Source organism: Stenella coeruleoalba (assembly GCF_951394435.1).
Source record: "Stenella coeruleoalba genome assembly, chromosome: X".
Lineage (NCBI taxonomy): Eukaryota > Metazoa > Chordata > Mammalia > Artiodactyla > Delphinidae > Stenella > Stenella coeruleoalba.
In genome coordinates, this window is record NC_137152.1 from 41143794 (window position 1) to 41215192 (window position 71399).

Consider the following 71399-nt stretch of genomic DNA (forward strand, 5'->3'; position numbering starts at 1 on the left):
GAAAACATAAAAATGTTTTACATATTCAAAAATTCGACGAAAAATTTTAAAAACAATCCCCCAAAATTGAAAACAAACGGGACTGAAAAAACCTAGCTATATCACATTCATGACATAGCTTCCAAAGATAAAATATTATTTCCAGCAAATTTAGAACACCGTGTTTTGAACGCATGCCCTTAATGGAATATATTCCAAGGACAAATAGAGCTGCTAAGAAATCTTAGACTTCTTTCAGGAGTCTAATTGCTGGTAGAAATATTGGTTTTGTTACTTTACTGCAAAGAAGCCATTATATAAATGCTGTTAGGAACCAAGGTTTTCCATATAAAAGTGCCACTTTTGAAGTATAAAATTTTAAAATTGCATAAACAACTTGGAATATTCATTTTGAATTGGAAATATCAATATGATCCAATGACTTTTTTGTTTCTCTCAACGAAAAAATTTTCTTGCTCTGTTCACTGAAAATACCAAGAAGCAGTGACACCCACTATCAATACACACACCTAGCACCCTTATCTTGTCCAAATATATCCCAACTAAAAAGAACCAGGACTCCTTGGAGAAATGGCTGATTTTAGATCTGGAGCAGTAAATGTCTACTATGAGCCTGGAACATCTTTTCATACTAGAAACCATGAAAACTATCAAAGTTTTACTAGTCTCATGTCAAAAAGGTACAGGAGCAAACTTGAAGGGGTTCCCAATGGCCAAATGAGGGACAATTTGAACATCAAATAGAATAATAATTGCAATGGATCGAAACACTAAATATACTTTTAAAAAATAAAAACCATGTGTTTGGGACTTCTCTGGTGGTCCAGTGGGTAAGACTATGCGCTCCCAATGCAGGGGACCCAGGTTCGATCCCTGCTTGGGGAACTAGATTGCACATGCATGCCACAACTAAGAGTTCGCATGCCGCAACTAAGAAGTCCGCATGCCACAACTAAAGATCCTGCAACAAAGATCCCACGTGCCGCAGCTAAGACCTGGAGCAGCCAAAATAAAACAACAACAACAAACCCATGAGTTCATAATGACACTAAAAATAAGAAGAAGCAAAAAAGAAGTTTAACCAAAAACCTCATTTGAACCACTAGAACCGTAGGGCATCAATTCCTTGCTCTAAAATTGGCATTTATAATGACAGAATTACATCTATATCTTGTTTTTCCTGTATTCACTGTATTTTGGGTAACCCAATAGCCTGAGTTGATGAAGGAACGTTTTTACTTATATAAAAACGCCAGTTAATAAATGTAGAAAAGTGATAGAATTTTAGAAAAATGACCACTCTGCAAGTCCTAATGAAATAACTGATCCAGGCAACTATCATCAATAGATGAAATCATTAAATGAAAGGCTGATGGGGAAATTTTCCATGGAGGTATCAGGCTATTACCACCTTAACCCACTGATGAATCTTAACATCATTAAAAGCAGGACCACCAGATATTATATGACTCCTGGTATGATGAAATAGGAATCTCACAGCACCGCCTTTGAAGTGTTCTTAGTAATAATAATAATAATAACCCAGATGCAATAGAGTTCTCAGAGCTAACTTCTATCTCCAGGAAAAATGGGGAGTAGAGAACATGTTAAATGACACTACAAGGGAGCAAACAGACAAATTGAGAAGATGAGTCCTTCTACAGCACAACTGCAATAAGTCAAGGGCATGACACAAAAAGCGCGAAGAGAGGACCTGCTCTAGATTAAGGGACCATCAAGAGACATATCAAATAATGCAGTGTGTTCTGATTAGAACAAACCCACTGTAAAAAGTCATTTGATTATAAAAACAATTGGGTAATTATGGACTTGCTTATTTATTATTAGACATTACCAAGGAATTAAGTGTAATAATGGAATAGTGGTTTTATTAAATTAAGTCCTTTTTTAGAAATGCATACTAAAGTATATATGGGTATGATTCAGTGTCTGAGATTTGCTTTTAAGTACTTCAATGAAAGAAAAAATGGAATAGATTAAACAAATATGGCAGCATCTTATTCATTATCCAATCGTGGTTGTGTGTGTCTGTATTTATGATACTACTCCCTGTTTGTATGTTTGAAATGTTCATAATAAAAAAGTTAAAGTTTGTTGAGAGAATGAAAGGGGGCCCCAACTAAGAAAAATTCCAGAATAAGTTGGAAAGAAGCATTTTTATTCAAGGCTGGGGTAAAAGCCTTGTTTAGATTCAGTAACTAGGACAGTTAAACATGGGTGAGAAATGTACCAAACCACTCCCAACTGTTTAGACACCAAGTAGAACATTCCTTATGATAAGTATGTGTTTTTTGTTTTTTAAAACAAAAGACTCATTAATGCTAGGGGCTTCTGGATACTGTTAATATTCTATTTCTTGAGCTGAGCAGTGGTTAGTTACATGGGTGTTCACTTTATAACTATTTGTTAGTCTGTATGTATACATCTCATGCACATTTTTATCTGTATATTACATTTCACACTTTAAAATGTTAAATTTTTCAAATCATAATTGAATGGTAAAACATGGCACTCTTTCTCCCAATCCAATGCAGCCTGGACTTGTTAAGCAGACCACAGGAACCCACTAAGGTGCTTTTGCCCACCTGGTGGTGCAGTACTGTAATTTCAGAGAAAGAAACAGGAGGAAATAAGGAACTTTTAAAATCTTCTAAAATGTGCTTATCTCCTCACCTGCTCAGGGGATGTAAACAGAATGGTACAGGCAGAAGGGAACCAGGGTTCTCCCATTCCTGGAATGTTGGAGTTGATTAAAAATGGGGGACTGTGGCTAGAAGTGTATTACGCAGCTTCCCCTGTCTTCTCCACCTACAGCTCTGCCTATTGGATGCTATGTGCTTATCTCATAGAGACATGCCTTTTTTGAAGAACTCTTTCTTTCCCCTCCTAAGGGAGGAAGGTTGCTTCAGGGTGGAGGGTAGGGTGGGGGGCTTGAGTCCAGCTGGCGTCTCCCACCCTCTTTTGCAAGCCCTTCTTTCCTCATCGCGGTTCCCTGTCATCTCCAACGACCTCAACAGAACAATCCTTTCTCCCGAGGCCTTAGAAGGACATGAGTTGGAGGCCAACTAAGGGCAAATCAAGATAGCAGGAGCCCAGGTCAATATCTCTGTGTTCAAGAGAAAGTCTGAGAGCCTTAGCCTGGCATTCAGGGTCTGGCCTATGTCAGAGGAGTATCCTTCACCCAGGCCACAACAAATTGCTTCTGCCATGCTCCAAATGCATCTTGCCTTCTGGGACCTTCAAGCCTTTGTACAGGCTGTTTCACTTACCTAGGCACCATTTTTTATTTAATCAAGATGCTCATGGTATTAATTTTATGTCTTGACTTTATTATGAACACTTTACAAATATTACCTCATTTATCTTCACAACCCTATGTTGTAAGCAGTATTACTACCTCATTTAACAGATAAGGAACTTGAGGTGCAAGGAAGTTAAGAGACACAGATTCAAACCCCAGCAGCCTGGAGCCAAAGTCAGTGCTTTTAGCCACCATACTATGTTGCCTCTTAAACTTCTTCCAACTCACTTCCACTTCTTCCACACTTATCCTGGGTATCACCACCTCTCCCCACACTGGCCTTGACATCTTCCAGCTCCCACAGCTCCCAAATCCCACTTTTGCCTCCCATTATGTGAAACATTCTGACTGCTTGTTCTACTTTTTCATTTTTAAAAACTTTTAAAAATTGAAGCATAACACATATAAAGAAAAGTACAATAGGCATAAATGTACAGCTCTCAATGAATTGTTACTAAGTAACCACCCATGTAATCAGCACCGAAATCAAGAAACAGAACATTCCCAGCACCTGAGAAAGTCTCCTTGGGCCTCCTACTCAGGGCCCAAAGGCAATCAAGATTCTGACTTCTATCACCATAGATTAGTTTCACCTGTTTTAGACCTTTCTATAAATGGAACCAAAAGGGTATGTGCTCTTTTGTGTCTGGTTTATGCTCCTCAGCATAATGTTTACAGAATCCATCCATATTGTTGTATGCAGTTGTGAGGCATTTCTTCTCATTGATGTGTAATATCGAATCCTGTGAATATACTACAATTTATTTATGATTCTTCTGTTAATGACATTTGGGTTGTTTCCAGTTTAACTATTACAAATAGTTGTAGCTATTTATTACAAAAAGCTATTACAAATAGCTTTTATGAAATGAACGTTACTGTATATGCCTTTTCGTAAACATATATTAGCATTTGTGTTGGGCATATACCTAGGAGTAGGATCACTGGGTTATGGGATGTGTATATGGTCACCCTTAGTAAATATTGCTAACCAGGTTCCAAAGTGATTATATCAGCTATATCTCATCAGGATTGTATGAGAATTTCAGTCACTCCACATTCTCACATCCAGTATTATCTTTCTCTTTTTAGTCATTCTAGTGAGTGTGGTTTTATTTCATATTTTCTTGACTACTAAATGACATTGTATGTTTATATCTTCCTTTCTAATCTTTATGTCTTTTATTTATTTTCTTGCTTTAGTGTGCTGGCCAGGACCTCCAGTACAATTTGAATAGAAGTGGTTATAGCGGGCATCTTTGCCTCATTCCCTATGTTAGAGGGAAAGCATTCAACGTTTCCACATTAGGTATGATATTTGCTATAGATTTTTTGTAGATAATGTACATTAAATTAAGGAACTTCCCTTATATTCTTAGCAAACTTACGTTTGCTAAGTTTTTTGTCATGATGCTTTTTTTTTTCATCTATTGAAATGATCATATGATTTTTCTTCAATTCCCCAGAAAATTCTGTGTAAAATTAGAAAAGTGATGGGGTTTCTTTCCTTATTTTGTAAAATTCACCATTGGCAGTTTCTGGGTCTGGAGGTTTCTTTGTGGAAAGCTTTTTAAATTATAAATTCAATGATTTAATAGTTATAGGATTATTCAGATAAAAAATTTTTCTTGTGCAAGTTTTAGTAAATTGTATTTTTCTAGGAATGTCCCCATCTCATCAAAATTTTCAAATTTATTAGTATAAAGTTCTTCATAATACTGCCTTATTGTATTTTTTAATGTATATCCAACCCATATTGTAGTGCCCCCTTTTGTTCCTGATACTAGTTATGTGCCTTCTATTTTTTTTTTCTGGATCAGTCTCAGGGATTTATCATTTTTCTAGTTTTTTTTCAAAGAATCAACTTTTAGCTTTGTCAATACTCTGTTGTGGTTCTGTTTTCTGTTTCATTGATTTCTCTCTTATCTCTGTTATTTCTCTCCTTCTACTTTCTTTAATTTGCTTTGTCTAACTTCTTGAGATGGATTTTCAGCCTTTTTAAAGAATAATATATATTTAAGGCTATAATTTCTCTCTAAGCATAGCCTTAGCAGCATCCAACAGAATTTCAGATATAATATTTTCATTATCACTCAGTTCAAAATATTTTCTAATTTCCATTGTGAATTTATATTTGACTCATGGGTTTTCTTCCCTCTCCAAAGCATGATGCCCAAACATAACAATAACCACCTGAGGGCCGTGTCAAAATACAGGTTTTGGAGCTTCATCTCAAACCTCCTAAATTAGTATTTCTGGGAGGTAGGCCTGGGTTTCACAAACTCTATGGGGGTTCAGATGCAGGTGGATTGCAGGACCACAGCTTGGCAGTGGAGCAAGGGTTTCCTAAGGGCAGAGAGCAAGTCTGATTCACCTACATTGTCAGTGCCCACCACTGGACCTAGCATACAGCCATGCTTAATAAATGAGTGAACTAATGAATGAGGGAAGAAAGAAAATAGAAGAAAATTGCTTATATCAAGGGAACTGGAATTCTTAAATGCTATAAATTAGGGGAACCACTATGGCATCATTTGGTCCCAATTTAATCTATTCAGGACAGAAGTATTTCTTCCTTGCCTTCGAACCTCTGCCTACAAGGCTTCTCCTCCCCTGGCCCATTCTGCTGTCCTGGAACGTGGCCATAACTATGGGTGCGTATCTGTCTACTGGCCCAGAGAAAGTAGGGGTGGCACGGGAGATGACGTCCTGAGAAGGGCTGTTCAGAGATGGGCAGCGCTCCCTGCCACGCCCCCGCCCCCACCCCCTCCCACCTACAGGCCTTGCTGGGAAAATGCCCATAGAACCCATTCTAAATAAGGTTGTCTATCCTACCTCTCAGAGCTTTAAGGATCCCTCCCAAGCGAAAGCTTTTGAGAAACTTCCACAGGACCTTTCTGCTCTGACCCCAACCGTAGATCCCCCCACCCCTGCCTCCTCTGCACTTGTAGCCCATGCACTTCTCCCCACCTCCACGCATGCCTCTCTCCAGCATCTCAGAAAGGCCGGAGTCTGAATTCCCCAGGCAGCTATTGTCCTGGCAGCACAGCCGCCACGCCAGCATCCCCACCCAGTCGGCCTGCCAGCCAGCCGGGTCCTCCCCGGCCTCACCAGCCCCCCTTCCCCGCCCCGCCCCGCCCCGCCCCGCTCCGCCCCAGGGAGGACCAGGCTGGCGGCTGGGAGTCTCCCTGCCTGCTCAGCCTCCCTCCTTCCCTCCCTCCCTCTCCCTCCCTGCCTCCCTCCCTCCTCCGCCCGCCCCTGAGGCAGGGACCGTGCAAATCGAGGAGAGGGGGGACGGACAGCCCAGATGGGGTCCAGCTTAGTGCCCTGGGCTCCCCGCTGATGCCTTATCCAGGCTGGGTGTCCCCAGCATCTTGGGACCTAAATTTGTGTAAGCTGGGGTGCTTCCCAGGCCTGGAGGGTCCCTCCGGCAGGCCCATGGTGCCCCTGTTTTGCATCAGGACCCCCCCCCTCGGATGCTCTGAGCCACCCTCCTCAACCCGGATCTAAAACCCGGGACACAGCTATCAGGCCAGCCTCTCTCTCCACCCCACCCCCTCTTTCTGGCGTCCATCCCCTCCCCAACTCCACCTCTGCTGCTGCCTCTGGCTGTGGACCTGCACCTCTTCCCCATCCCCGACAGGCCTGGGGATCGAGGTGAGCCTGGATGAGAGCTCCCACAACCTGGGGCTCTCCCAGGCCATGGCCCGAGTGCTCCCAGGGAGGAGCCCCAGACCCTGAGCATCTGCTGGAGGCTTGGCAGAGGCCCCGCGGGGACCGTGTCTTCTGAGGACAAAAGGCGGCGGCCAGCGGGCAGACAGGGAGGGGGAAGGGGGGACCGGCAGCCAGGTGGGCAGACGGGTAGCAGGGGCCAGTGCTGGCCCCCCTCCCAGCTTGGCGGTGGCGTGAAGATGGGGGTGGGAGTGTGTAGTTGGGGAAGCACCTGCCTGGACCCCCACCTGCCAGCTAGCTGGGCACCCCAAGGCTGTGTGCTGCCCACCTGGTGTTCCCCAACACCCCCAGCCCTGCCCAGTGCACTCCTTCAGTGCCTGCTTCCCCTGATGTCTGCGATTTAGACCAGCCCGGCTGTATCCACGGCAACAGAAGCAGGAATGTCACTGGCTGCCAGCTCACGGAGGGTCCCACAATGTGGCCTGGGCTGTGATTTATCCTGAGTGAGACAGCTTGAGCCCCCTCCCTCGATTCCAAGACAGCCCTGCTGAGAGAGCCAAGGTAAGTAGTCAGCGTCCCTCCACCGAGGATGGGGGGCTGGGACTTCTGTCTCCCCACACATATTCCAGAGTCTCCATCACTGCCATGCTCTCTGTCTCTCTCTGGTTCTGTTAGTCTCTCTCTCTTTCTACTCCATAACAAGGGCTACTTGGGCACTCAAGCCTGGAGAGTCCTCTAGCCATCCCCATCTTCCTCAATCCCAAATGTCCCGTGAGGAAGGGAACCACCACCTGTTTCCCCGTACAAGGTCTGTTTTTATCATTATGGTCGCATTTGAGCATGAGGCTGTGTTAATATTTCCTTGTGTGCTGTCTGTGGAAGGCATGCCTGGAGCCCGGCTGTGCTTCCCTCATGATGCCTGCACCCTGGGCAGGCTCAGCCTCCTGCAGCTGCCTCCTCTCCCTCTCCCTCCTCCTCCACTCTCCGACAGCTTCCTTGGCCAGCATGCAGGGTGTATGTGTGTCTGCCTGAGTGTGTGAGCTGGCAGGTGAGTAGACGTGACAGAGAAGCTGCTCCCAGCCCAGACCACCCCCCACTCCTTGTTTCCTTCTTTCCTTCCTTCCTTCTTTCCTTCCTTCCTTCCCCTGTCTCTGCCCACAAGTAGCACTGACTTTTGCTCACTCACCAGGGAAGATACTGCTGTGATTTCCAGCAAGGGGGAGGAAGCCACTGTAGGGCTAAAAGGAAGGTGAGGTGGGGGTGGGGAGCACTTCCAGGCCCTAGTCTGCTTGATGCCTTGGTGGAGGCAAGGACCATGCCACACAACATCCTGCAGGGGCCAGACACAACATGGTTGTCCCCACAGTGTGGGCCCCAGCCTTCATCCAAGGCTCTCAGTCTGTTTCGGACTCCCATGTTGTGTCTGGGATTCCCCAGATATTATGGCCTTGTGGTCCCTCTGTCTGAAGAAGCAGGAAAGCCTGGTATATGGAGAACATGGATTCTTCAGGGACACCTCCCTCAACTACTGGCTCTGCAACTTTAGTGAAAGTGTGCTACTTATTGAACCTTAGTTTTCTCATCTGTCAAAGAGACTGGTAACCCTTCCTTCATGGCTGTGTGTAGTGACTAAATGAGTTGGTGCATGTAAGTAAAGGATGTGTATAGAAGTGGCCCTGAAGCAATGTCAGCAAAGCTCATGGTCAATATTGTTGCTGATTGTTCATGATTAATATTGTCATTAATTATTTGGGGGAAGGACTGGCCCCTCTTCTCCAGGTTCTTGGCTGAGATCTGGGGAGGGCAGCAGGTAGGTAAATGGAGGAGGGGAAGGGGAGGCAGGAGCAACTCTGTGTTGTTACTCCTCATTTGTAAGGAGGAATAAGTGGTGGCTGTGGGCAGAGCCTCCTGCCCCCACCCTCCTCCAGGCTCCTTTCCTGCACTTTCCCCTGTCTGTGCACACACACACACAGAGGCTCTAGCCCCCGTGAGCTAGCAGAGGCCTGGCTTGCAGCCTGCAGCATTGCTGACTCTGGTGATATATGCATCTCCCTGTTGAGGGGAGACTTGGCAAGAGTTTGGCCTGTGGTCAGTGGTTGGCAGGGCGTGGGGACAGGGCTGAAGCTTCTGAGATCACAGGGCTTCGGGTGTGGCCCATGCAGCAGCCAGAGCTGTGGGGGACGGGTCCCAGGGAGTCACTAACATAGAGCCTAGGCTGGAGGGACAGTTGGGTCTGCTGGCTGGTTTCTGGGTGTGAGATGTGGTAGAACACTGAGTGAGGGGTCAGTGGCCGGAGGAGAGTCCTCAAGGCCAGGGGAGCATTAGAAAGAGGGGAAACACTGAGGCCCAGAAGACCTCCTCTGTGGGGGCAGGGAGGGGTGGGATATATAGAGTAGGCTTATGGAGTAGACTTTTCTGAAGAAGCATTAGGTGCAGAAGGGAGAGAACCCTACCTGTGGTCCAGAGGCATCTAGGCCTGAGCGTGGGTGTATATGTGCAACTGAAAACATATAGCTGTGTGTGTCTGTCTGTTCATGGGCACTATGAATGTGTATGAGTCTGTGTGTGTTAGCAGGTCACATGATGGTGTGAAAGTGTGTGGGTGTCTGGGTAGGATGGTGTGTGTACAAGGGAGTGGGTATGACTTTGCATGTCTGTGTGGGTGAGCAAATGGGCATGTTGGATCCTGAGCCTCAGTGAGGGTGTGTTTCTCTGAGCCAATAGGCCTGTTGAATGTCTGGCTAAATATATGTATGTTGTATACATTTGTCTTTGAGTGTACATGTCTGATTGTATGTGTATGAGTGTGAGGGTTTCAGAATGCCTGGGTGTACATGTCCTATTAGGTGATTGCCCAGATATATCTGATTGTGTATATTTGTGTATGCCCCTGTGTGCATATGAATACAAGTGCATCTAAATGGTGTGTTTGTAAGTGTAAGGGCATGTGTATGTGTGTATGGCCATGCATGTATGGGAGGGTAAGTGTGGATAGACATGCTTCTGTGTGGGTGTGCCTGTCGTGTATATGTATGAGTAGGCCTGTGTGTGAATGTCTTTGTGGATTCTCCAGCATTTTGAATTATGTCTACGTCTGTGTGTGCATGTTTGAATACATATTGTCTGTAGACAGACCCATGGGTCTACATCTGATTAGGGAAATGTTAGTGTAGATGGTCACACTAGTATAAGGATAACTAATTGTGTGGGTAGGGGAGAGTGTGTGAATGCACATGTTTTGTTCATGAAAGTATGCCTTGTGGTTTGCCTATGTGTGCACATTTGATTATATATATGGGTATGGCTGGGGGGCTGTACACCTTTAAATATATGCACAAAAAGCTGTGTGCATAGGTAAATGGCTGCATTCATGTATATGTCTAGTTGTGTTTCTGGGTACACTGTTGTACCTCTGAGCGTACATCTCTGAGCGTGGTGTGAGTGCATCTCTTAGTGTGAGTGTGCACTCACACTCACTCAGTGTGGTGTGTGCATGAGTAACTACAACTCATAATACTTGGATGCACCTGTCTCATTATGTATTTTGTTTGAATTTCTGAGTGAATGTGAATGTGTGTGTGGAAATGCCTGTGAGTGACTGAGTGAATGTGTGTGTATATGCTAGTATGTGTGAACATCTAGCTGTGTGTGCACTTGAGTGAACATGTCTGTATATTTACCTGTGTATTCACACACATCTAAGTGTATGTGTGTGTAAATATGCCTGGGTGTGTGTCTGTCTGAATGTACAGGTGGTGTCTGAACTGCACCAATTTGTATAGTTCTAATTATTTGCATATGTGTATTTGTATTTATCTACCATTGTTTGTTCTGGAGCATATGTTGTAGAACTGTGTAAGTGAATGTACATACACACCACTCTTGGCCTATAAGTGCGTTTGAGTGTGTGTGTGTGAGGTTGTCTTTGCATGTGTGTGTCTGTAATGAGTGTTAGCAATTCTTCTTGTGCAGATGTACAAGTGTGTGAGAATATGTGACTATTCTTCCATGTGTGCATGAGTCTTCTTTTGTTTGCATATTTTCTCATGGGTGTATGAACATGTGTCAACATAAATGGTGTGCGTAATTGTGTTTTGTAAGTACATTTGTGTCTCCATGTCTGATTCTGTGCATGCAGAAATGAATGAGGTACAAGCCTAAGTTCATGTGAATACGCTTATAGGTGTACATGCCCAGTTGTGTGTATAAGTCTATGTGTGTTAGAATGTCCATGTATGAGTACACCATCTAATTGACAAGCATGTGCACATCTGGGTGTTCATTTGTGTGAGTACATCCTGGTGTGAGTATGTGTGAATATGCTTATGTGGTCATGTCTGGGGCTGTATGTGTATACATTTGGGAGCTCACCTCTGTGTGTCGTGTTTGTTCATTGTCTCACTGGGTGTGATACAGAGTCTGCCTGTCTGTGGACATATGTAAATATGCCTGTGTGTACGCCTGTGTTTGTGAGTGAAAGTATGTCCTTCATGGGCATTATGTCATGTGAGTATATGCTATGCATATATGTCTGTGTTTGAGAATAAATGGATGTGCATATGTGGGACCAAGTGCAGTGTGAGTGTGCACTGCTGTGGATGTGCCTGTTGTAGGGATGAGTGTAGGTATTTGTGCATGTGCCTGTCTCATGGTATGTATGTGAGAGAGGGAGAAAGATTTGGCCTTGGGCTTGTGCAGATAGGCCTTATCATTGATAGGGTGATAAGGGGGGGGTACTTATGAGTCTGTGTGATGCTATGTGTACTCCAGCGTGTATTTATGTGCCTGTCTGAAAGTCAGGTACCCTGCTAGACTATGTCTGGCTCTAATTGTGTAGACATCCTAGATGATGGAAGCCAAAACACTTGAGCAATCCATGACCCCCTTCTGGGGTTTCTCTGGCCTTGACCATGTGCTGGGCTTCTGTGAGGGTCTCAGGAGAATTCCTGTCATCATTCACACTCAAGAAGTAAGAGCCAAAAATGACTGATATCCTACTAGGGAAGGGGGCCTGTGACCTCTTTAGAAAAGGATTTCTTGAAACACAAAGACCTCATTTCCCATCCTCCCCCCACCATCAAAGGCCCAGGACAAAATGGCATTGTATGGTATCAAGGGTTGGTAAATGGTTTTCACACACAACACCCAAGTTGTGCTATCCAGGGAGAAATCTAGATCTAAATGTGTATGTATAAGTGAAAAGTGAAGGTATATTCAGGTAAAGTGGGGTGTGTGTGTGGAGTGGGTGCTATATTTGTTGAGAGAGAAAAAGAGAGAGAGAGAGAGAGAGAGAGAAGGGATCTGGGTTGTGTGTATGTAAGAGAGAGCCTGGGCGTATCTGGGTAGGGTTTGAGTGTGAGACATTTGGGTGTATTTGAGAGGGATGAGTGTGGATGTGGGTGTGTGTGAATGGTGCATTTGTGAGGCACTATGAGACCATTGGCCTATTTCGGTGGAGGATGGTATAAGTAACATTTTGGGTGTGGCTGTGTGGGAATATGTGTGAGGATATATATATTTGAGGGGTATGTAGGTATGCGTGTATCTGGATGGCGCAAGAGAGAGTCGGGGGTTATGTAGATGATGTATGTTTTACAGTGTGGACCTATCTATGTTACGTGTATAAGAGGGAGTGTGGGTATTTCTGGGTAGAGTGAGTGTATGAAGGAGTATGGTGTATTGGGGTGGGGGCATTCAAGTGTGGGTGTATCTGGATGGTGTGTAGGTGGGTGAGAGAACACGTGTATCTAGGCAATATAAGTGTATGATGGAGTTTATCTAGATGGTGTGTGTGTCTGTGTGTGTGTGTGTGTAAGAGAGAGAATTTGGGCACATCTGGGTGAGGGTGGGGTATATGTGAGTGTGTATATAATTGGGAGTATCTGTGGATGCTGTGGGGGGTATATGTGAGTGAGGTGTGTGTGGTGTGTGAGAGAGCATGGGTATACCTGCATGGTGTGCGTGGAGTGTGGGTATTCTGGATGATGGTGATTAAGAGAGAGGGGGGAGCTGGATTGTGTGTATGTATAAGAGAGTGCGTAGGTGTTTCTGAGTGTGGTGGGAGTGTGAGAGCATGAATGTATCCAGTGGGAGAAGTGTGTAGGTGTATCTGGATGGGGTAGAAGTGTTTGGGTTTTATTGGGTCAGGGAGTGAATGTGAGTGTTTTGGTGTGTGGCTGGGTGTATCTGGATGATGTGTGAGAGAATATGGTACATCTGGGCTGTTTGTGAGACAGTGTGTGGGTGTATTTTGGGTGGAGTGTGTTTGAATGTGAGTGCATCTGGATGGTGGGTGGGTGAGAGCACAGGTGTATTTGGGTGGTGGAGTATGTATTAAGGTATATCTGAATGGTGTGTTGTTAGAGCTTTGGGTGCATATCTGGGTATATATGTACTTGGGTATGTGTGTGAGTGTGTGTATAACTGGATGAGGTGTGAGAACGAGAGTTTGGGGGACATTACTGGGTGGGAAGTGTGAGTTTGGAATGTGGGGGCATCTGGGTGGTGTGGAGAGGATGAGAACATTGGATGTGTTTGGGCAGTGGAGTGTCTGGGGAAGTGCACCTGGATGGCATGTATGAAAGTTGGATTATCTGGATGGGATGTGTGTGTGTGAATTTGCAAGTGTATCTAGATGGTAGTGGAGTGTATCTAGATGATGCATATGGGTGTGAATGTATCTCAGTGGTCCACATGGGATGAATCTGGATGTTGTGTGTATGTATGAGAGTGTGGATGTATCTGGCTGGGGCTGTGTGAGTGGGCTCTGTGTGTGTGTGTATGTGTGAGAGAGGCAGAGACAGAGAGACAAAGAAAGAACATGAGAAGTGTGGGCATATATGGATAGGATTTGTTTGTGAGTGGGTGTCTCTGGATTATGTGTATGTGGGTATCTGTTCATGTGGATGTATTTGAATTGGGTGAGTGTGAGTATCTGGGTGGGGTGTAAGTGTAGTGTGTTTGAATGGTGTGTGTGTCATTGTAGGCGTATCTTGATACCACATGTGAAAAAGACTGTAGGTTTGCCTGGGTTGGGTATGAGGGTTCTGGGTTGGGAATGTGTGTGAGTTTGGGTGTATCTGAATGTTGTATGTGAGAGTGTGGGTGTACTGAGTTGGAAGTTTGCTTAAAGTGTGGCTGTACCTGGGTGGAGTGCCTGTGAGTGTAGGTGTATTTGAGGTATGTGTGTATGAGGATGGGTGTGTCTAGATGGGATGTGTGTGAGAGGGTGTGTATCAGTATTGGGTGTGTGTGTGAGAGTGGGTGCATCTGAATAGTGTGTGTGAGAAAGAGAATGTGTACCCACCTGGGCTGGGAAGTGTGGGAGTGGGTATATCTAAGTAGGATGTGTGCGGTTCTCTCTGGATGGTGTATGGGAGGGAGATAGGGTATATCTGGGTGATGTGTGTGCATGTGAATATATGTGGGTAGTGTGTGTGAGAGCATTTGGGTATATCTGGTTGGGGAGAGTATCTGAGAATGTGGGTGCATCTGTATGTGAGTGTGGATTTATTTAGATGGTGTGTAGGTGGTATATGTGGGTGTTTTGTGTGTTTAGTAGTGTGGGTGTGTATTGGTGGGGTGCATGATTGTGGGTGTGTGTATGAATGTGTATATCTTTCCTGGGGCAAGATATACCTCTGCTGGAGTGTCTGTAAATGTGAGCATGTCCATGTTTGTGTATGTTTATGTGTGTAACTGTTTGTACCTGAGCCTGTCAGTACATGGCTTGTGTGTGCATGTGCTTGTGCTAAAGTAGTGTGTATCTGTATATGTGTATGAGGTGAGTGTGTTTCTACATGTGAGTAAGTTGGATCTGTAAGGTCTTGAGCCAGGCTCTGGGTTTACATGCCTTTATTAGCTGTGTGGCTTTGGACAAGTCACCTAACCTCAACTAAGCCCTAGTTTCTTATTTGTAAAGTAGGGGTAATAATACTACCTATCTCATAGAGTGAGAATTGGATGAGTTAATATTCAAAAAGTGCTTTGGACTGTGCCTGGTACATATTGAGTCCTCTGTGCCACATAAGGAGTTACCCAGTACTATAATTGTCACATACGCCTATGTGTAAGTGACAGTATGTGTCTATCTGCAAGTGTGAACGGGGTAGTTTCTATGTGTGTATTTGCCACATTATCAGTATCCACATGTATGTGTGAGAGAATGAGCAGATTGTGGGTGTATGTGAGGGTGTGTTTATACATAAAAGTGGGTTTGTACTTATATGTGTCCCAGTGTGTATGTAAAACCATGGGTGTATGAGGATGGAAGTGTGGGTCTAGGAGGTTGATGGAAGAGGTTTGGCCCTGTGTGTATGCTTCCCAGCATACACACATCTGAGTGTATGAGTGCATATACCTGTATCTGTGGTAGTGCGCAGTGCGTTTTTATCTGAATATGTAAACGGGTTTATAGTGGTCAGGATGTAAATGTGTGCATGTTGTGAGTGTCTATAAATGTAAGAAGGTTGGTGTTCAGGTTTATATGTGATGATGTAGGTGGATGCGTGTGTGTGTAGAGGATTTAGGCCTATATGGCCATGTACTAGGATGTGTGTATCTGTGTCATGTGAATGTATGTGTAGGTGTGAATGAGTGTGTCTGTCTGTGTTTATAAGCAGCAGTAGCTATATGGGTGTGTATGTGTGAGCCTGCATTGCTTCACCTGCCTACCTGCCTCTGTGTGTAGCCTGAGCCATGCCTGCCTCAGTGAGCCTGAGCCATGTGTCTGTATGGGCGAGCAAGTCTGTACTGTGTGTATATGTATGTGTGCTAGGGCAGGGTACATATAAGATGGTAGGTTTTAATCTCTTAGTGTAAGAACCTGGGGTGGGGAAGGGCCTGGATCTGTAGGATGTGAGCTGCACTTGCCCTGTGACTGAATGTCAAGTTCTTACATCTGTGCATACATGACTGTGTCTGAAAGCATATAGGTCCATACGATTTGGTCTGTAGGTGTATGTGTGTGCACGTGCCCATGTGAATGGCAAATGTATCGGTGCCTAGGCCTGTATTTCTATAGAAGTGTGGTTATATGTGTGTGTGTGTGTTATATAAATCTTTGCATGATTTGCTGGTAAGTGGGCACCTACACACATGCCTCTTTCTGTGTAGAGGAGGAGGTGTGTGTGTGAGCATCTGACTGCACCTATCAGCTGGGGTAAGTCTGGATGTGTGTGTAAATTTGAATCTCCATGTACACCTATGCCTGTGTGCTGTGTATCTGTTCATGTGTGCAAGTGTCCACGCAATACGACTAGCTGTGAATGTGTCAGGCACACAGAGAAGGTGAAATATTTGTATGGCACACTGTAGTAAACTTAAGAGGATGTAGGGCTACTGGGGTTTGGTGAAAAGAAATTCCTTACATTTTCTTTATATTATAAAAATTGTGGTAAGAAAAATTAAAATGCCAAGTTTGAGGAGAGTTATTTAATATTGAATTTGTATGCAACTTTCAAATGAAATCTTTTCCAAATATTTTCATAGTACACTTGAGCTCACTTCTGTAAACATAACTTTTTAATTCACTCGTGCAAATCTGTAGTGGTCAACATTCGTGCCCACTTCTTCTGCATCTTTGGTCATGACTGTCTTGGTTTATTTTATGGTCATTTTCATCATGATTTGGTAAATCACTTGGTGCCGAGCGTAGATCCCTTATGCCAAGTTGTTGTGTTTCTTGGTAAAAACCCAAACAGAACAAATGAAGCAAATAACCATTGGTACTTTTGACACGGATATAAACTTCTATTGTGGCCTGCCTCTTCTTGATCTTGGAAGGCATGTTGTTGAAGGTAAGACCCATTCCATGGAGGTTGTTTAGGCATAGTTTGCCCTAATGTCCTCATAATTAGCTTGAATGTATGAATGTAGCAGCATGGTTGTGCAGGTCAGCAAAACTCACCTCAAAAGCATGAGCTTTGGGGTCATCAGGTATCATTTTGGTTTCTCTGAAGCATCAGGTGCAGTTTCTTGTGTTGAATATGGCTGGTGCTTTCACACCATACCAACCTTTCTTAACAAATGGAACAACTGCTTGTTCGTGCCTCCCTTTTTCACCTCCCTTTTATAACTCACTTGTTCTTGCTATGCCCAGGCAGAGACCCAGCTTTTATGCTCAGAATAGCTACATACTCTCTTCTGTCTCTTGGTAGTCACCATCAACAGGAAACCATTTGCCTAAGTGGCAGCAAATGGTCAAAGGGTATTTTTTAATTTATTAAAACTCTTTTCTCATCAATAATCTATAATTCTTAGTCTTTGAATTTCGTACTTCAAAGGTGAGATCCTTCTTTAAATCTAACACCTCTTTCTTTTCTTTCAGTCAAATGTGATCTTGAAATTTCTTGTAACAAATGCTCATGAATTTTGGATCCAACAGAAAATTTTCATTTTGAGTATTTAAAAATAATGATGAAGTTTTCCCCTAAGTAGACCTTGTTCTATTCATCCTAGTAAATCTTCTTTAGTATTTAACTTATAATGCTAACTAAACATCACCCAAGGAACCGTACTTGACCTGATTTCTTCTAAGTTGAAGTTTGGCTTCAAATCCATAAACCTTGCTGGTATACTTTCATGTATCTTTGAGTGTCGAAAATTTTTGATGTAATTTTATTCATGTGCTCAAAGAGCCATGTGTTGAAGCCAGTAAGCATCAAATCTGCAAAGTGAGAGTCATTCACAGAGGAATGCTGTAATTTTTCTTTTAGCTCATAAATCCATTATAAACTCTACACACTTAGGCTTAAAACAATAGAGAAGGGTGTACTGATTCCAGTGCTTCACAGAAAGCTGACAAGTGGGTGGGTAGTGCCTTGGATCTAATTAAATTCACCTGGCATCATTTACTGTGGAAGTTAGACCTTCAGGCAAACTTTTATAGGTTAAGGCTCCTCAGTGGATGACTCTCAGCATTTTCAGAACAAATTCCAGCTGTAAACTTCCTGCCATCACAACAGCAGCGTCAGTCCACAGATTTATGCAGAGTTTCCACAATATTTCAAAATATTTATGTATCACTTTGAGTATTTCAACCTTAGTTTATTTTGGTGCTTCTGGCATTTCTCTTCAGGCTTTCTGACTAGTACTATAAACCAAGCACAGTTAATCAACATCCTGAGATACATCAATAGAAAATGAAAACCCCTTTGATTCAGCAATCTTCTGGGTTAGTGTTATCTCGATGTCCTTTGACCTGTCACCAGTGTATCTCCTAACAGAAATAATTGAAAGTGGCCCCTGTCCTATTTCTTCTACCTTGTTGGTCTCAAATACAGTGTGGACATTTTCCTGGCAGACTGCTAACATATGAGATTCTACTGGGCGGGCATCTTAGCTTTACTTGTTAATTGTATAACCCTGTTACTAGCTGGTTGAACTCCATCTAAGAATGTTCTAACTCATCTCAAAAAAGAGCCCAGTTTCTTAATTTGTTCTTCCAGATGCTTCAAAAAGTCCAAATCTTTCTCTGTGTGATAGAGTGTTTTGTGGTCAGTTGACCAACATAGCCTACTGCGAAGGTTTCTGTTGATAACTTTTCCACACAAATTGGACATTTAGGTTGAGGAAAAGAGGGCTAACTGGGCAGCTGAACTCAAATTTGAGACAATCCTCATTAAATTGCTTAAATTAGGAACATCCTGGATTATTTTGGAGGGGAGACTACTGTGTTTGTCTTATGAGTCTCTTGATTTTCCAGCTTTAATCAAAAAGTCCAATTTGATGGGGAAAGAAATATCTTAAGAATTAAATCTACGTGAATATAAAGTATTGAAGGGGTCAGCAGACTGACCCTTTGTGTGACCCTTTGTGACTTCTGAAAACTGATTTTTTCCAAAAATCAAGTTTTAGGTCTTCTGCATTTTTAAGCAGCACTCTGAGACAAACCCAGAAAGGCCTAGAGTTCCCTTTAATGAATCAATTCAATTCAACTATAGTCAGGCTGCACTCATTTACTGACAAATATTTTACCTAAAAACAAAAGATAATAATTAATTATGAAATTAATTATGAAATGTTCTAGAAGAAAACTTTTTTAATAAAGAAGCAACAATCAAGGAAATTAACAAAATTGTTATATTCTCTTTAGGAACACCTAATTCTATATAATAGTAATAACTGCTACAATCATACAGCCCTTCTATTTTCATAGAAAAAATTGTGGAAAAATAAGAATGAGATCAAATTAAAAGAAAAACAAACATTGTACATATATGGGCAAAGCCAAAAAACCTCACTGATGATGAACAACCAGTGGCAACCAAAGTAATAAATCTGACTATCTGGGATGTTTCGACAGGAAGCAATCCAGACATTTACAACCTCCCTTCTCACATGGTCCCCTCAAGCCCCCTCTTGCTCCAGCCCCAGACAGCTCTGCCAATGTTTCCACCTGTGCATTCTGGAGTTGGCTGCTCTGTGCACTTGCACGGGTTTGTCTCTGGGTGTATACCTGTTGCAGGCTGTATATGTCAAGTAAGTATCTGGTTTGTGAGCAAGTTTGTGTGTGTATAGACGTCTGTGTGTGAGAGTGTATCTGTATACACTATATCTGGCTTTTTTCTTTGTGTTTGCTTGTGCTTGCATATTTCTAAGGGGTGTGTGTGTGTGTCTGTGTTGGAGCTGGTCTACTTCTCTGCATGAGTGAGCGTGTACATGTATGGGCATCTGTGTATACCTGTGCTAGAGTGTACACATCTGTGTTGGTGAGTGTGCCTAATCTATGTGAGAGGTTTCGGATCAGTTGGTCTCTGTATGTTAGAGTGTGTTAGAGTATGTACATGTGTGATATGTGAGCAGTTTTTTACTTGTCTGTTTTTTCTGTGGGTATCTGAGGGGCAGTCTGTATATACATATGTGTGGCAGGGTTCAAGTGCATGTGAGCATGCTGGCATATGTAAGTGACTGAGTGTTAACATGTGTAACCATGTTTGTATATGTGATGACATAGGTATGCCACTGTTTTCTTGCAACTGTGTTGCAAGAGTTTAAATACGTGAGAGGATTTGAATCATCAGGTACACTGGGACAAAGGGTATATATGAGTCTACATGTGAGTGACAATGAGTAGGTTTGTGTGTGTGTATCTGTCACAATTTGAAAGTTTGTGTGTATGTTAAGGGAGTTATAATTGTGGGTTTGTGGGCCACTGCACGTGTGTGTGTGTCTGAGTGTGTCTGCATATTAGCAATTCTCAGCTCTCTCATACCCAACACCCTCTTTTATGTAACATATTTTGTAACACCCCTTTACTATTTGGACATGAAGTTCTTAGATAATACAATCTCTCTGCATATATAATTTCAAAAGAAAATTCATATAGTTATGTTATACAATAGCCACATTATATTAACTCTAATATAAATAAATAAGAAATAAAAGTGACTTATAAGAAAATAATTTGCATTTCAATATGGAAATGCTTGGGCATGACACTCCCCAGGAGATTCAGTGAATTAGAAGCTTGTAACATCTTATGATGAGTAAACGTGGATTTAGGAGAAGGGGAAAAATCAGAAGCTGCCCCTTGTACGAAGTGCAGGCAAATGACAGGCAAAGGCCTAGGGGTGAGAGTTTCTGAAATACTGAACAGCTCAAGGAAAGTGCTCTACAAAACAAAGTACAGTCTCTAGACTTACATGGCAGCCACATTCCTGGATAATTCAGGGTATATTAAATCAAAGGAACAACTGTGTTTAACTGTGAAATAGAGTTAGATTCTAGGTTCAGTTCATTCCAAGTCCAAAATCCTATGGGTTGAGGGACATATGTTGGCTGTGTGGGACTGCCCCGCAGGTCACTGAATGGCCAGCATCCTTGCCCAGGACCCCAAATGTTAGAAGGACACACCCAGCACTGTGGCAACCAAAAATGCTCCTATAAATTTCCAAAATGTCCCCTAGGGGGCAGTAATGCCTTTGTTGAGGACAAAGCACTGGTGTTTAAGCAGGGTACACTGTGCCTGTGTGAATGAGGACGCATACACGATATACCGTGTGTGTGTGTGTGTGTGTGTGTGTGTGTGTGTGTGTGTGTGTATGAGTGCCGTGTGTGCACACCAGTGCCCCTGTGTGTGAGCTGGTTGCTGTCTATGGGTCTCTATAGGAGTAGCCTATGTGTTTGTGAGTGTGTGTGTAGGTGTCTGTGTATCTCTAAGGGCATCTGAGCACGACCAGGTGTGTACATGTTATGTGTATGCACATACACCCTTAGTTTTGGATGGTTCCAGGCTGTGGCTGCCAGTCTATGCTTAGAAGAACACTCTCCTCACTTTTTATATAATCACCCCAGCTTTCCAGGCAACACCAGAGTTTTGTTTGTTTGCTTCTATTATTTTATGGGTTTTTGTTTTGTTTGTTTTGTTTTAGTGTTTGTTTTTGTTTTCACTGGGACTTGGCTACACATTATCCACCTTCTTGGTCTTAGTGTGTCTCTCTGTGTCTCCCTCTCTGTCTCCATCTTTATTTCTGCCTCTCTCTGTCTCTGTCTCTGCCTCTGTGTCCGTCCCCTCTTTATCTGTCTCTCATTCCCCGTCCCTGTCTATTTCTCTATATCTTTCTCTCTTTATTTCCTGGCATTATCCCTTTCCTTCTATCTCTCTGTCTCTGTCTCCCTCCCTCCTTCCCTCTCTCCCTCTGTCTCTATTTTTTCTGTCTCTATTTTTTCTCTCTATTTTTCCCCTTTCTGTCTCTATTTCTCTCCCTTGTCTGTCTCTTGCACTTTCTCTGTTTCTGTGTGTCTGTCTCTCTCTTTTTTCTCACTTTATCTCTTCTTCCTCTTTCTGTCTCTATTTCTATCTCCTCTTCTCTGTGTAAGGCTCTCTCCTTTCTCTGTGTATTTGTCCCACCCCTTCCCTCCCTCCCTCCTATGTCTCCATCTGTCTGTCTGTCTGTCTGTCTCTCTCTCTCTGCTCCTCTCTCCTTCTTTGTCACTCATGTGTCTCTCTGACTCTGTCTTACATTCAGTCTCTGTCTCTATCACTTCCTCCCTGCCTCTCCTGAAGGCTAAGAAGTGCGTGTGTGTGTGTGTGTGTGTGTGTGTGTGTGTGTGTGTATTTACACACACCCAGCTATCGGCTGGTCCACAGTTGTGTGGGAGCTATGAGGCCTTGAGGGGCCGAAGGGGCCCACCAACTCCGCTTCTCTCAAGCCCCTGCCCTAGCACCTTCTCTTGGCCCACTGGCACCAGCTCTGAGACTTTGGGGTACCATCAAAGTCTGGCCCCAGATGGCTGTGGCAGGCCATGTTGGGTTGAACTGGGAAACAGTGCAGAGGGGAGCCGTTTTCCTGGGAGGGAGGAGGTAGAAAGACATCCACTCAAGCCCCACTTCCCCCAACTTCAAGCCCATCCCAGTCCCAGCAGGAGTTCTGAGCTTCTCCAGCTTCTGCCTTGCTGCCTCTCCTCAGGGAACTGCCCTGCTACCTTGTCACACCCCACACCCAGCCCGCACACACTAGGAGCTCTCCTGCTTCCCCCCAGGTTTTGCCTGTGCTGTCCCATTCACTCACTGCCCAGACAGCTCTCTCAGCAAATCCCACCTGGAAGCCTCCAGGCAGCCCTCCCTGAGCCACCAGCCCCTCTAGTCCCTCAACCAATTGATTTGACAGCTTTTGACTGAGGGCCTACCATGGGCTGTGCACTGCTCTTCTAGAGGAGAGTGTGTGAGTCGATAATCCCTACCCTTGTGGAGCTTTCCTTCTAATAGGGAGAGGCAGGCAATAAACCAAAAATTTAAAGTAAATATTTTATAATAACTATAAATGGAGTATAACCTTTAAAATTGTGAATCACTGTGTTGTCCATCTGTAACTTATATAATACCATACATGAACTATATATCAATATTAATTAATTAATTAAAACAACTATTTTAAAAGTAAATTATATAGTACATTAGAAGAGAGAAATTCTAGGAAGAGAAGCAAAGCAAGGCAAGAGGCACGGGGGTGCTGTTATTCCTTACCTGGATTACTGCAAGAGCCTCCTAAGTAGTCTCCCTACTTCCACCTTTGCCTCACATGATCTGTGCTCCTCACCGCAGCAAGCAGGATCCCATTCAATCCTGAGTCATATCACATCTCGCCTCTGTTCAAAACCGTCCCACAGCTTCCATCTCACTAAGAGTAAAAGTCACAGTCCTCACCATGGCCTATGTGATCTGGCCTCACCACCTTTCTGACCTCACCTCTTACCACTTTCCCCTCACTCACTGTGTTCCACCCTCTTCTTTGCTCTTCCTCGAATGTACCACATGCAGTCTCACCTCAGGGCCTTTTCTCTAGCTGTTCCCTCTGCCTGGACTTCTCTTCCCCCAGATGACCACATGGCTCACTCTCTCACCTCCTTCATGTCTTTGCTCAGATGACACCTCCTCCATGAAGCCTTCCCTGTCCACCTCATCTAAAACTGCACTTCTCCCACCCTTAGCACTTCCTATCCCCCTTCCATCCTTTATTTTTATTTTTAGGAACCTATCATCATTTGACCTAGTATACTTCACCTATGTATCTTCTTTATTGTCTAGAATATCAGCTTCACAAGGGCAGGGATCTTTGTCAGTTTATTTCACAGCTGTATCACCAGTGCCTGGCATGCAGTATATGCTCAATAAATAGTTTTTCAACAAATGAATACACACAAGCATACCTAAGTCTTTATATTCACATATACTCTCCACCTCACTTAAAGTAAAAACCCAAGTCCTTGTCATGGCCCACAGCCCTGCACGATCTGGCCCCAGACCCCTCTGTGAATTCACCTTCCACTGTCTCTCTTGCCACCCTGTTCCAGCCACACTGGTCTTCCCATTGTTCCACGAGCATGCTAAGCACATGCTTGGTTATGAATAAAGAAACCTATTTAATGAGTGGCTACCAGCATTAACCAAAAAAATCTGTGAAACAGAATAGAAACTAGGTACATTATACATAGGATCTGTACTGTTTTGTGAAACTTTTGGTTCAGCTCTATGTACACATGCTTGTATGTGTACCAGGCTGTGATGTAAAATGTATTTCTTACTATGGGTGGCAGTTTAAAAAGTTTGAAGAACACAAACTTTGGGCTTTGCAAAGGGAGAGAAGAGCTGCATCAACATCCCCATCCCACAGACCCACCAGTGGAGGAAACAGATAACCGAGGACATCCAGAGAGACGAAGCACCTCCTCACCCAGCAAGGAGGGAGAAGGAGCAGCAGTGGGCCAGGGGCAGGGCCTGACACCAGCCGGGGAATAAGTGGGGAGGCCACCTAGACATACTAACACTGCCCTTTCTGTTTCTTCCTCACTTTTCCTTTCCACCTGTTTCTCACTGTCTCTTTTTCTTGTGTTTCTCTCCCTCCCTCCCTACGCCCTCCTTCTTTCCCCCACTTCCTGTCTCTCTGGTTCTGTCTCTCTCCCTGTCTCTTCTCACTCTTTCTCATCCCCTCCATTTCTGTCTCAATTTGTGTCCATTTTCTATCTCTTTGTTCTCTCCTTTCTCACTCTCTCTGTGCCCCTGTGTGTGTTTTCTCTCTGTCTCTTTCCTGCCCTCATATCTCTGTCTCTCTGTGTCTGTGTCCTCATTTGCAGGTGCAGCCCAGCAGGACAACTGATGGAGTCCCCCGGGGCCCATCGAGCACCGGACTGGCTGACCCCATAGGGTTGGGAGCAGCCCCTGCCCCTCAGTATGGCCAACACCACTGGAGAGCCCGAGGAGGTGAGCGGCGCACTGTCTCCACCATCAGCATCGGCTTACGTGAAGCTGGTGCTGCTGGGACTGATCATGTGCGTGAGCCTGGCGGGCAATGCCATCTTGTCCCTGCTGGTGCTCAAGGAGCGTGCCCTGCACAAGGCTCCTTACTACTTTCTGTTGGACCTGTGCCTGGCTGATGGCATACGCTCTGCCGTCTGCTTCCCCTTTGTGCTGGCTTCTGTGCGCCACGGCTCCTCATGGACCTTCAGTGCGCTCAGCTGCAAGATTGTGGCCTTTATGGCTGTGCTCTTTTGCTTCCATGCGGCCTTCATGCTGTTCTGCATCAGCGTCACACGCTACATGGCCATCGCCCACCACCGCTTCTACGCCAAGCGCATGACACTCTGGACATGCACAGCTGTCATCTGCATGGCCTGGACCCTGTCTGTGGCCATGGCCTTCCCACCTGTCTTCGACGTGGGCACCTACAAGTTCATCCGTGAGGAGGACCAGTGCATCTTTGAGCATCGCTACTTCAAGGCCAATGACACGCTGGGCTTCATGCTTATGTTGGCTGTGCTCATGGCAGCCACACATGCTGTCTATGGCAAGCTGCTCCTCTTCGAGTATCGTCACCGCAAGATGAAGCCCGTGCAGATGGTGCCAGCCATCAGCCAGAACTGGACATTCCATGGTCCTGGGGCCACCGGCCAGGCTGCTGCCAACTGGATCGCTGGCTTTGGCCGTGGGCCCATGCCACCAACCCTGCTGGGTATCCGGCAGAATGGGCATGCAGCCAGCCGGCGGCTGCTGGGCATGGACGAGGTCAAGGGTGAAAAGCAGCTGGGCCGTATGTTCTACGCAATCACACTGCTCTTCCTGCTACTCTGGTCACCCTACATTGTGGCCTGCTACTGGCGAGTGTTTGTGAAAGCCTGTGCCGTGCCCCACCGTTACCTGGCCACCGCTGTTTGGATGAGCTTCGCCCAGGCTGCCGTCAACCCGATCGTCTGCTTCCTGCTCAACAAGGACCTCAAGAAGTGCCTGAGGACTCATGCCCCCTGCTGGGGCACAGGAGATGCCCCGGCGCCTAGAGAACCCTACTGTGTCATGTGAAGCAGGCTGGTAGGCAGACAGGCAGGGAGAAAGTCAGGGCCACCATGATGGGGCCAACAGAAGGGGAGAGGTGGGGCTCCATAACAGGAGCCTTTCTTTCTGAGCTCCAGCCCCAGCCCCTCGAACCACCTGGAATCTAGGTACCTTTGTCAGCACCTCCCCAGGGTTGGGGACTGGGTGGGGGACTAGGAAAGAGGCATTTCTAGTTCTGTGGGGCCCGTCTCTGCCACCTCCTTCTCCACTTCTACAATCTCTCTCTCTCTCTCTCTCTCTCTCTCTCTCTCTCTCACTCTCTCTCTCTCTCTCTCTCTCTCTCTCTCTCTCTCACACACACACACACACACACACACACACACACACACACACACACACAGAAGTGACAATTCAGAAAAAAAAACTGAAAATGCAGGTTTTTCTACTCACAGCTGAGGAGACAGGCTTTCTTGCTTTAATGTCTCTCCTCTGACATTGTCCAGAAGGGGGAAATTTGTCCTGTAAAATAGACTTCCAGAGTCCTTATTGTCCCCTCTGCTCCCACGTACCCTCCCCTTCCAAGTCCTTTAGCAAGGCCTGGATGTTTAGAGAGAAATTGATCTGCTGACAAGAGGGACCGAAGGGGCTGCTGGGTTCCCAGGGAGCAAGGAATGTTTAATTGCTATGTTGTGTGCAATGTTGTTTTAGGCTAACCCTGGTCCCAAGCCCGGTCTTTTCTCCATCCCCGCCATGTCCAGACCTCCCAAGTGTTTCTTGAGCATCTGTTTGAGAAGCCAGGAGGGGAGGGAGAAGGGCTTCTGGGATGTGCCCAGGTTAGGTGAAGAGCAGGATGTGAGTACACGCCTTGAGCTGAAGAGACCCCAGCTTGGCTGCATTCTCTCAAGCTGCCAACTGGATCCCCGTGCCCCAACTCTTCTTCTTGAGGATGGAAATCCACTCCAACCCCACCGGGGTTGATGTGGGTGCCATACAGGCAGGAGCAGCCCCCCACCCCATGGAAGTGTAGGGAGAAAGTCAAACTCTCCAGAATGGCTGGATCCCAAAGGCTGGGGTCAGAGTGGAATTCAACCCCAGAATTGTCTCCTGAGTTCATGATACTCTCCTGAAGATGAAAATTCTTTGAGGGACTTGGTAAGTCATAGTGGTATAAACTCCAGGGCACTGTGGACTTGAGTCCATTCCTCTCTGACCTCTTTTTGTCCCCCTCAAGCCTCAGGAGCCTCAAGCCCCTCTGTGGTAACCCTTGGCCTTCTGGGCCCTCAGCCCCCAACTTCCTTGCACTGAACAGCCCTTCCCCTCTTCCTCCCTCCACCATTACTTCCACCCCAAGTGGAGCAGACTGCAGCCAGAATCCCCAGGTGGGAGATCCCAAGCCTCCTTCCCAGGGCAGAGTCCACTCTGGGCTCCCATCAAGTCTCATGGACTGGTGAGCCAAACTGGCATTCTTTGCCTGGTCTTGCCCAAGTTCTCTGTCCCCCTCTCATCTCCTGGGAGAGCAGGAGATCTGTATTTATCCACCTCCTTTCCCTTCCCTACAGAAGCCCTTGTCCTACACTCCCTCCCTACTCCAAGACAGCTCCAGAACTGGGCAAACCTTGACCCAAGAGGGATGGAGAAGGCACTCTAGGCAGGAGAGACAATAATGAGCCTGGCTATGGAGTGGCCTTGGAAAGGCAGGCCAGAGTGGCTGAGAGGCTGGGGGTGGGGGGTACCTGTTCTCTCAGTGATAGTGATGGGGGTGCCTTTCAGGGGGTGGGTTGGGGCACCACAGGGGTGGGGGTAGATAGGGTACATTCAGGAGGATTTGCCTCCATTTCCTTTTTCTAACTGCGTGGATTCACCATTGGATTTTGTAAATGGAAAACAAATGAACAATGCTATATTGGATGTTTTCTCTTTGTGTGTGTGTGTGTGTGTGTGTGTGTGTGTGTGTGTGTGTGTGTGTGTGTCCTGTCTGTGTGACTACATGTGGGGAGGTATGGTCAAGTGAGATAGTGTATCTGCGTGACTTTGTTGGGGGGCACTCCTGCCTGGGGCACACATGTGACCAAATGCCTGTATGTGGAGACATATACAGTGCACACATGTACACATATGCACCTAATTGAGAGGGGACAAAATAGAGTATGTGCCTGCAGCAAGAAGTAGAGTGGTCGGAGAGATGGAACTTGAAAACGGTACGTATGTATGTAGCAAGAGGGTAGACTCCCATCTCATAAGATCTTCCTCCCTTGGCCCAGGCTCTGAACATGGGCGACAGGATACTTGAGTACCCCATCTCTTTCCAAAGCCTGGAGCCCCCAGGTACCACTCCCAACTCCTGTATCAGTCTCCTCTCAAAAAGCCAGATAAGGTGTTCCTGAAAGTGGACCACCATGGAGAATGTTGACTGGGAATTGGGGATCAAACTTGAGGGGAACTATTGGGGTTAGGTAATGCTCGCCCCCAAACACACAAAATAATGGCTTCTGGAGGGACTGCTCAGTCTGGGATAGGAGCCCTTCGGAAGGGTCCACTGTATACAGCTCGGATTTTGGTAAGCTTTGATTAAATTCAGAGGGAGGGATGTCACAGGGGAAAAAAAAAAAAGCCTGGGAGTCTCCCCAGCCCGCCTGTTCCCTGGGCATTCAATTACTTTACTCTCTCAGATGCACAGAATTGAGTTGACCATACTCCTCAGTTCTTGGCACACTGTATCATCATTGGTTCATATGAGGCCCTTATATTTTTTATTTCGTTTTGTTTTGTCCCCTTCATCACCCATCCCTGATCCCATGTCCCCTTCCACATAGGCACCCACTCTCGTGTATTTAACGTACCGTCCTTCCAATCCACCGTTCATGTGTTTATTTACATATATGTGTATCTGTGAAAATGTATGGTATTGTTATGTGTTTTAATTTACATAAACAGTATTGTACTATAAATCTTGTTCTGTTTCTTTCTTCACTCAACATTCTGTTTTTGAGAGATCCAGCCATGTTGCCGTATGTAGACCTAATTCATTCTATAACATGGTCCATCTTATACATGTATCACATTTTCCTTATTCATTCCCCTGGGTGATGGGTCTCTAGGTTGCCTCCAATCCTCTGCTACCACAAGCCTGCAATGGGCAGTTTCCTACATGTCTTTTTAGGGACTCCTTATTTAGAGGAGAGGAAACAAGCTCAGAGAGAGGCAGTGATTTGGTTAGGGTTTAAGTGAGGAGCAGATCCTTGACGCGAATCCCACACCTAAGCCAGAACCCCACCACCATGCCTCACGAGAGACCATCCAGCTGGCTCCCCAAAATCTAAAATAGAATTTAAAACAGCATACACTGAGGAAATGGAAAGGATGGGAAGGAGAAGTATGGAGTCGATGAACACATAGAAAGTCCTAGAAAGATCTAGCAGATGAACTGAATCACAATCATTTTCATGACGCAGAGGAAGTTACTTTTTTTGGTGCGATTATTATTGCTAGAGCTATTTTGCAGAAATGGGAAACGCCACGTCAAAACCTGGCCCCAAACAAAAGACCCTCGATTTCTAAACCCCAGGCTCCTTGAGTGCCCCCTGAGCCGCGAGGAGCCGCCTCTGAGTTCGCCGCCGCAGGGGCGAAAGCCAGGGCTGGGGCAGGGGCAGATTTAAGAAGTGCGTAGTTGCTGACGGGGAGGGGAGAGGAGGGGGAGAACGACAGCGAGGCTCTCGAGTCTATCTGAGCACATCCTGCTCACTGCTTGCGCTTGTTTTTTGTTTTGCGTTTGGGTCTTCAGAACCACTGGTACTTATCCCATTGGATAAGACGTCGGCAGGGTGAGGTAGAGGGTCTTCTTCCCTTCAGCTCTCCCCGAGGCCAATAGTCCTGCACCGTCTCTAAGGTCGCTAAGGGAGGTGGCCCGGTGATTGGCGGGCCCGAGGATAGCCAATGGGAAAGTGATGAGGTGCGGTGTTGGCAAGCAGATTGCGTGCGAGCGGGCAGGGGGCGGGGGGCCGCGAGAGCAGCCGCGGCGGCTGGCAGCCAATGGAGAGGCGGGATGGCCCCTGGCGTCAGCGAGGGGGCGGGGTCTGGCGCTTGGCGCGGAGGGAGTAGGGCAGGCGCTGTGGGAGGGAGCGCCAGAGCGAGGCTGAGAGCAGAGCTCGTCGCGTGAGGCGCGGCTCTGCTTCAGGTGTGACAGGCAGCGGCGGCCTGGCTGAGAGCGAAGGGGTGAGCGCGAGCCCCTGAGCTGTGCGAACGCGGTCACCATGGACGGCCCGGATGAGGGGCCTCCGGCCAAGGCCCGCCGCCTCAGTAGCTCTGAGACCCCTCAGAGCGAGCTGCCGCCGCCGCCACCGCCGCCGCCGCCGCCTCCACCTCTCTTGCGCCTGCCCCTGCCTCCACCTCAGCAGCGCCCGAGGCTCCGGGAGGAAACCGAGGCGGCACAGGTGCTGGCTGACATGAGGGGGGTGGGACTGGGCCCCGCTCTGCCCCCGCCGCCGCCCTATGTCATTCTGGAGGAGGGGGGAATCCGCGCGTACTTCACCCTGGGGGCTGGGGGTCCCGGCTGGGAGCCCGCGATCGAGTCAGGGTACGGGGGGACGCCCCCTCCCACGGAGAGCCTGGAAACGCTTTCTCCCTCGGAGGTTTCTGGGGGAAGCCTGGAGATTGACTTCCAGGTGACGGAGCCCAGCAGCTTTGCAGGAGAGAAGGCCCTAGAAACCTGTAGCGCAGGGGGGCGGGGGTACCAGAGGTTAGCCGGTCCAAGGGGGAGGGAAGAGACCATCATCATCGTGGAAGACGACGACGAGGATGAAATGGAAAGTGTGAGGAAGAGGAGGAGGAGGAGGAAGAGGAAGCCCAGGAAGGTGAAGAGGGAAAGCCGAGAGAAGAATGCCGAGAAGATAGAGTGCATCCTGCAGGCGCTGGAAAACATTCAGCTGGACCTGGAGGCGGTGAATATCAAGGCGGGCAAGGCCTTCCTCCGTCTCAAGCGCAAGTTCATCCAGATGCGAAGACCCTTCCTGGAGCGCAGAGATCTCATCATCCAGCATATCCCAGGCTTCTGGGTCAAAGCAGTATCCTTGTCATCTATATTCATGGGCCAGGAGCCCATGACCAGAAATGGGGGGCGGTGGGGGGGAGGGACAGGCTGGGTGAAAGGGTGTGGGGGCGGGCCCCTATTGGAAGAATGACGAGGTCTGGTGGAGGAGGGATGGAAGGAGTGTGGCAAAACATCAGAGAAGCTGGACTGGAGATGGTGAAGGGGGGAGGGGGCAACACAGCATAAAAATTGGACCACAGATGGGAAAGGGGGAGAGGAGGAGCATAGCATAAAAGAAAATGGATCACAGACGGTGAAAGGGGGAGGATAGTAGAGGGGCACACAGCAGAAAAATTGGACCAGAGATGGTGAAAGGAGGAGGGGAGGGTCACACAGAAGATAAACTGACTCAGAGACAGTGAAGAGGGAGGAGAAGGGCACACAGCAGAGAAATGGCCCAGAAAGGGTGCCCAAGTCACACATGGCTGTGCAAGCCTAGGTCTCTGCTTAGATACTAGGCAAACCCCAATCCTGGCTGGAGAGGACGGGGCTAGAAAGGGACTGGAGCCCTGAAGGATCAGGAGAAGGAGTAGCTAGGAATGGAGAGAAAGGAGTTAAATGAAGGAAAGGGAAAAATAACAAGAATTCACTATTGGTGATAAGCTTATCTCTAGGGGACCATGCAACATGTTAGGAACACATGGATTTAACATCCTAATAGAATTATATGGACACAGACCCTTGGCATTCTCAGTATCACATGATCACAGGCGCTCAGTACCCAGGCACAGTATTATGTGGCCACAGGTCCTCAGTACATAGACCATAACATCACCTGGACACAAACCCTCAGACTCAGATACACAACATCATGTGGACACAGACCCATAACACCCAAATATATATAACATCGTGTGATGACAGGCCCTCAGCAACCAGATATAGCACCATTTGCACATGGGCCTTCAGCCCCCAGACACACAATGTCTTGTGAACACAAGCCCTCAGCACCCAGAGACACAATATCACTTGGACATAGACTCCCAGCACCCAAACACACGGCAAATATGAACCATGGCAAGGCCACTTAATACAGAGGTTTGACATTTTATAAACATAGGCTCTTACCACACAGACAGTATCATGGGAATAAAAGTATGGGTCATGTCCCATTGACCACAAAAGGAATTCTCCTTCTCCAGCCTCTCTTTTGTTCAGCCCTGCCTAGCCCTGACTGGCCTTCCTTCCCTCCTTCTCATTGAACAGTCACTCCTTGACCTAAACTGCTCCCTCCATCAGTTCCTCAACCACCCCAAAATTTCAATCTTGATCAACCAACGTGATGAAGACATTTTCCGCTACTTGACCAATCTGCAGGTCAGGCCAAAGAGATATCTTTTCTACCAGGACCGGGCAAGGAATCTGGTCCTTGGAGGTGAGGGGAGGTTGGGTGGGAGGGGTCACAGTGTGGTGGGAATTCCACCATTACCCCCACCCTGAGCAGGTACAGGATCTCAGACATATCTCCATGGGCTATAAAATGAAGCTGTACTTCCAGACAAACCCCTACTTCACAAATATGGTGATCGTCAAGGAGTTCCAGCGCAGCCGCTCGGGTAAGAGGCAGTCCCAGAGCAAATTCATGCCCCCTGCCCCATCTATCCTTGTCCAGTGCCCTCTCCATAGCCTCCTTTCCCCCCCAGGCCGGCTGGTGTCTCACTCCACCCCAATTCGCTGGCACCGGGGCCAGGAACCTCAGGCCCACAGGCACAGGAACCAGGATGCCAGCCACAGCTTCTTCAGCTGGTTCTCAAACCATAGCCTCCCAGAGGCTGACAGGATTGCTGAGGTGGGGCCCCTCCTGGCATTGCCAGGGAAGGCCTTGCTAGCTTGCCCCTGGGTGCGTGGGGTATTGGGAGTAGGCTCTGTGACATGTACTCAGCTTTGTTCTCCCTTCCCCTGTCTCTTTCAACAGATTATCAAGAATGACCTGTGGGTTAACCCTGTGCGTTACTACATGATGGGAGAAGGGGGCTACAGGGCAAGCAGAAAGAAGCAAGAAAAGGAAGAAAGGTGATGGTGGGGGTTGGTGGCTGAGAGGTGGTTTGTTAGGGGTGGGGCAAAGACTAGGCTAGTGTCACACAGTATTTGTAGAGCCAACAGGGACCTTTGAGATAATCCAGTCCACTATGTTTTACAAGTGGGGAGTGATGCCCAGAAATGGGGTGTGATCGGCCTGAGGTTATGTAGTCAGGGGCAGAAATAGGACTCTCCCCACCTAGCCTCGTCCCTGGGAACCCCTGTAGCCTACTGCCTCCCCAGTTGCTTACCACCTTTCAGTGTCTGCTCTGGGTACACCACCTCCCACCAACCCTATACTCAACCCCAGGCTTCCCCACAGTAAAAACAGGGATGAATATGAGGTGGTGATCGTGGAAGACTCCGATGACTGTCACATCATGGAAGACATTACTGGAGAGACTTCAGACAGTGATGGTATCACCGACAATGAGACCATTCATGACATCAAGATCTCTGACTTCATGGAGACCACTGACTGCTTCGAGACCACTGACAATGAGATAACTGACATCAGCGAGAGCCTCTGTGACAGCGAGTGCCCTGACCACAATGGGAGCATTGACAGTGAGACCACTGACAATGAGAGCCCCAATGACAACGAAACCACTGATAACAATGAGAGTGCTGATGACAACGAGACCACTGACAACAATGAGAGTACCGATGACAACAATGAGAATCCTGATGACAACAATGAGAACCCCGATGACAACAATGAGAACCCTGAAGACAACAACACTGATGACAATGAAGAGAACCCTGATGACAACGAAGAGAACACTGATGATAACGATGAGAACGCCGATGGTGACGAGAACACCAATGGTGATGATGAGAACCCCAAAAGTGGCAATCACAGCAGCAACGGCAGCAACCAGGACAGCAGCGACAGTGACAATGGAGACAATGACGGCAGTGATATTGAAGATAACGATGGCAACGAAGGTGACAATGAAGGTAGTGATGATGATGGCAATGAAGGTGACAATGAAGGCAGCGATGATGACGACAGAGACATTGAAGACTATGAGAATGACCTTGAAGACTCTGACAAGGATCACCATAACAGCGCCAACCAGGATGACTATGAGGACGAGGTAGAGAACATCTCCGTAGAAGAATCATCAGTGGAAGAAGAAGAGGAGGGCAGTGAGGAAGGTGAGCTAGACCCTCACCTCTTGTCTTACCTCCTTTCTCTTCTCTCAGAGAAAATCTGCCCATGGTCAGAGTATCAAGGCATGAGCACAATCTGCTCTTGTAGAGAAAAGAAAAAAGCATTCTGAGTAAGTTTTTAAACAGAGCAAGGTCAGGGAACATTTAGCTCACAAATGTAACAAAACCAAAACAAATTTCAATTCTTGGTGATGGGTAGATAGGTTGTAACAGAGCACAAGACAAATGAAGCAGAGAGAAGAGATAGGAGGCAGTGGGTGATATACTAAGTAAGACAGGTTCTCACACAGAGAGAGGGAAAAAAATGTCAAACATGTTGCAATTCAGCACACTCTGTACCCAGCCCTGGCCTTCTGGGAACTCCCAGGCTTGTTTGGGGGGCTGGGGGTGAAGTGAACAGTGTGCTCAGTGAGTCCAGAGGAGGGAGGAGCTAATTCTATCTCCAGAATCAAGAAGGAGAGAACTAGAGAAAAGAAGTGACATTTGAATTGGAGGCTGTCTTCACATTAAGGAGCATTATGGGGCATTCCTGGTGGAAGGGATCAAATGAAAAAGAACCTGGAAGGGTGAAAATGCATAGTATGTTGGGCAGGGTTTCCCAAATTGTCATCTGAGGACCCTTCACTGGTTCCAAAGCTGCTCACAAAAAGGTTCAGTGGTCAAATATGTTGGGGAAATACTGCATACAATAATATCCTTATGTAGAGTCACATGTATGTTGGCACCTTAAAGGCTCTGATAAGTTCTGCTCTAAGAAACCTATTTAAACATTGTGGAAGTCAGCATTTCCCAAACATCTTGATCACAAAGGCCATTGTTCACTGTCCACCAAAGAATACATTTTGGGAAATGCTGAAGAAGGGTTGCATATGGGGGGTTGAGGGAGAAGGCAGTATTTAAGGTGACTGCTAGGTGTGGTTCTGGCCTGGATGACTGGCCAAAGGAGGCACCATTTCCTGGGATGGGGAAGGGCGTCGTAGTGGGATTGATGGGATGCAGGGAGGAACATGGAGTTGGAAGGGCTTGTTGGGCATAAGGTACGGGTGGCTTAGAGGCAAGTGGTTGGTGATATGCCTGGGAAGTCAGAAATTGTAAAGAAAGGAGATAAGCCAGAGCAGAATCCTACCTCTGGATTCTGGAGCCAGTTAACATTAATTGGGTCCAATTAACATTAATGAAGTATTTACTATGTTGCCAGGCACTATTCTAAGTGGTTTTCTTGCTTTGACTAATTTAATCCTCACAGCAACTCTTATGAGGTAGGTACTACTAATCCTTTTATAGATGGGGAAACTGAGGCTCTGAGAGGGTAGAGTTAGGAGGAGCACTAGGTCGTGGAACATTCTGAGAAGGAGGGGATTGTCACCGGTGTCCAGTGCTCCTGAAAGGTCAAGTAAAATTAGGACTGGGATGTGTCCATTGGATTGGGGGCTGAATAGATCATCTGTGGCCTTGGAAAGAGTAGTTTCAATGGATTGGTGGGGGTAGAGCCAGACCACAGTAGGAATGGGAAGGAAATGAACAGGGGTTAAGGCAGTAGAGGCAAACCTTGGCTAGGAAGGGGATGGCAGAAGGCGGACAAGGGATATGTTTGAGCCTGGCTGTAGGCAGGCAGATGGAGGAGAGGCAGCCCCCTGGGGTAGGTGGAAGGTGCAGGAAGACCAACCACTCCTGGGGGTTTTGGCCATGGAATCCCTGGCAAACTTCCATTGAGGGCACTGAGGAAGGAGGAATTGAATGAGCGAGTAGACACAATCTAGACATATTTCTAGGTAGGGAAACGGAGAGAATTGCTGGCCCCATACCCTCCTACTCGGTGGCATCTCTTCTTTCAGAGAAGGGGAGGCAGAATTATCTGTACAACCCTAGGGTGGGAGCCGGGGTGGGGAATTGGGCTGAAGAAGACAGACTGAGGCCTATTTGGATCAGACTGGGGAGAAAGAGAGAGGGAGCTGCCTCTGGATGAACAGAAGTTCTATTTAGCTGAGGTCAGAGCTCAGGAAGAGACACACGTTGCATACAGGGGGTGAAAAAGCTACTTTTAGAGATGTATCAATTTTGATAGGACAGAGGCATCCCACTCTGCCTTCCTGCTTCCCTCCCACTTGCCCTTACTTTCTGGACTTGAGTTCACACAGACTTGGCTGCTTGTTCCAAGCAGAGGCTTTTGGCGAATGGTCCCGCCCCTCAAAAGCCCTGACTATGGACTCTGTTCCCTGTTAAGAGTGACATCTACCTGTCTACCTAACCATCCTCCTCCATTTTTCCCTCCTTACTTCTCTCTCCCCTGTACAGGCAGTGAACAAGAAGGTGAGGACAGTGATGAGGAGGAAGGAAGCGAGGAGGAGGAAGGAATCGAAGAAGACTCAGAAGGAGGGGAAGACTCAGAAGACTCCGACATGGAGGAGGTGCTTCAAGTCCCAAACCCTTGGGCCAACCTGGGGAAGAGGGGCAAAACGGGATAAATGTCTTACCTTTGTGGGGGCTGCCTCTCTGTATCCCTCTCCCCCTGCCCCATTTGCCCTCCCTATCAGCTAGGGCCGAGCGGCCCCATATTGCACTTCTGGGGGATGACTGACTTCGTACACGGGTTTAAAGATTATTTTTATGGTTTAGTAATTGCAGAGTTCTTATTTTGGGCGGAGGGAAAGGGGGATTCCCCCTTCCTTTTGGCCCTCCTCTCCCGCAGGCTTCTGTGTGCTGCTAAACGTATTTATTGTGATGCCTTGGTCAGGGCCCCTCTATCCCCCTCCTCGTGCTGTGTGGAGTGGACACCCTTGATCCCAAAGCGGGGAGGGCCGCTGTGGCCTTGGGGGTCTCTGCCGCCACCCTGTTCTCCCGTCTCTTTCCCTCCATCCCTCGCCCTTCCCCGCTGTGCCCGCTAGCCCGCCTCGGTGTCTATGCAAGGCCGCTTCGCCATTGCGGTATTCTGGTCCCCCTCCCCCAGAAGTCCCGCCTCGTTCCCTGTGAACCCTGGTAATCCTAATAAAATTCTGAGCAAATTCAGAGTGCTGCTTCGAGTCTTTTGTCCCATTCAGTGCACGGTCCCCAGCAGCCAGTCTCCCTTCCCACAGGCCCGCAAGTAGTCGCCTCGCCTACGCAGTGGCCTGCAAGATGGTAGTTGCTGGGGGTGGGGGTGGCTGGCTGGGGGCGAGCTCCGCGGGACCGCAGAAATGTTGCGTCAGGCCAATGCGGACCATCCTGGCCAATGGCAGGGCGAGGCCGAGGAAGCCCCTCCCTCTCCGGGCGGCCGCAGCAGACCCAGGCAGGTAGCAAACAGCATCCCACGCCTTCCCCTCCGCGCACGCGCACAGGAACGCCCTGGCCCTAGAACATCCATTTATTCAGTGATTCATCTTTTTATTTATCGTGCGTCAAACCTTTCCTCGGGCCTAGTATGAGCTGAGTGTGGGGGAACCAGAGGAATCCATTTTTCTTGCTCGCATGTAGTAAAATAAAAATGATACCGGTCGGGACTTAACAATCCAATAATGCCGGAGTGCTCTCTCGTCTTAGGAAGGGGGTGTAGGATCCCTGGAGCTGGACCTGGGAGAGAAGGCAAGAAAAGACAGCCCAGGCTGGGAGTTTGCATAGAGATAAAAGAAAAGCAAAGGAAAATTACTATGTAGCTGTGTGACTGGGGGGGGGGGGGCGGGGGGGGCGGGAGTTGGGCGTCTGAAAGGCCCAGTGGCTTTAAATTTTGGATACAGTAACTTTATTTCCACGGACACCAGAAAAACCTCCCAGATTCTTTCTGGATCATAACGATAATTTACACAGATATCCAGGTATGTCTTCTGTAATATACCTCCCGAACTTTCCATCCAACGCCCTTACTTTGCTGGAAGTCTTCAGACTGGGTCAGATTTGCGTTTTACAGAATGCCCTCTGCTGGCTGCCCGGAGCATGGATTGGAGGGAGGGAGAGCAGTGAGGAAGCTGACGCTATACCTAAGGTGAAAGTGGCGTGATGGGGGCAATAATGGAAGGTTTTTAAAATAAATTTTTTCTTTTAGAAGTTTTAGATTTACAGAATTATCGCAAAGATAATACAGAGTGTCCGTATACCCTAAAGCCAGTTTCCCCTATTGTTAACATCTTACATGTAGTATGATACATGTAGGTGGCTCCGTGGCGCAATGGATAGCGCATTGGACTTCTAGTATGATACATGTGTCACAACAAATATCAATACATTATTATTAACTAAATTCCATATTTTGTTCAGATTTCCTTAGTTTTTACCAAATTTCCTTTTTCTGTTCCAGGATGCCATCCAGGACACAACATTACATTTAATCATCATGTTGCCATAGACTTCTCTTGGCTGTGACAGTTTCTCACACTTTTCTTGTTTTTGATGACCTGGAGTCATCAACATTTGAGGACTACTAGTCAGGTATTTTGCAGAATGTCCCTCAACTGGGATTTGTCTGATGTTTTCCTCATGATTAGACTGGGGTTATGGGTTTGGGAAAGGAAGACCACAGAAATAAAGTACCATTCTCTTCATATCCTATCAAGGGTACACGCTATCGATATGCCTTATCACTGTTGATGTTAACCTGATCACCTGGCTTAGGTAGTATATGTCAGGTTTCTCCACTGTAAAATTACTCCATTCCCCCACCTTCCATACTGTACTCTTTGGAAGGAAGCCACTAAGTGTAGCCCGTGCTTAGGGAGTGGGGAGTTATCCTCCAACTCCTCAAGGGGGAGGAAGTATCTACATAAATTAATTGGAATTCTCCTGTACGAGAAATGTGTGTATTCTGTGATTTTAAAATGCTGGAATCAACAGGCTTTAGATATAGGAAGAGAGGGATTGAGAGAAGTCAGGGATGACTGCCAGGTTGCTGTGGGACCTCCTCTGTGAAATGGTTGGAATACCAGATCTTGGACATACTCCAGATTCTGATAAATGTTTTGGGGAGAGCATGGAAGCTTGGATGCCTCTAGTTCTGACCTGGGACCACACTGTCAGAAGTGGATAGAGGAGACTCTGGCTCAGAAAGGAGAACATCTTGCCCCAGGGCCAGAGCTGAGAGTGCAGGATGCTGAGTCAAGGCATCTTGTGCAGAGGGAAGAGACACCTATGTGCAGTATCTGGAGCCAGTCCCAATGAGTATGTGATGAATTGGAGGGGCAGGGTAAGCAGGAGGGGCAAAGGACCTGGAGTGGGCCAGGAAGAGGTCAGCCTGGCAAGAGGATCCCTGTCAGTTCAAGAGAGAGATGGCCTGGGTATCCTTGCCTCAATATACTCTGGCTCACAACGTGACTTCCTCACCCTCTATAGAGGGTCTCAGTTTTCCCATCTGCAAATAGGCTAATCATGCTGGGGGATCAGCCCAGGAGAAGCAACCAGCCTAAGATCCCAAGATGGAGTCTAGCCTTGAAGCAGACCTCTGAAGCCTGGCCTTCATCATGCTCTTACCTGATTCCTCTCTGTTTCTCTAATCAAATCCCTAGCCCCTCATCCTGGCATTTGAGGCCCCTCTTCACCCACCCTGTTAGAGAGGGCCTCTGACTTCAGGGACACTGTTAGGACCCAATTATGGGATTCTAATATAGCTGGCCAGGATGCTCATGTCCTGGACTGAGGCGTGGGAGGAGAAAATGTTCTTTGCCTAGGGTGACATCTTTTCCCTGTGCCCTCACTCCTCTCTGTGTGGTGTGGCTTCATTCAGGTCCTGCCTAGTCTGGTCCTCCAAAAGGGAAGACTCTCCTAGAAGGTCTTTAAGGTCTCATCCAACTCCAAAATACAGTCTTTGCTGAAGACCAGTGAAGACAGGCCCTTTTGCTGGGACCCCAAACAGAAACCAGGAGGAGAATGAGGAGTCATAGGCCCAATGTGCCCCAGGGCCTTTCCCATGCTGAAGCTACTTGTCCTTGTAGCCTTCACAACTCACCCAACTCCCTTGGAGCAGAGGGCCCTGCTCCTGAGGGTAAGGTTCCAAGGACTTCCTGGGGCCAGACCTTAAAAGTACCACCCACTTCTGTGAATAAAAGCAGATTGGCAGGGACAAAACTAGATTCAGGAAACTAGATCCCTCTTTCTTTGGTGATCAAAAAGGCCATCAGTGGCTCCCTCAGTTGGGGGTGTGGAGGATCCTGTTTTTCATTAGGAAGCATCCTATTTTTCATTCAGTAAACATTACTGAGCACCTGCTGTGTGCCTGATAGAAACTCGGTGATAGGACTACAACAAGGAAACATGAATAGACCAAGTCTTTGTCCCCCTGGAGCCCAGAGTTGAAGACAAGTGTTCTTAACATTTTTTGTGTGCCATGGACCTGTTTGGTGATCTGGTGAAGCCTATGCATCTTTTCTCAGAAAACAGTATCTTTTGAATGCATAAAATAAGATACCTAGAGCCACAAAATATTGACTATATTGAAAAATAGTTACTAAAATATGGAAAAGCAAATATGTTATAGTAATATATATGATCCTTGTGAGATCTAATGGAGAGTCTAATGACAATCATGATTTTGAGATAGAGATGAGATTACATGATATTTCAAGAAATGTACAACATCTATAATATGATATAAAAATCTCTGTGATTTCTATTAGTAACAGAGTCACAGGTACTATCACTATTATACTATGGTCAGTTACATTCTTTACTGAAAAGATGCTAAATTTCAATTAGAGGAGAGTGAAAACAAAGATGTAATTTTTTTCCCATCCAAATTCATGGACCCCTCTAAACCCTGTCCCTGGACTGGATTGGAGGGAGATCTGTGAACCCAAATTAAGAAACCCTGGTAATAGGAAGGGCCTTCCTGTATCTCCTTTCTTCTTAAACCCCTTTCGTTTGGAGGACAGAAGCCTAGGTTTTATGCTGGGTCTTATTGCTGTGTGACCTCAAGCCAAACAGTTTGCCTCTCTGGGCCATAGTTCCCTAAGTCTGAAACAACGGCAAAGGCAAGAATTGGGAGGGGAGACCTTAATTATTTATGCTCCAGGCAATTAATTTATGTTCTCTCATTGAATCCTCCATTGAATGAATGGCATTTTCAGGGAAGATTTTTTTAAATTATCTTCCCATTTCATAGATGGTTAAACTGAGGCTCCAAGCGAGGCTGTCACTCGACCAATGTCTTAATCAGTAAGTAGCAGGGGCTGGTGGGTGACTGGCCAGACCTCTATAACCACCTCATCCTCCAGGGATAAAACTAGGAACTACGTTCACTTTGAGCGAGAGAAACCTGGCTCAGAAATCCCTGCAGGTGGGGGTAAGCTATGGAAAACTGAGGGCAGAGTCGTGTCTCTTAGCGGAGCGGTGGCTCATGCAAGGTGGCTTACGGAGAATAAGACGTCAAGAAGCCGCGCGCCTCCGATTGTCTTGTGACTCGCGCCAGGCCTCACTTTGGGGTTCGCGCCTGCGTGCTCCCAACTAACCGCCCGAAGACCTGTCGAATGGACTGGCAAAAAGCGATGAAGATCCTCCTCCTGGCCAATCCTATTAGAGGGTGGGCTTAGCTTATAAACCAATCAAAGACCCCCAAAGGGGCGGGTTTTCTTCGGCCTGGATCCTGGCTTGGGGGGTAAAAATAAAGTGTGTCCATCTCCAGCCAATCCCAGGGAAGACAGGAGGGCACTCCTCCAATGGGAGTCTGGAGCCGTCGGTAGCGGTGGCGGCCTGCGACCCCGCTAGCGCTCCAGCAAGCGGGAGGGACGCGTCCAGTGCGTTCGCGAGATCCAGCTGCCGGTCCCTGGAATCTACTCGCGCGAGGCAGCGGCTGCACCGACGGCCCGAGGTTCCCGGTGAGACGCTGTAAAGACGTGGGGTGGAGGACGCGGTGGGAAAGATGCCGGGCTGGAGCGCGTGAGGGGTGGGACCTGAGCGAGCTTTTACCTGGGCGGCCTCTCAACCCTAGGTCAGCGGGTTGCGGAGTATCGTGCGGGTAGCAAGGGGAGGGCGAGTGCTCCTGCGGCCCCCAGACGGCAACCAGGTGAGTACCCTGCGGAGCCCACCGCCCATGCCCACCCTCCGCGCTCCCCCAATTCCTGTCTCTTGGGAAACGGTGTACTGTGCAGGTCTGCAGCTCACGTGATCGTCTGCTTGCGTGTCTGTAAGTCTCCGTCTGTCTCTCACTCTCTGCCCACCCCGTTCCCCCTTCCTCTGTCTCTATCTCCATCTTTCTGTTTGTCTCTATCTTTCTGTCTGGCTCCCTCTCTGAGATATAGTAGACCGCCCAGGCCTATAAGGCTGAATCCTGACCCAACCAGTTAAAACTAGCCGTAAGACCTTGAGCCTCACCCAGCTGGGCCTCAGTTTCCCCATCTGTCAAATGGGAGTCTAATAATCTCCACCTGAGACAATACAGTGCATCACTTTGCCCAGTGCCTGGCCCCTTGAAAAGTTTCAATAAATAATGACAGTTATAATTGAAAAGAATATAGTCTCTCTTGGCCTTTGGCTTTATTTTCTCCCTGTCTCTGACCCTACCCCCACCCCAACTTTTTCTTCTTTCTGAATGCTTCTGTCTTTCTCTGTTATTGCTTTTCCTTTTTCTGCCTCTTTCCCATCCCTAAACAGGTTAGAGGTGCATTGTTTATAGCAATGAGCTTGGCCTGAGAGTGCCTATGAGCTTAGTCTGGGGTTCTTGTCTGTTCTGGGGGTAAACAAATGGAGCTGGCCTTAGGCTGCTTCTGGCCTCATTGAGGAGACAACCCTCTTTGTTCCCCACCCTCCTGTGTTAAACAGGTGAGACACCCTCCGCCAGGGTGGGGAGCAGCTTAGATGAAAAAGTGGATCAGGCCCTTATCCTGTATTGTGTTAGTCTCCACAAGAAGATCAGAGACCAGGGGTCTCCTAGTTACATTCCCATACAGCCCTGGAATTGACCAGGCCTCTGGAACTCACCTTCAGTCATCAGCAAAATCCCCTTCATTCTCTCCCTGATTTCTGAATAGTCCCATTGTTTTCTTGCCATGCCTTAGTGATTCTCATACCTTTTGAACACAACACTCCATTTTTATGATGTATGTTTTGAAACATCTCTTTCACTGTTCTGAATTGAAGTGCATAGATAATAGAATCTGTCTACACACATAATTCCCCCCCAAACCAATAAAATGTCTAATTCAATATAAGGGAGAAGTAAAGGAAAAATAATTTATAATAAAACAATATGTATTTCAATATGTAAAGGCTGGGATATAATTCCACTAGAAGACATAATGAAATGGTCTTGCACATACGATGCTTGTACCTGGGAGTGTGACAGCTACACTGTGACTCAGAAACCATGGATAGGGTGATGCAATTTTCCTAGATGATGAACAATTCTTCATAAGGTTCTAAACAAAACAAAGTGCAATCTTCCCTCAATTTATATGGTTGTTGAACTACTGTAAAAGTCATTATATATTAAAATCCATGATCTGGCTCCCATAACCTCTCTGACCTCATCTCCTACCACTGTCCCCATTTGCTCCCTCTCTTTCACCCATCCTGACCTCCTCTAGGCTACTTGAACATATTAGGCACACATCCACCTCAGGGGCTTGTACTAGGCCATCCCTTGTACCTAGAATGCTTGCCCCCCACCAATATCCACAAAGCTCATGCCCTCACCTCCTTCAGGCCTCTACTCAGATGTCACTTTCTCAATGAGGCCTACCCCAACCATCCTGTTTAAAATTGCAACTATCCCCTAGCACGTACCCTTATCTGTTTTTTCCATAGTGCTCCTCACTCTCTTACATATCTTTATTATGTTTGTTGTTTATTGTTTGACTCTCCCACTAGATTGTAAACTCCAGAAGGGCAGAGATGGTTGTCTTTTTTGTGCCTTGATGTATCCCTATTACCTAAAACAGTGCTTGGACACAGTAGGCTCTCTCAATAAATGTTTGTTGAATGAATGAATGAACACGTTTTTCACCTACATGATTGTCTGGTGGAACATTCTAAAGTCATATGGGATGCAGTACGATTCTTTGCTGTGTGGAGCTGTCTTGTGCACTGCAGAATGCTGAGCATCCCTGGTCAATGCCCACTAAATGTCACTATAATCTCCAATTATTTTGACAGTCAAAAATGTCTCCGAAACACCCCTTGACTGTCTATTCAATCCCCCACTGAGAACCACTGCTTGAATAGAAATCTGGCTTTCCCCTGAGCACTCTGCTCCCCCAGCAGCCTCCTCATACCCCTCCTGCCAGGAGGCCAGGACATGGGGGTAGGTGTCCTCACTCTATATGTCCTTCCCAGACATTTTCTCTCCCTCCTCCTTAAACGCTCTGGTTTTTTAGAATTAAAATTTTTTATTTTTAATAATTTCAGACTTTTAAAAAGTTATAAAAATAGTACAAAGAATTCCCATATATCCTTCACTTACATTCCCCAAATGTTAAGAAATTATACAAGTACAGTTCAATTATCAAAATTAGGAAATTAGCATTGGTACAATACTCTTAATGAAAGTACAGAACCTATTTGAATTTCATCAGTTTTTCCACTAATATAATTTTTCTATTCTAGGATCTAATTCAGGATCCCACATTGTGTTTAGTTGTCATATCTCCTTAGGCACTTTTAATCTGGGGCAGTTCTTTAGTCTTTCTTTGTCTTTCATGACTTTGATACTTTTGAAGAGTCCTGGCCAGCTATTTTATAGAACTTGGGTTTGTCTGATGTTTCCTTGTGATTACAGTTAAGTTATGTAATTTTGGCAAGAATACCACAGAAGAGATGTGTCTTCAGTGCTTTATATCAGGAGGCACATGATGTCAGTTTATCCCAATACTGGTTTTGTTCACATTGACTATTTGTTTAAGTTAGTGTCTCCAGGTTTCTCCATTGTAGTTACTCTTTTTCCTTTGTAATTAATAAGTAATTTGTAGAGAGATACATTAAGATTATATAAATATCAACCACTTTGTTTTAAATCTCAACTCATCAGACTATACCATCACCTACCTGTGTGTTGTAGTCAGGTACAGACATACACACATACCTGCCCCAGTCACGCCTCATTCCTAGAAGGATTTAGCTACTAGCTTACTGTCACTCTATAACACTACTCCAGTCCTACTTCTTGGTGATTTTAATATCCTCGTAGATGACCCTTCCAGTGGTCTTGTCTCTCAGTTCTGTCTGCTCTTCTACAGTGCTCTTGCCTTTCAGCCCCACCTCAGCCACGCACCCTGATAGTCTTACCCTTCTTATCAGTATCTGTGACTGCATCTCCTCCATAATCTCAGTTTCAGGCATCCTGCTCTCCAACCAGTACTTATCCTTCTAGCTCACTCCCTCTAGCACCCCAATTCCAACAATCCTTCAATGCCACTGGAACTGAACGTTTTCATTACCCTCTACTTCCTCCATGTTCCCATGTCCTTCCTTCAATCAGCTTAGATTCCGTGGTCCATCATAATAATCATTCCCTTGCATACATCCTCACTTCTCTTGCCCTCTGTCACTTTAGCATACTTATCAGGCAAAACCCCAGCCCTGCTTAAATCCACCTCTGCCAGCTCCACTGTACTTTCTTAGGCCATTCACTGTCCTATCCTTCTAGATAACTATTTCATACCTTCTCTCTCCTCAAATCTCCAACACCTCCTCTCCCATCCTAGGCTCAGGCTGCATACTTGACTGAAAATTTTAAACCATCAAAAGAAAACCTCCACTGATTCCCACTACCACATCCAACCACCAAGCAGCATCTGTACTCATATACTCTGCCTTCTTTTCTGTTATTATGGAAAAACTGTCCCTGCTGTCATCAAAATCCTGTCCTTCCACTTTGGCACTAGATCCCATCCTCTTACCTACTTGAGTACATTGCTTCAGCAATATCCCCCTCTCTCTCCTACCTCAATTTCCCCCTCTCTACAAATTCATTCCCATTAGCACACAGACATCCTGTTGTTGCTTCCATCTTTTTGTTACAGCTTTATTGAGATATATTTCACACACCATAAAATTCACCCTTTAAAAGGGTACTATTCAGTGGTCTTTAGTATATTCACGGTGTTGTGCAGCCATCACCACAATCAATTTTAGAACATTTTTATTCCCCCCTAAGAGAAGCTCCATACTCATTAGCAGTTACTCCCCATGACTCCCCTCCCCACAACTGTAGGCAGCCACTAATGCACTTTCTGTCTCTATTGATTTGTCTAGTCTAGACATCTTATATAAATTGGATCATACAATATATTGGCCTTTATGAGTGGCTTCTTCCACTTAGCGTACTGGTTTTGAGGTCCATCCATGTTGTTGCATGTGACATTTGCTTTTATTGCCAAATAATATTCCATTGTGTGAATATACTACATTTTGTTTATTCATTAGTCAGTTGATAGATATTCCAGTTGTTTTCACGTTTGGCTATTTTAAATAATGTTGCTCAGGACATTTGTGTACAAGTTTTTGTGTGAATGTATGTTTTCTTTTCTCTTGGGTAGATACCTAGGAGTGGGATTGCTTGGTCATATGGCAACTCTATGTTTAACTTTTTGAGGAACTACCAAACCGTTTGCAAAAGTGGCTGCACCATTTTACATTCACACCAGCAATGTTTGAGGGTTTCAATTTCTCCATATCCTCACCAACACTTCTTATTGTCTGTCTTTTTTATTATAGCCATCCTAATGGGTATGAAGTGGTGTCTCATTGTGGTTTTTATTTGCATTTCCCTAATAATTAACGATGTTGAACATCTTTTCATGTGTTTATTGGCTATTTGTATATCTTTTTTTGAGAAATGTCTATTAAAATCCTTAGCCCTTTTAAAATTAGATTATTTGTCTTTTTATTGTTAGATTGTAAGGATTCTTTATATATTTTAGATACAAGTCTCTTAGCAGATATATGAATTGTACATCTTTCCTTCCATTCTGTGGGTTATTTTTTCACTTTTTTTAAGTTTTTTTTTTTTGATGTGAACCATTTTTAAAGTCTTTATTGAATGTGTTACAATATTGCTTCTGTTTTATTTATTTATTTATTTATTTATTTGGTTTTTTGGCCACAAGGCATGTGGGATCTTAGCTCCCCGACCAGGGATCTAACCTGCACCCCCTGCATTGGAAGACAAAGTTTTAACCACTGGACCACCAGGGAAGTCCCTGTTTTTTCACTTTCCTCGTGGTGTCCTTTGATGCACAAAAGTTTTTAATTTTGATGAAGTTCAATTTATGTGTTTTTTTCTTTTATCATTTGAGCTTTTTGTGTCGTATCCAAGAAACCACTCCATAAACCAAGGTCACAAAGATTTATTCCTTTTTCTTCCAGGAATTGCATGGTTTTAGCTCTTAAATTTAGGCCAGTGATCCATTTTGAGTTAATTTTTGTACATGCTGTGAGGTAGGGAGTCCAAATTTCATTCTTCTACTTGTGGATATCTAGTTGTTCCAGCACCTTTTGTTGAAAAGAGTATTCTTTCCCTCATTGAATTGTCTTGACAACCTTGTGAAAAATCAGTTGACCATAAATCATAAATGTAACAGTTAATTTTTGGACTCTCAATTCTATTCCACTAATCGATATGTTTGTCACTATGCCAGAGCACACTGTCTTGATTAAATTAACTGTGTAGTAAATTTCGAAATCAGGAAATGGGATTCCTCCAACTTTGTAATTCTTTTTCAAGATTTTTTTTGACTGTTCTAAGTCCTTTTCATTTCCATATGAGTTTTAGGATCATCTTGTCAATTTCTGCAGAAAATCAGCCGAAATTTTTATAGGGATTGTGTTGAATCTATATATCAATTTGGGAAGTATTGCCATTTAACGATATTAAGTCATCTGATCCATGATCATGGGAAATCTTTCCATTTAGATCTTCTTTCTTTCAGAAGTGTTTTGTAGTTTTCAGCGTACAAGTCTTGCACTTATTTTGTTAAATTTATTCCTAGGTATTTTATTCTTTTTGCTACTATTATAAATGGAGTTGTTTTCTTACTTTCACTTGCTGATTGTTAAGTGCTAGTGTGTAGAAATACAGTTGATTTCCATTTATTGATTTCTGTCCTGTCACATTTCTGAACTTGTTTATTAGTTCAAATAGTTTTTAGTGGTTTCCTTAGGATTTTCTATGTATAAAATCGTGTCATCTACAAATAGAGATAGTTTTACTTTTATTTTCCAATTTGGATGCCTTGTATTTATTTTTCTTGACCAGTTATCCTGGCTAGACCTACAGTATTGACTAGAAGTAATGAGCGCAGACATCCTTGTCTTGTTCCTGATCTTAGGGGGAAAGTATTGAGTCTTTCTCCATTAAGCATGTTGTTAGCTGTGGGTTTTACATAGATACCCTTTATCAAATTGAGGAAGTTCCCTTCTACTCCTAGTTCTCTGAGTGTTTTTGCTATGAATGGGTGTTGGATTTTGTCAAATGCTTTGTCTGCATCTACTGAGGTGATCATGTGGAGTTTATGTTTGTTCTATTAATATGGTATATTACATTGATGAATTTTCAGGTAGTAAACTAACTTTGCGTTCCTGAAATAAATCCTAGTTGGTCATGTTATATAATACTTTATATATGTTGCTGGACTTGGTTTGCTAGTATTTTGTTGAGGATTTTTACATCTATATTCATAAGGGATATTGGTCTGTAGTTTTCTTGTGATGTCTTTGATTTTGGTATCAGGATAATACAGGTTGTATAAAATGAATTGGGAAGTGTTTCCTCCTATATTTTTTGGAAGAGTTTGTGAAGGATTGATACTTGCTTTGTGTATGTCTTATGTCTTTTCTGTTTCTTTGTTCTTCGATTCCTCTCTTCTTATGTATCAAGTAGATATTTTCTAGTATAACTTTTAAATTTCCTTGTTAACTATATATTTTTGAGTTAAGTTCTTAGTGGTTGCCCTAGGGATTACAACTAACATCTTAACTTGAGAAAATCCACTTTGGGTTAATTCTAACTTAATTTCAATAGTATATAACAACTTTGCTCTAATATATCTCTGTTCCCTCTCCTTTGCTTCATACTATTATTATCATACAAATTACCTCTTTATACATTATAAGCCTACCAACGCAGTTTTATTATTATTGCTTTATGTAGTTATCTTTTAAAACAGATAGGAGAATAAAAGTATTACAAACAAAAGTACTTTCTCTTATAATACCTGTGTAGTTACCTTCAAGTTACCATTTAGTGTCCTTTAACTTCAGCCTGAAATTAGTATTTCTTGTAGGATAGGTCTGCTAGCAACAAATTCTTTCAGTTTTTGTTTATCTTAACTTTTCTTTTATGTTTGAAGGACAGTTTAGCTGGATAAAGAAGTCTCCATCTCTTTCTTTCAACATTTTGAAGATATCATTACACTGTCTTCTGGCCCCCATGGTTTCTGATGATAAATCAGCTTATATTTATTGAGTATCCCTTATTGAGTATCCCTTATATTATTGAGTATCCCTTATATTCAATAAGTCATCTTTCTCTTGCTACATTCATTATTGAGTGTATCCCTTATACACTTATTGAGTATCCCTTATATTCAATTATTGAGTATCCCTTATATTGAGTATCCCTTATATTCAATTGAGTATCCCTTATATTGAGTATCCCTTATATTCAATAAGTCATCTTTCTCTTGCTACATTCAAGATTTTCTTGTCTTTGATCAGTTTATTCTACTTGAGCTTCTTAAATGTATAGATTAATATCTTTCATCAAATTTGTGATGTTTTGGCCCCTTTCTCATCCTCTTGTCCTTCCAAGATTCCCATTATGTATATGTTGGTACATTTGATGGTGTCCCACAGGTGTTTGAGACTGTTTCTTTTTTTTTTCATTCTTTCTTCTTTCTGCTTTTAAGAAATGGATAATCTCTATTTGACCTATCATCAAATTTACCTTTTCTCTCTTCTGCCAGCTCAAATATGATGGTGAGCCCCTCTAAGTGAAATTTTTATTTCAGTTATTATAACTTTCAACTCCAGATTTTCTATTTGATTTTTTAAATGATTTCTATCTCTTTATTGATATTCTCTATTTGGTGAGACATTGTTCTCACACTTTCCTTCAATTCTTTAGATATTGTTTCCTTTAGTTCTTCAAAAATATTTATAATAGCTAGTATAAAGTCTTTGTCTAAGTCCCAAACATTGGCCCCTTCAGGTACATGTTCTTTTGGCTGCTTTTTCCCCTGTATATGTAACATACTTTACTGTTTCTTTGTATGTCTCATAATTTCTTGTTAAAAATTGGACATTTTAGGGCTTCCCTGGTGGCGCAGTGGTTGAGAGTCTGCCTGCCGATGCAGGGGACGCGGGTTCGTGCCCCGGTCCTGGAAGATCCTACATGCCACGGAGCAGCTAGGCCCATGAGCCATGGCCGCTGAGCCTGCGCGTCCGGAGCCTGTGCTCCGCAACGGGAGAGGCCACAACAGTGAGAGGCCCGTGTACCACAAAAAAAAAAAAAAAAAAAAAAAAAATTGGACATTTTAGATATTCTCCTCTAACAACTCTAGTATCAGACTCTTCCACCCTCAAGGTTTGTTGTTCTGGGGTGTGTGTGTGTGTGTGTGTGTGTGTGTGTGTGTGTGTGTGTGTGTTGTGTGGTTGTTGTTATTGTTCTTGTTGTCATTTATTTGTTTGGCAACTTTTCTTGACTAATTCTGTGGATTCTATATTCCCTGCATTATGTGGCCTCTGAGTTCTCTGCTAACTTTTTTTTTAAAAAAGATCTTGTTTTTATTTTTAAGCCTGGATTCCTAGGGGTCACACCTGGTAAGTATAATTTGGTGGTCAGCCAGTGATTGGTCAGATGTCCTTAAATACCTTGTCTATATGTCTTCTACCCTCTGCCAAGGGGGTCTGTGTGAGAAGGCATGCCTTCAAACTTCAGCCAGATTATAGGCCAGCCTGAGTTCTCACTTTCTGCTTGCACAGGGCCTCACAGTCAGCCATAAGTAATGACTTGGGCCCTCTCCTTTTCCAGCTCTTTCTTGTGCACAGCCCTTTAGAGTCCCAGGAATATGTCAGAACTTTTCAGAGTTCTCTATAGTTGTCTCATTCTCTAGGATTTCCTTTTAAATTCCTGACCAAGGCATCTCCCTGTTTTCTGGAATTTATTTAGCTTTTGGCTACTGAACCACTAAGCTGGAGAGGGAGGGAGGATGGGAATAGCCACAAGTTAAAATGTCACACACAAAAAAGGCACAGAACCTGCTGTCTTGCCAAGATTCAGTCGTTTCTCTTGGATCAATGATTTTCACTTCATTCTATGCCTTTGTTAATTGCCAGAGTTTTGAACTGATTGATTTTAGTTTGTTTGCCCTTATTTTCATTGTCTTAGAGGGATAGCTGGCTCACCAAAGTCCTCACTCTGCCATTCCATTGATCTCCTGTTGCTCCCATCTTTAAAAAATGTAAAACTCTCTTCATCCCACATCCCCTTGCAAATATGGCTTTATTTCTCTATTCCTCTAACAACAAAACTCTTCAAAAGAGTTGTCATTCTTCACTTCTTCCTACTCTTCTCCCATTCCCTGTTTGTTCATATAAAATATCTTACACGTATAATAAAAGAATATATACATTATGTACATAAGTTATAGAGATAATGAAAACCCAGGAACTCCAACCCCGCCCAAGAACAGCATTAATGATAGCATCTATCCCTGTGTCATTTTCAGTCCCATTTCCCACCCCTCCTGCCAGAAATTACCACTCTCCTAAGTCTTGTGTTTAACATTCCCTTGCTCTTTTTGATTTTTTTTCATATTTGTGGAGATGCTTAACCAATACATTGTGGTTTTGGCTTGGTTGTGAGCTCTGAAAAAAATAGTATCATACTGTATGTGGTCTTCTGTGACTTACTTTTTTCATTCATCATCGTGTTTCCAAGATTCACCTGTTTTGCATGTAGCTGTAGCTTGTTCATTCTCAATGCCATATGATATTTCATTGGGTGACCTTAAATTATTCACCCATCTACCTGTTGAGGGACATTTGGGTCATTTCTAGCTTTTTGCTCTTATAAAAAGTGCTATTATGAACATTCTTGTACATGTCTCCTTGTACACATGGACACCCATTTTTCTAAGGTATATACCTATGTATGGAATTGCTGGTTAATAAGACATGTAAACATTCAGCTTGACGGGATTATGCCAAAATGTATTTTAAACTCTTGGTACCAATTTACACACCTTTCAGCAATTTGTAAGAGGTCCCATTGATTCATATACACCTTATTAATACTTGATATTGTGCCACTTTTAATTTTTTGTCATTATAGTGAGTCTTTGTGGACTTAATTAGCATTTTTCAAATTACTAATATAATTGAGCATCTTTTCACGCTTATTGGCCACACATGTTTCTTCTTCTGTGCAATGACTGTTAATATCTTTTGTCCATTTTAAAAATTGATATTTTTATAATTTTTATTGATTTACAGAAGTTATTTAATTATTTGCATACTCCTCATTTGTCAGTTATATGTGAATATCTTCTCTCAGTTTGTGGCCTTTTTTTTCTTTATAGTGTCTTTGCATGAGCAGAAATTCCTAATTTTAAATGAGTTGAACAATTCAGTTTTTTCTCTGTAGCCAGCACTTTTTGTGTGTTGTCTTCCCTAACCTATGGTCATGAAGATACTCTTTATTTTCTTCTAATAAAAGTTTAAAGGTTTACCTTTAACTTTTAAGTCCTTAATCTAACTGGAATTGATTTTTGTGTAGTGTAAATTATGAGATAGGAACCCAGTTGTGTTATTTTCCCCACAGATAGCCTAATTATCTGAAGTGCCACTTCTATCATACATCAAAGTTTCACATCTGTGTAGGTCTGTTTCTGGGATCTCTGCTACTGGCCAACTTTTTGCCCCTGAATCAGTACCACACTACCTTTAATTACTTTAGCTTCGTAAAGAATCTTGATATTTGATAGAGCAAAATCTTCCCATCATATTTTTCTTCAGGAGTATCATATATTCTTGGCCCTTTGTTATTTCAAGCTCATTTCAGAATAAGCTTGTCGTGTTCTACAGAAATATTGGAATTGGAATAAATCTGTAGATCAGTTTGAAGAGAATTGATATGTTTATGATGTTGAGTCTTCCTAGCTATAAACATGATGTATCCTTTCATTTTAAATAAATTATTGAATGTCTTTTGGTAGAACTTTATAATTTTCTGTATAAGGTCTTGCATATCTTGTGTTAGATTTTTTTCCTTGGTATTTATGGCTTTTACTGCTATTATGAATGAGATCTTGTTATTTAATGTGTTTTATCTCTTTTGCAGGTATATAGAAATGAAGTTAATTTTTTATATTGTTATTATAGCCATTCACCTTGCTTTATAAACTTTCATTACCTTTAAGCAAACTTTTAATTTTAGAATAATTTTAGTTATAGAAAAGTAAATAGAGACAGTATGGAGAGTTCCTGTGTACTCTTCACTGTGATATTTTTGTCAAAACTAAGAAAACAACATTGGTATATTACTATTAACTAAACTTCAGACTGTATATAGATGTATCAGTTTTCCCACTAATGTCCTTTTTCTGTTCTAGGAGCCAATTCCAAATACCACATTGCATTTAAGTTGTCATGTCTCTTTAGTGTCTTATGGTCTATGACATTTTCTTAGTCTCCTTGTTTTTTATAAGCTTAACAGTTTTGAGATGTACTATAGAATGTCCCTCAATTTGGATTTGTCTGAAGTTTTCCTCATAATTAGACTGGGGTTGTTCTTGGAAGGAATACCACAGAGTTGAAGTACCCTTTTCATCACATCATATCAGGGGTATGTGAAATCCCTATGACATCCCTGGTGATGTTGACCTTCACCACTTAGTTAAGGTAGTGTTTGCCAGGTTTCTCCACTGTAAAGTTGGTATTTTTTTTCCCTTTTCATTCTCTGTTCTTTGAAAGAATCTAGCCCACCCTCAAGAAGGGAAGGAATTAAGCTTCACCTCTGGAAGGGGATGTAATTACATATATTATTTGGAATTCTTCTGTAAAAAAGATTTGTTTCTTCTCCTTTATTTACTTACTTATTTATTCAGTTACGTGTTTATATCAGTATGAACTCATGCCATATTTGTTTAATAATTTGAGATATAAATCCAATACTGTTATTTGTCTTGTGGCTCAAATTGTTCCAGCTTTGGTCACCAGGGGCTCTTTTAGGTTGGCTTCTGTGTCCCGTTGACATGGCCCCATCCTTTTGTTTTTAAGTACTTCCTTACTTGTCAGCACTACAAGATACTCCCTACTCATCTTTTATCTTCCTGCCCCAGTCCCAACCCCAGAATCGACCATTTCTCAAGGAACCCTGCTTCCTTTTAAGTTGTCTACATATTCTTTTGTGTTTTCTATGTTGACAACCATATCAGCTATTAATAATGAGAGTTTTGTTTTTTCCTTTCCAATCTTTATGCTTTTAATTTATTTTTCTTGTCTTACTGAGATGGCCAGGGCCTCCAGTACAGTGATGAATAGAAAAGATGTAGTGGGCATCCTTGTCTTGTTGGATATTTTAGAGGAGACACCACTAACTTTTCTCTAGTAAGAACAATATTTGCTGTAGATTCCTACAGTTTTTATCAGATTAAGCAAGTTCCATCCTGTTCCTCCATGCTAAGAAGTTTTTGTTATTGTTTTTAAATCATGAAAGGGTATTGAATTTTTTATCAGATACATTTTCTGTTTCTTAGGATGATTATGTTTTTTTCCCTCCAATAATCTGATGATGTGGTAAATGACATTTATAGATTTTCCTTATGTTAGACTACCTTTGCATTTCTGGTATAAACATAACTTGGTCGTGATCTTTTCCTTTTTCTACAATACTAGATTCAGTTTGCTAATATTTTGTTTAGGATTTCTGTATCTGTGTCCATAAATTGGTCTTTAATTTTCCTTTCTCATGCTATCCTTATTTGCTTTTGGCATCAAGTTCTGCTGATATCATAGAATGAGTCAATGTTTCCTCATTTACAATATTCTGGAAGATGCTATATGACTTTGGAATGATCTGTTTGGTAGAATTCTCCTGTAAAACCACCTTGGTCTTTTCTTTTTAATATTAAGTGAATATTAAACTTCTAAATAAAATATTTTCAAAATTTTGAATGAGAAACTTGAAATCTGCTTCCATAACATGTTTATTTTATATCAGGTTTTATGCTTAAAATGGCTACAGAAAAATCCTGATCAAGACTTTTTAATGATGTATTCTTCAAATTCTTAATGGTCACCATCAATACAAATCAATCTTTGTACAATTAGGTGATAAAGTATTTCAAACCAACTTTTAAATTGTTCAAAAATGTTTAAAAAGTGAAGTTATATCTAACAGCTTTTCTTTTTATTTCACTGACAAATATATTGTTAAAAATATCTTGTGATAATATGATTAGATTTCAAATCCAATTGAACTCTTTCATATTAACTATTTCAAAATAATGATAAAGCTCTTATTTGCAGAACATGCATCATTGTTAGAACCATCACCCTGCAGCTAGCTTGGACACCATTAAAAGGGCTCATCAGCTGCAAATGGATAGAAGTATCTGATATTCGCGAAGACAGAGTTTCAGGGCTTCTACCTGGAGCTACACTCTCCAAAAGCCCCTGCTTGGCCTCCCTGCACCCAACCCTACCCCATCCAGTCACAACTTGGGTCGTGTGGTGTTTCTTGGCAACTGGAACACAGACTCCTCCAGCAGCTCCGCAGGCCCCTTGTCCTCAGTGAGCAGAAGACTACAGAAGCTGGCTACTGAAGAGGCTGTCCAAGTCTTAGAGCTCCTCTTCGGCCCTGCTTAGCACATTTACTACAGAGCAGTAACTGAGTGCTGGATGTTACTCATTCGTGTTCACCACCTGCAGGGACTGCAGAGGGATTTGTCAGACCCCATTCCACTAAGGGCCACCCTCTAAGGATCTCCACAGGAGGCTGCCCATAGAGAGAAGTGGCCTGCCTAGGGTCTCCACTGCCTTAAGGCCTACGTGGACACTTCCAGGCCTAAGGGGATTAATATTTCTTCACCTACCTGTCATCCACATATCAATTGGAAAATTCTCCCTCCTGATGTTTTTTGTTCCTTTGTTTGTTTTTTAGTAGGAAGAGTTTTAACTACTGCTTCAATTCCTTTAGTAGTTAGAGGACTAGTCAGCATTTCTTTTTCTTCTTGAGTCAGTTTTGGTAAGTTATAGTTTTCTAGGAATTGGTGCATTTTGTCCGCCTTCTCAAGTTTATTGGCATAGTTTCCTTATTTTTTTATTCTCTGCTGTATACAATCTGTAGTTATGTCTCCTTTTTCATTGCTGATATTGGTTATTTGTGCCTTCTCACTTTTTTTCTTGATCAATCTCACCAGAGGTTTGTCTATTTTACTAGTCTTTTCAAAGAACCAACTTTTGGCTTTGTTGCTCCTCTCTATTTTGTCTTTGTTTTCTATTTCTTTAATTTCTGCTCTTATCTTTTTTGATCTCCTTCCTTCCACATTTTTTGGATTTATTTTGTTGTTATTTTTCTAATTTCTTAAATTGGACACCAGCCTTATTAATTTTCAGTCTTTCTTGTTTTCTACTTTGCACATTTAAGGACGTAACTTTCCCTCTAACTACTGCTTTTCTACAAGTTCAGCCATGTCATATTTCATTACTGTTCAGTTCCAAGTATTTCAGCATTTCCATCATGGTTACTTCTTTGACCTGCAAGTTATATAGAAGTGTGTTTCTAAATGTTTAGAGATTTTAAAGTTTATCTTTATGTTATTGAACTCTATCTTTAATTGCATTATGGTCAGAGTATGTGATCTGTGTGATAAAAATTCTGAAATTTATTGAGACTTGTTTTATGGCTTAATAGGTGATCAGTATTTTTTAATGTTTCCTATGTGATTTATAAGAATGTATGTTCTCTAACTGTTGAATACAGAGTTCCACATAAGTCTGTTATCAAATTTGTTAATCGTATTGTTCACATTTTCTATATCTAAACTGATTTTTTGGTTGTAATATACCAATAATTATAAGGTATGTTAATATGCAGTTATGATGGTGGATTTGTCTATTTCTCCTTGTAGTTCTTTTTTTTTCTTTTACTTATTTTGAGGGTATTTTATTAGGAATATTCAAAATGAGAATTGTTATATATTCCTGGTAAACATGTAATGACCCTCTCTATTTCTGATAATGCATTTTTTCCTTGAAGTCTATTTTATCTTACATGAATATAGCAACACAAACTTTTCTTCTTCTTAGGATTTGTGTGGTATATAATTTTCCATCCTTTTACTTTTCAACGTTTTCATGCCTTTATGCTTTAATCATATCTCTTGGAAATGGCATATAGTTGGACCTTTTAAAACATCTAATATAATAATCTCTGTCTTTTAATGGTCAAGTTTAGTCTGTTTACACTTATTGTGATATATTTGGACTTGTTTCTACCATCATACTTTTTTTTTTTTTTTTTTTTTTTGCGATACACGGGCCTCTCACTGTTGTGGCCTCTCCCATTAAGGAGCACAGGCTCCGGACGCGCAGGCTCAGCAGCCATGGCTTACGGGCCCAGCCGCTCTGCGGCATGTGGGATCTTCCTGGACCGGGGCACGAACCCATGTCCCTTGCATCGGCAAGCAGACTCTCAACCACTGCACCACCAGGGAAGCCCCCATCATACTTTTTTATTTCTATTTCCTACCACCACCTTTTCGATGCTTCATTTTTCTCTTTTTTTTTGCCTGCTTTTTAGTTTTGAAATTTGTTTGTTTGCTTTCTTAATCATTTTTTTTCCTCCCTACTGTTTGGAATTTACCTATTCTTTTTCCTTTCTTTCTGTGGTTATCCTTGAAATTTTACCATGCATGTTTAACTTACAAGGTTTAAAGTTAAACAGTATTTTAACCTCCCTCTTAAAGAGTGCAGGAACCTTAGAACCTTCAACTCTAGTCATTCCTATCTTGACCACATGTTATTTTTTTGAGTGTGTTAGTTTGTTCCTTCTTCCCCTGACCTCACTAATATATCATCATTAGTATTAATTTATATAGATGGTATGTGTTTGGATTTACATGCATACATTCTTGCATCTCAGAACATTGTTCTGGGATCATTTTCCTTCATTATGATTACGATGTTTAGATACTCTTTTAGTACATATCTGTTGGTGTTAAATTCTCCTAGTCTCTGTTATATGTAAATGTATTTATTCTCATTCTTAAAAGGTAGATTGTTATAGGTAATATTAGAAGTCCACTATCAGTCTAATTTCTGTTTTTTGTAGGTGTTTTTGTTTTCTTATATTCTGACTACTTTTCTCTCTCTCTTTTTCTTGGAGGGGAGGGGTATATTCAGGGGGTTCTGCAGTTTCATTCTATCAATGTTTAGGTATGTATTTCTTTTTTATTATTCTACTTTGGAAATGTGCTTTATGCCTCTGGATTCATGTTTTTCATAATTTCTGGAAAATTCTCAGCCATTATCTCTTCAAATATTGCCTTTCTTCCATTCTTTCTATATTTTCTTTCTCAGAATTCAGTTGGTCATATTTTGGACCGCCTCATTCTATCTTCCATATCTCGTAACATTTCATTGATATTTTCTATCTTCTTGTCTTCCTGCACTTCATTCTAGGCAATTTCTTCAGATATATCTTTCAGCTTATTGATTCTCTCTTCAGCTCTGTCTGATCTGCTGTTTAATCTGTCCACCGAGTTTTTTATTTCAAGAATTGTATTTTTCATTTGTACAAACTTCATATATTTCACTTTCTAATCTTCCTAGTCATCCCTAATAGTCTCTTGTTGCTTGCTCATCTTTGTGGTTGCATTTATTATTTCTTTAAACATGTTATACAATTTTTGTTCAGCCAGTAATCGCTGTTTGTCTAAGTATGGCATTGTAAATATTGTTCACATCCAAACAACATAGTACAGTCTGATTACATATCCTCTGTTGTATACCTTTTTGTTTTCCTAGTAGTTGTCTGTTTTTTTTTCCTGTGCCTGGTGTTCTAATACCATTACTAGTTCTTCTCTGAAATTCTTTTTTTAAAAAACTTTTTAATTTTTTGGCTGCGCCACATGGCATGTGGGATCTTAGTTCCCCAACCAGGGATCGAACATGTGCCTCCTGCATTGGAAGTGTGGAGTCTTAACCACAGGGAACTCGCTGAAATTCTTTTTAAAATCCATATCAGATCATGTCCCTCCTTTGCTCAAAATTCTCCCATGGCTCCCGGCTCCCTCAGAATAAAAGCCAAAGCCCTCACTGTGGCCCAAAGTTCTTTACACAGTCTTGTCCCCATCATCTCTCTGACCTTGCCTCCTATCACTTTCCCCATCACTCACTGTTCTCCAGCCACACTGGCCTCCTTGCTGTTCCTTAAACATGTCATGTATCCCCCCTCTTCAGAGCCTTTGTACTTGCTAGTCTCACTGTCTAGAACATTCTTCTTCCCAGATAATCTGATGACTTGCCCACCCACTTCCAGTAGGCTCAAATGTCACCTTCCTAGAGAAGCATTCCCTGACAAGCATATCTAAAATAGCCCCATTCACCAGCACTTTCTATCCCCTTATCCTACTTTATGTGTTGTGTTTTCCTACAAAGCACTGATCACCACCTGATATACTTTATTTATTTATTGTGATTAGTGTTTGTCTCTCCACAATAGACTGTAAGCTCCACAAAGCAAGGACTCTTGTTTTGTTCATTGTTGTATCTCTAGTGCCAAGAACAGTGCATAGTAATATTTAGTAGACACTCAATAAATATTTGTGGAATAAACTGAATGAATTGATGAATGAATTAATGTGGAGGATAGAGGGAGAAATGCATTGAGAACTAGGCTAGGCATGAACGCCTTTCATGGCATGCAAAGGAGCTTGGGTGTCATTGTTCAGAAGGGTGAGGGCTGTAAAGAAGCAGTGAGGGTAGCTCCTGGGTTCTTTTGAGAAGCAAGTTCAGAGTTGGTAGGGTGGTAACAAAGCCCCATGTATGACTCGCTCTGTATCCTGGGCTCCTAAAGGTGGACCTGCCTCTTTTTCAAACAGCCCTCAAACTGCTGTGTTGTCATGCCTGCCTGTTACTTAGTGAAAACCAAAGCCCCAGCTCTCATTAGGCCTTCTGGTCCCAGCTAGGATCCTCTTTTCTCCTGCCTGTGAGAAACTGTTTCTTGGTCCCCAGGCCAAGCAGATCACCCCCATTAGACTTTTTCTGTGGTACTTGGGTTGTGGGGGAATTGTACAGGAGCTGGTATAAAGCCTGGTACATAGTAAGTGCTGTCATAATGGTGGACACTTCACGGAAGTAAGTTTCAGCTCAGAAAAACTTTTTTCCATTGTAAAGGCTACAACAGATTGTGAGGTTTTAGTCCTGACTTTCTCCCTAACCCCTTTGGGAGCCAGCATGGCTCCAGTGTTTCTGTTTGTCCATGACTGTTTGGATACTAATTCTGTTTAATGTGTGGCCTACTCCCCTGGTTTTTGTGTAACCCACTAATTTCATCAGAATGCCATCAATACACACAGGTCCCTGTGGCACACCCCTAGAGACCGCCCCCCTCCCGGGCCAACATCAGTTCATTAATCATTATCACACTGGGTTTAACCAGCCAGCTAGTTATAAGTTCACTTGAGCAAAGTTGACTGAACACCTACTATGTATCAGGCCTCCGGTTCCGCACTGAGGACACAGAGATGAACAAAGTGTGTTCTCAGACACAGAACCATCATTTCAGGGCAGTGTGGTCAATGCAGTAATAGTGATGGGTACGAGAGACTGTGAGAGCCCCTATGGAACACATGACCCAGCTCAGGGGACCGAGGAAGGTTTCTTGGAAGAGATGGTATATGAACTGACTCTAAAAAGATGAGTAGGAATCTTCTAGGTGACTAACAAGGGAGAGGGTACAGCATGGGCAAAGGCCCAAAGATGGGAAGCAGCATGGTGTACACCAACCTAACTGCATTCACTGTTCACCTTTCTTTCTACGAGATCATTCTAGGAGACTCTGGCACATACCAAAATTCTGACATGAGGAGTTTGTGACCTCCCTTGACATGCTAATCTGTTAACTCTTCAGAAAGGTAATGAAAAGTTGGTTGGACACAACTGTCCACAAACTTGTTCATACCAGCTTCCAGTGTTCCTGGCTTCCTTATCTAGATGATGGTGTCTATGTTACCTGCTTCCTTTGTACCTCCCCTGGGGTTGGGGTCATTCCCACTGTCCTGGAGGTTATGGAGTCTCCCTCAGCTCCTTGTGTGGAGATCTCATTGTGGAGAGGAGTTTTTCTGACTCCTGATACCAGCTGTGGCATAAAGACTATTCATCTTTCAGGAAATGGGCAGGGCCTGTCTGTCTTGTCCTCAGACATTAGGGTTCACCTCCTCTGGGATTCATTCATACCTGTAATAATCTAGGACAAGTTGGTTGTGGAGTCTGGTAAGCCCAGTTTCAAGGTATGGAGCCCTCATGTCTTGGTTGTGTGACCTTAGCCATGTCACCTGTCCTCTCTAAGTGTCAGTTTCCTCATCAGTAAAATGAGTTGAATACCTACCTTGGATAGTTGTTGTGGGTGTTAGAGCATATGTGAGTTACCTGGCACCTGGCTACCATTTATTGAACACCTACTACTATCAATATTAAAGGGACAGTGGCCTGCCTAGTGGTTAAGAACATGAGCTGAAGATCCAGACCAACCTGATTTTGGATTATAGCTCAACTACTTACTAGCACTGGGACCTTGGTCAAGTTTCCTAACCTTTTTTAGCCTTAGAACATTTGTAAAATGAAGTTACTGTACCTACCTCAGAGTTATCATGTGTGTTCTTGTAGCAGGGTATATATGCGAGGTGGGAGCCTTCACAGGCCCCAGACTCCTCCCCCACCTGCCCCCTCAAGAGACTGCCCCCCCATCCCCAGGGGACCTACCTTTAGCTTCCCCCTCTCTCTAAGGCTAACAAAGAGGACTGAGCTGGCCCCTCAGTGTCATAGGGCTACCTCGTTATGGAAGCTTTCTAATGTTAATTGGCTCTTGCATTTCTGGAGTAAACCCAACATTTTCATCTTACGCTAAATCTTTTTTTATTCATTTGGTTTACTAATAAATTGTTTAGGATTTTTGCACCTTTTGTCATCTACCATGTTTGTCTGGTCAAGGTTATTAGTGGGCTCATCCAGTAAATAAATTAGTCGGTCCAGTTCATCTAAGTTTTCAGATTAATCGTATCTTCTTCTTTTGTCATTTCTGCTGTATCTTTTATATTGTTCATATTATTTATTTGTGCCTTTTCTCTTTTTTTCTTGATTAGTCCCTCCAGAGATCTTTTTAGCGGTTAGTCTAGAAAATTTACCATACATATTCAACCTAAAGTCTAAAGTTAAACATTATCGTAATCCCCCACCCAAACAATACAAGGATTTTATAATTTTCTTTTCTAAGGAGGATATTAACATATACACTAGATGGACATTAACAATATTATTATTTTGTGCAGTGTTTAAATGCTTGTTTACTATTTTATTTGTTCACCTTCCTTCTTAAACCTCAGACCTCCTTTTTGGGGATAATTTTCTTTCGTGAAATATATACTTTAGAAGATCCTTTAGGGCAGATCTCTTTACAGGAAACTGTCTGAATCTATTTATCTGTAAATGCCTTTATTTCACTTTATTCTTCTTTGAAAGATAGGTTTGCTATGTACTCAGTTCTGAATTACCTTTTTTTTTTCTCTTAACACTTATAAAATATTATGGCGCTGTCTTCTGGTTTCCACTATTACTGTTGAAAAGTCTGCTGTCAGTCTAATTGTCTTTTTTCTTTCAGGTGTTCTTTTTCTCTGGCTGCTTTGAAGATCCTTCTTTGATTGTTGCTTGATTCTAAGGGCTTTTTATCATTGTTGTTCTCTGAATGTCCCTTTGTATAGCTTCCTGATCTTGCTTCATGAATACAATATTTTTTCTTGTCACTCTGAGGACATTAAATAATAGTGTCTTTCAAAAAAGTGTTCTTTTCCTTGCCTAGTTTTTGTTTCCAAATATGTGTATTTGGGTGTCAGTGGCAGTGAGAAACACTCACTGGCTACCAGATTTGGCCAAAGGCATCACAGAGACATAACCTATTCTGAAGCCCTAGAGTGAGTTTGTATGATATTGAGGGGGGCTCCATTAGTGTGCAAGCGTGGGTCAGTGCCACAGTTGTCACTTGATAGCATGGTAGTGCAGTATACTCTAGAGCCAGACTGCCTGGGTTCAAATCCTAGATCTGCCGTTTCATACTGGGCAAGTCATTTCACCTCTATATTCTTTAGTTTCATCTTCTGTAAAAATGGGGATAATAATAGTACTTACTTCACAGAGTTATTGAGGGTATTTAATGAGTAAATATATCTAACGTGTTTAGAATAGTGTCTGGCAGATAGTAAGCACTATATATGCATTTGCTATTATTACCATTATTACTTTTGTGCTGAGGGAATTGAAGGGAGAAGAAGAACTTCTATGGTGCAATGAGGAAAGCACAGAGTATATCTTGCCCTGTGTGTTCTCCTAATATCTTAGAAATAAAATCCATTAACGAAAAACACGAAGTCGGGAATTTAGAGGCGTTATTTGGGTACTTTAGGCTGTGGGATATCAAGTTCATTAGGTAGTCAGAATGGGTTAGGGTTCTTCAGTGGGAAAACGGGAAGCAGGGTTTAAGGGTAGACCCCTCTTGAGAGGTGACCCACATTGGCTACTTCCTCATTGGAGCAGAACAATACCATATGGGGGAGCAGTGACAGTGAGGGTTAATCTAGGGTAAGGGATTTCCTAAGCATTTAATAGTGCTTTTCTCTTTGGAACTAACCTGTCAGGTACTGAGAGGCTTTAAAGGGTGTGATGGCTCTTCAGGCTGGGGACATGACTCTGTTGAGGGGCAAGTCTGCTCCCAGGAGTTGATTCACACTCTCAGAGGTAGGACTGACCACATCAGAAATGCTTTCAGTCTTTGTTCTAAATTCTCCTGGGCCTTCTCTGAGTTTGGAAAAATTCCCAGCCTCAGTAACTATCTCAGACACAATCTAGAGGATATGAACAGGAGGAGTGAGTCATACTGAAAAGAAGTGCTTGGTGGGGAGGCATATTTGAGGAAAGAGTCAAAAGTGAAAGTTCAAGAGATGCAAAAATTTTAAACAAGATTTTATCAAATCAAATCCAACAATGTATTTAAAAAGATATCACAACCAAGTGGAGTTTATCTCAGGAATGCAGCATTGGCGTAACATTAGAAAATAAGTCAATGCAGTTCACCATGTTAACAACCTCCCTCCAAACCCCATATGATTATTGCAATAAATGCAGAAAAACATTTGACAAAATCTAATATCCATTCCTGATTTAAAAAGAAAACCTCTTGGTAAACTAGGAATGTAAGGGAACCTCTCGACCTGATATAGGGCATTTACAAAAAACCCACAGCTAACACTATATTTAGTGGTGAAAAACTGAAATTTTCACCCCCCCAACATCAGAGACAACACAGGGATGTCTGCTTTCACCACTTCTTTCACCACTTCAGCATTGTACTGGAGGTTCTTGCCAGTGCAGTCAGACAAGAAAAGAAAATTCAAGACATCAAGAAAAGAAAAGAAAAGGCAAGCCATCCAGATGGGAAAGGAGGAAGTAAAACTATATTTTTATAGTTATAAAAAACTATATTTTTATAGAAGATGACATGACTGTAGAAAATCCAAGTGAATCTACCAAACAACAGCAAACTACTAGAACTAATAAGTAGTTCCCCAAGTTGCAAGATACAAGATCAATATACACAAAACAATTGTATATGCCAACTGTATATAGCAATGAACAATTGGACATAGAAAGTGTTTAAATTCCAGCTATAATAACATCTAAAAATATGAATTAGGAATATATCTGACAGAAAGACCTGTACACCAGTATTGCCGAAAGAAGAACAAAATAAATGGAAAGATACACCTCGTTCATGGGTTAGAAAACTCAGTGTTGTTAAGATGTCCATTCTCCCCAAACCAATCTGTACATTCCTCATAATCCCTTTAAAAGTCTCAGCAGGCTTTTTTGCAGAACAGGCCTACAAAGGATATGAACAAGCGATTTCCTGAAGCAGAAAACTGAAAAAACTAACGGGCATAAGAAAAGATGCTCGGGCTTCCCTGGTGGCGCAGTGGTTAAGAATCCACCTGCCAACGCAGGGGACACGGATTTGAGCCGTGGTCCGGCAAGATCCCACATGCCGCGGAGCAACTAAGCCCGTGCACCACAACTATTGAACCTGCGTTCTAGAGCCCTCGAGCCACAACTACTGAAGCCCGTGCGCCTAGAGCTGGTGCTCTGCAACAAGAGAAGCCACCGCAGTGAGAAGCCCATGTGCCGCAACGGAGAGCCCCCACTCGCCGCAACTAGAGAAAGCCTGCGTGCAGCAACGAAGACCCAACACAGCCAAACATAAATAAATAAAATAAATAAATTTATTTTAAAAAAAGAAAATATGCTCAAATGCATTAGTTATCAGAAAAGTACAAAATAAAGTTACAGTGAGATTTCACTTTAGATCTCATAGATGGGCAAAATTTTAGAAAACTCAATCATGCCAAGTCCTATAATGGGAATGTGAGGCATAGGGACCCTCATGCACTTCTAGTGGTAGAAGGGACTTGGGCAGCCATCCCAGAGATGAATGTGGCAGTACGTAGTCCAATTCAATATCCCCATGTGCCCTCTAAAGAAATTCTCACACAGATCCATAACAGGTCATGTAGGAGAATGTTTGTTATGGTGTGGTTTGCAACAGTGGGGAGTTGGGGGCATTCTGGGTGTCCATCACCAGGGGATGCACAGGGAAATAGTGAGGGATGCGCTCCATAGTTGGTCTTTCAGCAGTTAGATCAGTGAGTTAGATGTACACAGAGCATCACTGGTGATCTTCAACACATAGCACTGGGCGAAAAATAATAAACCATAAAACAAAACACTATTCACATAAGTTACAAATACATGCACATATACACCAAATATAAAAGAACTTGAACAAAAGGATACAAGTTAAACACATTCAAAGAGATGCCTATGGGCTGCCCTGGTGGCGCAGTGGTTGAGAGTCCGCCTGCCGATGCAGGGGACACGGGTCCGCGCCCCGGTCCAGCAAGATCCCACATGCCGCGGAGCGGCTGGGCCCGTGAGCCATGGCCACTGAGCCTGCGCGTCCGGAGCCTGTGCTCCGCAACGGGAGAGGCCACAACAGTGAGAGGCCTCCGTACCGCAAAAAAAAAAAAAAAAAAAAAAAAGGTATGCCTATGAGGTAGGATTTGGGGTGGAACGGGAGTCTGGATAATAGGGAGTAAACAAAACAAGCAAGGGAGAAAGAAAGAAATAAACAGGAAGCATGTATTCCTTTGTCTTAGGTCACCTACTCTCTATGGCATTCATCCTTTAGCATCTGCTCTTCACTAAGGAGGAAACAGCCCCATCTGTCCTCTGTCAACCTGAGGACAGAATGCCCAGGTGAGCCTGACTCAGAATATCTGGACTTTGCAAATTTGACCACATGCTGCCGAAGCTCCTGCACCCCCTCCCTCCAAGTACTGCACAGCCTGGATCGGGCATGCACATACATTCCACCCAACAGAAGTTATCTGCTGTCTTCTACTCTTGCGGGGGGAGCAGGTCATGGGGAGATGAGAAGTAGAGAAGTCAGAGGGGCCCACTCCCCATCAAACCATATTGTTACCAGACAACTAATTTTTCTGGTCTGCACAACAGCTCTCTGGTGCCCTGACTGTGGTGAGCCATGTGTGTTTCCCTGGACTCACATGTGACCTCACCCCGATGACCTCCCTAGACTCGGCTCTTAAACTCTTAGGGAAGCTGGAGCCGGACTATGACCGAGAGACTGTTCAGCTTATCCCCTCCTGGGTATCTTCACCTAACAGTAACTTCAGTAACCAGCTAGGTGTGTGTTTGCCACTCCGGTTTTCAAAACAAAATAATATATATTATTTAGGTAAACTGTAATGAAAAGCAAAGGAATGAGTAACACAAAAGTCAGGATAATGGTTTCCTCTGGGGCAGGGGAAGGAGGTATGTGAAGGGATACACAGGCGGCTTCTAAAATACTGTAAAGTTCTAGTTCCGAACCTGGTTGGTGGGTATATGGATGTTTTATTATTCTTCGTTAAACTGTACAAGTAAGTTTTAGAAACTTTTCTATATGTTGAATGCAGTTAAAGTTTTCGAAGAAACACAGTTTTCAAACCCAATAATATTTACACCTGACAGAACACATAGAATCGAAGAGAATCACAGTGAACACATTAGAATATCTACCTATGGAGGCAGAGGGTTGGAAATGGGAGTAGAGAATGAAGAGAAAATGGAATGCATGGATAAATAAATAAAAAGACATCCATTCTAGTGGTCAAAGATAATGTGGAGTACAGTTTCCTCTACCTTCTGCACCTGAATATTGAATATGAATATTGAATGAATTGAATATTGAATAAAGCAGCTGGGCCTTATAAATCTGTCCAAAACCAATAGGTGCAAAGTCAAATCACATGAAGATTATTATAATAAAGGGTTGCTACAGAAAATTTCCCAAGGCGGAGGATTTTGAAGGCCCCTCTGAGTGGTCATCTCTCCAAAGTTTTATCTGTAGACTCCTACCCAACGTTCCTGGAGGATTCCAATACAGCCCTTGGCACACCAGCCCATTTCACAATAAAACTCAAAAACAAGCAGAGAAAACAGGAGACTAAAGTCATGTCCCTAGAAGAGCAGAAGAAGCAAAAGAAATTTCCTCTATAGTTTTAAAAACAAGAAACAAAAAGCTGGCAGTTGGGAAAATGAGTGCTTGAGTAAACCTCAGCCATCCTCAGCCTGGAAAAGAATCATGGGGGTTACACTGAGTCTACTCACATCACTCCTAGCCACACTGTTTCGTTTTATCCCCCAATCCTAGCATCCTCGTCTCCATTGACTGGCAAATGGGCATTTCCCCCCTCAATACTAAGGCCACCTGCTCTACCTAGTCTCCCCATGCTCAGTTTGCCTCGTTAGGTCTGTTGTTTGCTGGGATTGAAATTGAGATAAAGCCAATTATCCCTAATCTTAGGAAATGGCTCCCTATTACTGTGTTATATACAATATACCTTCCTGCCTAACCCCTGTGTGTCTACTAACATATCAGGTAGAAATACTACTTACAAATGAAGCATAGTAATGTGCTGTAGGCCAGTTGGAGTATAATGCCCTCTGTAACAACCTGATCTGATCCACAGTAGCCAACTTTCTGGGTTGGGCTCTTACAGATGTCCCAGTCAAAGCTGACCTTAACAAGGGGGAGCAGCTGATTAGGACATTCCCATTAAAATCAAAATTACACAGCATATGCTACCACCTTCCTGTCCCAAAGAGCCTGTCATCAACGTCCTCCTCAAACATGGCATCTTTTTAAAAAAAACTATAGTTAATTTACAGTGTTTTAATTTCTGCTGTACAGCAAAGTAATTCAGTTATGTGTGTGTGTGTGTGTGTGTATATTCTTTTAATATTCTTTTCCATTATGGTTTATCACAGGATATTGAATATACTTCCCTGTGCTATACAGTAGGACCTTGTTGTTATCCACTCAAACATGGCATCTTAATACCAACTCAGAGTCTATGCAATAGCCCTGTCCTCCTGGTAAGAAAGGCAATTTATTCCTAAGAGCCAACAGGTCTGCCACCACGTTCGAGACCCACACCACATTAATGAATATGTCACCCCTTTCATCTCAGAGTTCTAAACCCACCATCATCTTCTCCATGAATCCAGCTCAGACTCCTCTGAGATTGATCTGAGCATCTCTTTGTTTCTCTGTTTCCGGACACTCCAATTCCCCAAAACTCTGTCTTCACCCACCATCGACAACAAATAACTTGAACTGTCACTTTCCAGGCTGTACCATCCATAGGGAAACTAGACTGTCCTGTTGGTCCTCGATATGCCTCAGTGTCACCTGAGAGCAGTAAGTCTCAACTCATCAGACCCAATGTACCTTTTACTCTCCTGAAATGGGATTCACTACTAATGGAACCCACCTACCCAGTTCTCAAAAATCAAGATAATGCACTAATTTCAATGTAAAAGGAATATATCAAATGATTTTTTCTGCATCAATTGAACTAATCTTATGACTTTTATCCTTTAGACCATTTATATAGTGACTTTTGATATTGAACCATAACATCCTTATATTCCTGGGGTAAACTCTACCTGGTTATAATCTATACCTTTGAATATACTGTTAATGTCTGTTGGCTAACATTTTATTGGGGATTTTCATTTCATAAATGAAACAGCCCTAGAATTTTCTTTTCTTTGGTTCTCCTTATCTGGTTTTGCAATCTAGGTTGCACTAAGCTCAAAAAATTAAATGGATAGGTTTCACTCTTTTGTTATTATGCATAAGATTGGAAACTTGAAAGTTTTCTACAGCTCACCTATAAAATCAACTAGGGTTTTGAAGGAGGAGAGTTCCTTGACTACCATTTCAGTTTCCTTAATACTCACTGGACTATTCAAGACCTTTCTTTTGTGCCTATTTTAGCATGTTATATTTTTCTAAGAATGTATCCTTTTCATCCAGATTTTCAAATTCATTGGCATATCATTCATAATTCGTCTTTTAAAAGAACTTAATTCTGCATTTTGCTTTTGCATTTTTCTCCCCCTTCCCCCTTTTTTTCTTGATCACTCTTGTCAGAGGTCTGTCTCCCTTATGAGTCTTTTCAAAGACCAGTTTTGCTTTGGTCAATTTTCACTATTGTCTGTTGTTCTCTATGTCATTTATTTCTGCCTTATCATTATCATTTCTTTCTTATTTCTTTGAATTTAGTAATATAAACAGTGTGGCATTGGCACAAAAATAGAAAAGTAGACCAATAGAACAGCATAGATACAGACCTGTGACTATAAAGGAACCTAGTGTATAACAGGTCAATGGAGAAAAGACAGTTGCTTCAGTTGATGGTGTTGAAAAAACTGACTCTTGACTTGGAGAAAAATAAAACCAGACCCCTGCCTCACACCATGTAAAAAAATGGACTCTAGATAGAGGACCTAAATGTGAAAGATAAAACTCTAATGTTAATAAGAGAAATTGTAGGAGGATATCTTTGTGACCTAGGGGCTTGGAATGACTTATTAGATAAAACTGCAAGACTATAATGCATATGGTAAAGAGTTGATTGATTCAATTACATCAAAATTAAGGATTTGTGCTTGATGAAAGACACTATGGACAAAGGTAAGAGATAACCTACAAATTGGGAGAAGGTATTTGCAATGTCTAAATCAACAAGGGATTTAATATCTAGAGTATCCAAAGGCTTCCTGTGGATCAACAAAAAAGAGACCACCACCACCAGTTGGGCAAAGCATAGAACAGACAGTTTGCAGAAGAAGAAATTTGAAAAACCAACAGCATATATGATGAGGTATTCAAGATCATTGGAAATCTGAGAAGTTAAAATAACCGTGAGATATAACTTTACATTTATGAGACTGACAAAATTAGAAAGCAGGATAATGCCAAGTGCTGGTGAGGCTCTAAGGACCTATAAACCCACCTGTGTGGCTGGTGGGAGTGTGGACTTGGGCAGCCATTCTGAAGGCTGTCTGGCAGTACCTTGCCAAATGAAATATGCATAGACTGTATGACCCAACAGTTCTGCCCCTGAGTATAATAAATCTTAGGGAAATACACACATATATAAGGGGACATATGTGAGGGTGTTCATCACAGCATTAAACCCAAAAAGAAAAGGCAAAAAACTAAACGTATGTCTCTTCAAATGAGAAGCTTCCAAGGGCAAAAATACAAGCCTTCACTCTTTAAAGTGGATTTTCCCAGCACATGTGTCCAGGAACCCTACAGTGCTGCAAATCAGTTCCACGGGTGGGAGTTATTGATAGCTGTAACTTTAAAAATAATGACAAGTGTTTTAAAAATATCTCTAACATTTACAACTGGTTTTTTAAACCGGTTTTAAAATATTTTGAAACTATATTTGAACAGTACAGTACTCGCGTGGTTTTCTCTGTGAACTTCTAGATCCCATGATTATTATGCTGCCAGGAAAGACTCCATGCGTAGCTTCCACCATCAGAGAGCGGCTCTGTGCAGGCTGCACTATGCAACACTCCTCTGACCTTCTCTGGGAATCATTCCACTTAATATGATTTTTACTTTGCTCCTGCTCATCAAGATAATTTGTTTTGTGTGCATAAGTGTAATATTTAAATTTTTATTAGATTCAATCTAGGGTTTTAATTTTTTTCTAGTAATACAGAAGTTATGGAAGTTATATCTTATCAGAATCATCAGCATCTATTAGTAGGTG

At 43.4% G+C, this 71399-nt stretch overlaps 3 protein-coding genes across 7 annotated transcripts; all 3 read left to right on the forward strand.

The window, feature by feature from the left end:
* The first annotated feature begins 7503 nt into the window (after positions 1–7503).
* Positions 7504–26152, forward strand: GPR173 (G protein-coupled receptor 173). The gene is made up of 2 exons (XM_079910915.1): positions 7504–7555; positions 24569–26152. Exon 2 carries the CDS (start codon positions 24666–24668, stop codon positions 25785–25787), a length of 1122 nt encoding a protein of 373 aa, XP_079767041.1. The 5' UTR covers positions 7504–7555; positions 24569–24665; the 3' UTR covers positions 25788–26152.
* Positions 26153–29882: 3730 nt separating this feature from the next.
* On the forward strand, positions 29883–37035 carry TSPYL2 (TSPY like 2). Of its 3 annotated transcripts, none has more exons than XM_079911347.1 (7): positions 29883–30820; positions 32086–32163; positions 32291–32402; positions 32490–32635; positions 32762–32859; positions 33176–34026; positions 36337–37035. In XM_079911347.1, exons 1-7 carry the CDS (start codon positions 30011–30013, stop codon positions 36504–36506), a joined length of 2265 nt encoding a protein of 754 aa, XP_079767473.1. In that variant the 5' UTR covers positions 29883–30010; the 3' UTR covers positions 36507–37035. The 3 variants fall into 3 exon arrangements, with proteins under 3 accessions (XP_079767473.1, XP_079767471.1, XP_079767472.1); XM_079911345.1 differs by having other exon boundaries at positions 33188–34026; XM_079911346.1 differs by having other exon boundaries at positions 29883–30190; positions 32053–32163.
* A 4686-nt stretch (positions 37036–41721) lies between these two features.
* Positions 41722–56689, forward strand: KANTR (KANTR integral membrane protein). Of its 3 annotated transcripts, none has more exons than XR_013825759.1 (3): positions 41722–41813; positions 41927–42001; positions 50240–50357. XR_013825759.1 is itself a non-coding variant. In XM_079910916.1 (3 exons), the coding sequence occupies exon 3, from the start codon at positions 56284–56286 to the stop codon at positions 56512–56514; it is 231 nt and encodes a 76-aa protein (XP_079767042.1). In that variant the 5' UTR covers positions 41722–41813; positions 41927–42001; positions 55449–56283; the 3' UTR covers positions 56515–56689. The 3 variants fall into 3 exon arrangements, 2 of the variants coding, with proteins under 2 accessions (XP_079767042.1, XP_079767043.1); XM_079910916.1 differs by lacking the exon at positions 50240–50357 and adding an exon at positions 55449–56689; XM_079910917.1 differs by lacking the exon at positions 50240–50357 and adding an exon at positions 55462–56689.
* Positions 56690–71399: the final 14710 nt, after the last annotated feature.

Excerpts from the sequence above, each read along its gene's own strand:
- GPR173 (XM_079910915.1), top strand. The coding sequence starts at position 24,666 with ATGGCCAACACCACTGGAGAGCCCGAGGAGGTGAGCGGCGCACTGTCT.
- KANTR (XM_079910916.1), top strand. The coding sequence starts at position 56,284 with ATGTCTCCTTTTTCATTGCTGATATTGGTTATTTGTGCCTTCTCACTT.
- TSPYL2 (XM_079911347.1), top strand. The coding sequence starts at position 30,011 with ATGGACGGCCCGGATGAGGGGCCTCCGGCCAAGGCCCGCCGCCTCAGT. Across the intron at positions 32,636-32,761 it reads AGGCTGACAGGATTGCTGAG|ATTATCAAGAATGACCTGTG; the intron begins GTGGGGCCCCTC and ends CTCTTTCAACAG. Across the intron at positions 32,860-33,175 it reads AAGCAAGAAAAGGAAGAAAG|GCTTCCCCACAGTAAAAACA; the intron begins GTGATGGTGGGG and ends ACTCAACCCCAG.